The sequence below is a fragment of the Adiantum capillus-veneris genome, chromosome 24, assembly GCF_014529385.1.
Source record: "Adiantum capillus-veneris isolate H3 chromosome 24, ASM1452938v2, whole genome shotgun sequence".
Taxonomy (NCBI): Eukaryota; Viridiplantae; Streptophyta; class Polypodiopsida; order Polypodiales; family Pteridaceae; genus Adiantum; species Adiantum capillus-veneris.
In genome coordinates, this window is record NC_140954.1 from 127,275,287 (window position 1) to 127,347,375 (window position 72,089).

Below are 72,089 nucleotides of genomic sequence, written 5' to 3' on the forward strand. Positions count from 1 at the left end.
GGTACCGATATTGAGAATGTCAAAGACGAAGCGTTTGTAAATGTTGTCGACAAACACATTTCTTTGGGTTGGGTGGATTCTCACAGAGTACCATACGATGGGAAACTTCCACGATTGCTTATTTGTCGACTTCTCTCAAACCCCGCCATCCGCACGCATGATGACCATGTGGCCGATTTGCAACTCTCTATTGCAAACAGAAGCTACCAACCAACCATGGCAAGATTTATTGTTAGTGAACAAATTCCAAGGGAGGATCACAAACAATTTACTCATCGTGGTCACGCTATGAGGGATCTTGCAATGTCATATGATTTGAATGAAGAGCTTCGCCAAATCCCCGAGCTTAGTCACATGGTCGAGAGGTACTTTGTGGTTTGGGATGGTAATCACCGATTGGAGGCATGGATGCGGTGGATGAACGAGAATGACATTCCAATTGAGAAAGCGCCAAAGGTGGAGTGCATTCTAGTTGACTTTCAGCCACATGAGGCAGCAAAGTTTCTATTGGTTTTGGGTATGATCAATAGGTGAGCCTTTTTTTTTTTGCTACTGTAAATGCATCTTATTTGTAAACTATATAAATTATAATCGATTGTTAAACAGGGCCACGAGGGTTTCAGTGCCTCACACGACTGATCATGATATTTTCATGATGAGAAAGCTAGGGTTGGCGGACCCTACATCACTTCTGCAAAAATTCCCCGAAAGAGCGCGTTTGGCAGCAGAAAGGGCTTTGACTTTTAGGGGTCCAAATAAGTCAAAGTGGCTAAAATTGCCAATGGATGTCCTTGCGCAACTACTTTGGAAGGTATGCTTCAAACCAATTGTATATGAGAATATGTTTTGATTACGAAATCTTATTATGTGTATTTTGATTGAGTCTTTGGAAAATAATAGGAAGAGTTCGATCATATGTTTAGTAGTAAAACAGAAGGGCTGCCATCAAAAGGGCGTTTTGACTACGAGTTGGCACCTGACACATACGAGGAAAGCATCAATCTAACGCTATCTCAAACGGAGCAATACTTTACGCGCAAAGGGCTTGAGATAGCCACCATTGCAAATCCAGAGAATGGCAGCGATTTTTTCCAAAAATGTATTTCATTTATAGGTTGGGGCGAGAAGACCATGAAAATGACACCCTCGAGAGTGGCAGAGGTTGCGCGTGCACGCATTAGCCCAACAGAGTAAGTAATAGTCGTTTAAATCATTGGATATATTTCTCTTTTTATTATGTAGCAATAAAAAATAAGTTTCGCTTTTCCTTTGATAGGAAGTGCCGATTGCTTGATTTGCTCCAAGGCGGTGATGCATCCTTGAAGGAGAAGGGCATCGGTTTGACGGAGAAGGCCTAGATCCAATGGCTTCGATATCGCGTGTACTGGTGGAAGTTGGAAAGGTTAGATTTAGTGAACATTTGCACCAGCTAGCAATTTGTTATGTAACTTGTGACTTATGATTTGTTGTTGCAAGAGAGTGCTTGAGATGGCCGAGAAAATGGAGGCCGAGAATCATGATGTTGGTATCCAATATGAGAAGGCTGAAGGTAGGCATGGTTGCACACTTCCACACACATTATTGACATACAGACGCAATCACTTTGAGAAGGCCTTCAAGAAGTGCAGTGCTCGGATCAAATCCACACATGAACCCGAAGAGCAACCCCATTCTGCTTGTACAGCACGACTCTTGTTGTACAGGTTCGACATCTTTAATTGACAAATTAAGAATGTAGTAGGATACACTAATCTTGTTCTATGCAAATGAAAACATTGTGGTCTGTCTTGTAGATGGTGGAGAGATGCTCTTGTCTTTCCCATTCCCGAGCACCCCAGTGATGCATGGTGCAGGTCGGAGAGAGACGAGATGGGCTTATATCCTGACGAGTGGATAGATGACTTGCGGCCAAAGGGAGCGTGGCTCAAGTGTCCTTGGTGGCTGGACTACCCGGACAAGGAGTACCCACCCGAAGAGGAAGAGCTATACATAGGTATGCCTCTATGTAGTTTTTACCTTTGCCATGAAGCAATAGAATATGGGCTCAATAACTCTTCTTCTTTTAATTAATAGCGGAGCATAGTGCGTCACGGAAGAAAGCGGTTGTGATAGAGGATGCTCTATCTCCAAACACATCAAAGAAACCAGAGAGGAACAAACAGACCTCAAGGAAAGAATCGCAAGCACAACAAGATGACAAGCAACGTGGGAAGAGAAAGAAGAGGGCTGTAGTTTCCAACGACAGTGAGAGCGAGCATGTGGTTACGGAGTATTCTGTAGAAGTCAGCGATAGTGCTCATAGCCTTGGTGCTATGAGTCACAGTGTACCTACACTATCCTTCACTCCCAGACCAGTGGGGGGCATCCAGGAGTCCCCTCCATGTTCACCAGCACATGGTAGGGCTGCAGAGGACCTATCAAACATGGCCAGAGTTGTGGGAGATACCCATCCAGGTACGTGAAAATGCTTAATGTTGTGTTGTGCTCTTTAGCATTGCTTGAAAGATATATTTGATCTTATGTTTCTACATACAGATATGCATGTAGAGCCACGCCACCTTGCAGTGCATGCTAGTGCCAAAGAGTTGGCAAAAGCTATTCCAGATGTGTTGTGCAATGACAGGTAAGCCACGCTTATTTTCAATCATAGTTATGTGCACACTTATAGTGCTAACAAAAATTGCATGCAGTTCTATGCAGTCACTACGTAGATTCTTGGGCTCTCTATCAGGAACAGGGCAGATGAACCCCAGCTTGAGATTGGGTGGCGTACGTTTGGTGTACATGGCCTTTCCCTTACACACTAGGCCGCATGCAGCTAGCACGGGTGGGGTTCCTTTATGGAACCAATGAGATAGTGACCTTGTGGATGCTGCATTCCTTCTGGCATCCGAGTTTCTTTTGGTGGATGTCATGATTGTGGCGACATGTCGTGCAGAACATCTTTCCATCGTCACTTCGAAGGCAGAGGGAGCTGGTTTCTAGCTGTTGAGGATATTGTACTTACGGCTACCGGAGGCTAGTTGTATGACTGTTCAGGACTATTTAGAGGGGGTATGTTATTTTTTTGTTTTGATAACGAATAGTAACTTCGATGTTCACGGGTCAAAAAATAATGTTTACTTGCTCCCCACACGTTGGTACTTTGTTGCTAGCCATTTTTTCACCCCCTAGAACTGGTGGGTGTCGGCTTCCGACGTACGATCGAGCGGATGGAGAGATTGCAGAAAATGTACGTGGCTTCTCTGTAGATGACGACATGTTGTGGGAGAAGCTACCAGAATCAGATTCCACACAGTGGACGCTTGATCGTATGGGCCGGCCTTATCATAGAGGTATTGAGAGGAGTCCAGTGTTTGCCAGGTGGTAGAATTTTTTTGGTAGTTGTTTTTATTGTTCCTATAAAATTATAGATATAATAAATCTAAAGGTAACTTTCTTTTTGTAGATGGCTACTAGGTACCTTCACAGATATGGGAGATGCTGTGTTGGATTGTTTTGCAGGAGTTGGGACATTGGCAGCACAATGTTTACTACTACGTAGACATTGCATCAGTTGTGATAAGGATTGGGCAGTTTTCAGTGCTTGTTTGGAACCAGCTCAGCGCCTACCTTTCAATTTAGGCTCGACATTGATGTTTCATAGGAGTGTCAAAGCTCACGTAACTGAGCAACTGCAGCAGGTGTCCGAGTAGCTTCATTCGCTTGACCCACCGTTCCCGACACCACTCAGCAGTCAGGGCGGGACAGTAGCAGCACCATATCCCACTTTCACAGCCCCATTTTTGGCATGGCGTGCAACCGGATCGTCTCCCAGTGCATTCATTGCCTCCACATCTGAGGCCCCACCCGGGGTTGATCCATTGCCTCTTTCACTACCTGCAGCCCCCCCCACATATAGTTCATACCCTTTGCCATTTGGAGTAGTTCCCCCACCATTTGGTGCACTGCCCCCGTTGGCATGACCTTTGTTTCCTCCCAGAGGATATGGCCCCCCACCGCCCTTCTTTCCTCCACGTCACCCATGATGTATCACCCCCCATATGTATTTACTTTGGATGCAATGAAACTCATAGATTTGGGGTTTGCTATTTGAAATAGACTGTAATTGTGTGTAAGGAACTTCTATTTCTCTTATTAATAGTGTATTGAATGATTCGCCGGTGTTTTTTGTTTGAATGTAAGTTGGTCGTGAAATGAGAATCAAATTTTAGTTGGAGAGAGAGAGAGAGAGAGAGAGAGAGAGAGAGAGAGAGAGATGGGTAGTGAGAATCCGCTCGCCCGATTCTTAAAAAGCGCTCGCCAGAAACTGCTCGCCCAAAAATCGCGTCCCCCCAGGATCTCCTCTGGCTCTTTTCTTGTATGATATTGTGTGTCTGTCTTGGAACAACAGATCATCTACCGTAGCTTATATACGCTCGAGACGACTTCTTCTCCCGGAAGATTGTAGATTTCTCGGCCTCTACTCAGGGACAACCTCTCCCTTGGATGCTTCTACAACCATCTTGTCTACTCTGGTGGACGATGTCTTCCCTACTGAGCCTCTCCATCCTGCTCTTCCTCCCTCTACTGCTAGAGCTTCTTTGGCTTGGACATGCTACCGGTTTCCCACCTTGGCAGCTTTCATCTCCTCGTGGTCAGAGTGTTCCTCTTTAGGGGGGGTTCCCCATATATCCCCGTCTTGTCTCCGGATGCTACACTATATTCTACATCAGTGGTGATCATTACCGATGGGCTATTGTACGCTCATCTTCAATCACTTCCTTTCTTCAGCGACTTGCTCCATTGTTGGCCTCTCCATCAGCTATCTTTGTGCGACTTGATCAACTTTGACCACGCTTTGGTAATCATCACATTGGTGTTGGATGGTTCGTCGCTTCGTTTTGTCTGGCTGACGCTTCTTCACATTACACTTCTCCAAATTTGTCAGGTGTGTTGCATCTTCTTCATCAGCTCCGCATCTGTGGCTGAGATGGGGTATTAGATTTCTCATCTCCAGATGCTTCGCACCTTGCATACAAGCTCACACACTTCACGTGCATTGGCCCTTGGTTGTGGGTTGGCCACCCATACACCTGCTGGACAGGGATCTCAAGCACACACATAGGGTTTGCACAACACTTGCCCACTTAGACCTGCTTGGTCATTTCTCCCACTCACTTTGGATGGTCATTTTCATATCCTTCATTTTTTGGTCGTGGGGGGTTTGTAGGTCTGCCCGACCTCCCCTCATTCTCCTATATATAGGAGGGAGGGGTCCATCTCAGAGATCATCACATTGTGTACATCATTGCTATTAGGGTTAAGGCCTATGTGCCTTGACCGGTCGCCCAGGTCATGGGCGCTCGCCCACTGTTACCCTATACTTATAGTGAGTATACTGTATAGGGGGACTATAATTATAGTGAGTATACTGTATAGGGGGAGATGCCACTTCATAGTCTCCCCACCCACATCGTGTGTGTGTCTCCTTCTCTCTCTCTCACTCTCCGTCTCTGGTGCTCCCCGATCCCCTTCAATTGGTATCAGAGCTATGGTGACCGCGGAGAGCACGACGGCTTTGAGAGCTTCGAGGCGATAGCTCGCTCGCTCTCGACGATAGAGAGATTAAGAAAGCTTGGAAGCTTTGTGAGAATGCAATGGGAGTTTGTGAGCTCAGTTGAGAGTGATGTATGCTCTTGTGGAAGCTCAGAAAGGAGTGTAGAAGATTGTGTGTAAGTGAAGGTGCTGCCCTAAAACTGTGTACGCAGCAGCACTATTTTAAGATTCGTTTTCCTCCTTGTAGAATACAGATCTGAGAATTCTGTCTCCATGGCCCATCCGTTTCGACGTGGTCTACAACTTTGCAGAAGAAACTTTTTGCAAATTCCTCACCGTTTTGTTGATATTCAGCTCAGACTGACTGTATACAGAAATTCCAGATTTTCTGTTGTCGCATTGTGTGCGAATTTGATGCACTTTTGGAAGCACGGGAGATGCTTGAAGTTGAGTGCATAAATTCTGAGCTGAAGATGCAATTGCAGCTTGTGTTAAGCTTGTGGTTTGAGGGTTTTTTGGTAGACTTGGGCAACGAATTACGGAGGCGTTTACAGACCACCGAGGCGGTCTCTTGAGAGACGCAGCTTTTGGAGCACACAGGTGGAGCTTCTTTCACTGGTTTTCACAGGATACTTTGACAGTGATTTTGTGCTTGGATTCATGGTCTTTGCGGATGGTTTGCATATGGTTATGGCGCATGGTTGATGCCCATTATACATGCATTTTGGCGAGCACTTTCAAGTGCCGGTGAGCTCTCTTGAGAGCATTGTTTTTGCATTGATCAAGTTTCCGGACTGCAAATCTTTTGGCGCTTGCTTATGCGCGGTCACTTCGTTGATGTACGTTAAGTGCGGATTGCCATTGTATGTGAAAATGTGGAGCCATTTTGGCATTTCTACTCATTGGCATTGAGTAGTGTTATGGTTTATGGTAGAGATTGTACTTGAGTTTTTTGCTCAGTTTTCAGGGGAAATTCTGTAGGATTTTTCCCAGATTCTCACCATAGTTTGTGATCGAGTGTTTACTCTCACTTTGACAGGTTTTGTCAGTTTGGACACATTTTTGTGTTTTTGTATCCACTCTCGCAAGAGTGAGAAGTTGTGTATCTTTCTTTGCTTGAGATAGTGGTTTGCTCTCGGGTGGGAGAGTTTTGTGCATTGTTTGCCATAGTTTTGTAGAGCTTATGCATGTATGTTGAGTGTAGTTTGATGCGCATTGATTGCTCATTGTATTGAGCTTGCAGGAAAATGGTTATTTTGTGTTGATAGCCATTGTGCGTCGAAACTCTGGCGAAATTTTCCCAGGAGTTTTATGCGTATCATTTATGCGATCTAGGTAGAGATTGTGGGTTGCACTCAGCATTTGCGTGCGGTGTTCTCTGCAGGTGGGAGATTTGTGCGTGTGTATGCATCGATACCGCATAGTGTGGGTTGGTGATTAGCTCACAGATTGCAGTGTGATACTAGAGCATGCGAGGCTTGTATTGACATTGTGTGAGCTCTATTTTGGAGTGTGTCTCACAGGTTTTACATTGTGTTTCTGGCCATATTTGTAGACAATTTCCAGGTGTTGTTGGTGAGGTGGTTTTGCTTTCTAGTTTGCTACTTTGTGCTCATGACAGAGACAAGTGATCGCTCAGATTATGATCTCTCTGAAATGTGCATGTTTGATGGGTCAGACTTTGCAGCATGGAGAGAGTGTATGCTTGATGCATTGACATAGAGAGGGTTGCATCGACCATTGAGTGGTGATGCAAGTAGACCTTCAAACATGTCTGACGATCAATGGCAGGAGCTAGAGAAGATGGCACTATCTACACTCTCTTTGCATCTTGCGGAATCTGTATATGCTCTTGTTATGTTTGAGACTACTTCGAGAGAACTTTGATGCAGATTACATGATATGTATGATAGATCTGAGTCATCACAGACTCGTGTGAGACATATACATTCACGAGCACGCCGAGGTGACATGTTGGTATTGTGGTCATTCTGGACACGTTAGACGGCGTTGTTTTCGTCGTATGCGACATCGTAGGAGACATGGCAGTCTTAGAGATGTATGTAGTGATGCCATGGACTCAGTTGCTTTGACAGTTAAGGCAGATGTAGTGTCAGAGTATACCAGTGACGGGGATGTCACTTTTACCTCGAGCTATGCACGAGATGCTATACATGTGGATAGTGCACTCCCTTCGCAGTGGTTGCTAGACGCAGATGCTATGTTTCATGTCACGCCGCATCGTGAATGGTTTTGTAGCTATTCTAGCGGGATGCTTGGTAGTGTACGTTTGACCGATGGATCGGTGCATGCTATAGCAGGTGCAGGAGATGTGAGACTGTCATTACCGAGTGGTGCATCTTACTTGTTACGACATGTGCGCTATGTACCAGATTTGACAGTGAGTTTGATCTCGATTGGTCAGCTTAGAGATTGTGGATGTCAGATTTCGCTACGAGAGCGAGATTTTGTGATGCATTTGGGTTCGCTAGTGATTGCAAGAGGTGCCAGGAGTGGTACAGGTTACCCATTGCATGTGGATCACGGGAGAGACGGTGTTGTCTCTGTGATCATACAGCCAGGTAGAGAGCGAGAGAGCAGGCGAGTCTCTTTTTCTTGTGGGTTGCAGGATGCTTTGCATGGAGTGCAGAGCAGTGACCTTGTTGTGCAGGTTGCGTCTACGGATGCACAGGTAGAGCGGGACAGCTCTAGTGAGTCACAACAGGATGAGTCGTCAGAGGTGATGACAGAGATGACTCACATGGATGCTGAGATGTCGGCTATTGTGGAGTCATTTCTTGATATGCTTATGCCAGAGCTTGATGCAGATTCTGGACAGATGGATACTCTTGGTACACATGTGATATGTGGTGGGCACAAGGAGTCACTCCAGAGCTCGGAGTCAGAGTGCCATGGTCTCTATGATAGGGGACAGGATTGCCATGAGTTGAGTTCTGAGTTGGAGGTGGTAGAGGTTGCCAGAGTTCCATCAACGTTCGGTGTCCTTATGTACGAGATGTTGATCTCGAGGCCTGACATAGCAGCTGCAGTGGGAGCATTTGCAGCAGGGTTGATTAGTTGTTCGATGACTGATCTCGGCATAGAGCATAGGGGAGGTTTGCAGGTATTGGACCGATACTTGAAAGAGTGCATGAGCTCTTGTAGACTCTTTGCAGAGCTTGGAGCTAGCTCTGTGTGGCTTCCGCAGCGGGATGTTTATCTATCAGTAGAGCCGGATGTACTAGCTCATCGAGAGTCAGTGGGCATAGGTTGAGAGAATATCTCACCTTCTATTAGTTGTACACTAGTAGATCTTGCTTAAAGTCACATTAGCCTTTAAGTGGAAGGTTGTTGGGGTTAAGGCCTATGTGCCTTGACCGGTCGGCCAGGTCATGGGCGCCCGCCCACTGTTACCCTATACTTATAGTGAGTATACTGTATAGGGGGAGCTTCCACTTCACAGTCTCCCCACCCACATCGTGTGTGTGTCTCCTTCTCTCTCTCTCACTCTCCGTCTGTGGTGCTCCCCGGTCCCCTTCAATTTTGGGCTTAAGGCCTATGTGCCTTGACCGGTCACCCAGGTCATGGACGCCCGCCCACTGTTACCCTATACTTATAGTGAGTATACTGTATAGGAGGAGCTGCCACTTCACAGTCTCCCCACCCACATCGTGTGTGTGTCTCCTTCTCTCTCTCTCACTCTCCGTCTGTGGTGCTCCCCGATCCCCTTCAATTGCCATTTGGAGTTTATTGCTGGCTTGCTAGCCTTTCACGATTTTCTCTCTGTCTCTGTGTCTCTTGCGCCATTGTCTCTCTCTCTTCCTCTCACCTTCCCCTGCCCACTCTGACATCTCTCTCTCTGTCTCTTGCCTCATGAGTTCTTACCATTTTCTCTAAATTAGTGGCCTTGTTCTCGTTGTTCTCTCTATCAACTTCTGTAAGCCCTCATGTGAGTTCTTGCCCTCTTTTTTCTCCTTAATTAAACATACATTTTGACATCCCACTTTCTTACTTTTCTTTCATACTAATTTTTTCTTTATATTTTCGGCATGCAAAGGCCTCGGTGAAAAAAACTTAAGAAATTTGGGACAGTCTATAGTTCCAATGGATGCCTCTTTGCATTCAAAATTAGGCCTTATTTATTTCAACCCTTGAGTTTGGAAGCATTTGTCGTGTAAAGGGGATCCTTCACTTGTGTGCCCTCTCTTATTTTTGGGAGTTCATGATCCTCTCTCTCTCTCTCTCTCTCTCTCTCTCTCTCTCTCTCTTTGTTTTCCTTTCAATGCCCCCTTTATGAGAGTGAAGGCTCCTAGTACAATCTAATACAATATCACCTAGCCGTAAATGAAGGGTTTCAAGCTATGAAATTAGGATGGGAGAAGGGCTATAGGAGGTTCCTTGTGGGTGTATGGTGGGGCGTATGGGAGATGCATGGCATTTAAAAGGGCCCTCAAAAAATTGAAGGGGCCTTAAACTTAGAGGGCTTATGGGGAGCCCTCTTACACACTCATTCACAAATCCTCAGTCACAAGACTTCGTTGCAGCCAATTGGAGGGTGTTAATTGCTATCGCCTGAAAGCTCACCTTTGGGCTAGCTAGATGTTGTGAAAGCCTTGAATCCAAATAGCATGCTATTAATAGTTGTAGCAGGGCACACAAAGGCACAACACATGCATATCGACAAGGGATTTCCTTTGGAAAATAACACAAAACTCGATAATCATGCCAATGTCTTTATATCTATAGATTGCAGAAAGACGCCCTTGGATTTGTTAAAGTCCAAGAATGGCCATAAAACATAATTGAAAGCTTGTCAATCGGTATGGGTTGAAGACTTTTGTGCATATGGTTGAAGGTTACACTCACAAACCAATGACCCCTATATTAGAATTTGTTAATGTGCATAGAGAAGCTCCCTGTAATAACATATGCTAAACCTATATGAACATGGCACAAGTTACGTACCGTGTCACAATGGGCAAAAACATATGTGAGATAATGTTGAAATCAACACTCTCATCTAGTCTTGAAGTTCTTTATTGCTAGTAACCATGCACCCACACTTTGCTTGCTACAATGGAATCTAAAGATGACACGGATCTGATAGAGAAGAGACTTAGCGATTGGGTGCTTGCTTCACCCACCAACAATTGGTGGAGAAGAACCTTGTCGACCTCAACCTCAAGAGCCCTATTTAGTGTGCTCTTTAAACAAATGGAGCGAGCAATGGTCAGTCTAAAAAGTAGCATACCACTCCTACAAATTCAAGACAAACCACCATGTAAACCCATGCATTCAATACAAATCTATGAATCAAAGTAAACCTAGACGAGTGGACTAACATGTAAACCCAAACACTGTCCACCAAAGAAGCATGCATAAAAACCATTACTTGGGTAGCCTAACTCACCTCCAATCCAGTAATTCCACCCCATGCGGCATGAAAGGGTACATGCCATTGCACGTCCCTTGAACCTGGAATGGCATCCCATGGGGACCGCAACAAATGACCCTATCCATTAAATCATCAAGTGCGTCATGGTATGAACTATCCACATCAATGGGCTCTACATGCTGCATCATACCATTGGCCATTCTACGCTCTCCTCATCTTCATCTGCGGCCTCCTCATCTAGGTCATCCTCGTCTGTCGTCCTCCTCATCTCCATCATCCTCCTCTTTTTTATCGCCCTCACCACGATGCTCGCCCTCACTATCAACACCAACATTGTCATTACCGGCATCGTCATCACTCCCATCTTGGCCAGCCCCGTCCTCTTCATCTCCATCGTCGTTGCTTCCTCCTTGTCATCATCGTCCTCACTGCCTTCCCCATTGCCGTTCCTAGTGTCATCCCCACCGCCAGCCACGAGAAGATAAGACCTACATAAGATAATACACATTGTGTAAACCCTGGGATTCACGTGAAGGCATTTCAGTTAGCGTAAACCTGAGCACCCATGCAATTTTTCACAACTACGTAATTTCCAAAAACCTAGACAAAAACAAGGTAGCAAACCTCAATATGTAAATCCGTGCCACACTTGCAGACACAATAACCTAGACGACCTAAATCAAGGAATGTAAACCTCAGCAAACATACACGGTAAAAATGTAAACCCGGACAAGCACAAGGTATGTAAACCTCGGCAAACAAGAGATGGTAAATGAAGACAACATATGTAGGATTATATGTAAACATGGGCAATCACAAGTCCTTGCATGCTCCACCACTGTCACACTCAACCCAACGGGAGTCCATTGAATGGCACTACCATATGGTTTGACAATTGCTACACAAACTAACTTTTTAAACTTTTGAAAGGAAACCCTTGAATTTTTTCGTTTCAAAGTCCCGTTCATTATCTCTTTTTCAACTTTTGAGAGAGAACCCTTGATTTTTTTCATGCAATGGCCCCTTCATGAGAGTTTCCCGCTACATGAAATTAGGATGGGAGAAGGGCTACATGAGGTTACTCGTGGGTGTGGGGGCCTACATGGCATTTTGAAGGGCCCTCAAAAAAATGACGGGCCCTCTCAGCCAGTGGGGGTCCGGGGAGCCCTCATTCACAATTCCTTGCACCCAATTATTTGTATTGTTTGTTGGCACACTTTTTGTTGGCTTGGTCCTCTTGAGTCTTCTCCATGTGGTCAAACTGCTCTTGCTGATGGATCCTCTCCATGGAGACCACCAAAATTGGTATCCTTTATGTATCTCTACTTTAAAAGAGTATAATAACTAGGCTCTCAGTCCCTTCTGTTCTCTGAGCACTCTCTTTTAGCTCTCTCCTAGGTCCCTTCCCTTGCAGGCTATTATTATTGTTTTGCAACATAGAATTTCCTCAGCATGAAGCTCTCTCCTAGGTCCCTTCCCTTGCAGGCTATTATTATTGCCTGCCTTTGTCTGTCTCTACTCATCATCCAAGCATCTGCATCCACCAGCTTCATTTTCAATGGATTTGATGGCAAAAACATTAGTCTGAGCGGAATTGCTTTGGTCGACCATGGGCTCATCAAGCTCACCAACACTTCCATCCATGCCTTCAATTCCTCTCCTCTCTTTGGCCGAGCATTCTACTCGCATTCCATACGTATCAAGGATCCATCCACCAATGTCGTCTCCTCCTTCAGCACAACCTTTGTGATCTGCATCTCCCCTTTGTTGCCCGGTTTTGGAGGTCATGGCATGACATTTGTAATGTCTCCCTCACTTGACACTACAGGCATCTCTGCGAACCAATACCTCGGCATGCTAAATGCTTCCCACAACGGCAACTCATCCAATCATGTATTTGGAGTCGAATTCGACACAGCCCTTGACCTTGACCTTGAAGACATTAATGATAACCATGTGGGGATTAATCTAAACAGCATGATTTCGACCAATTCTACGGCATCTGGGTACTGGATCACCCCTTCTCAAAATTCCACACGAGGCTCTTCCAAAACAGTTATAAACTTGAAGGGCAGTGAAAATATCCAGGCATGGATAGACTATGATGGGCAAAGCCAGCAGCTAAATGTGACCATTGCTCCTGTTCAGCAGCCCCGGCCCTATATCCCGCTCCTTTCTGTTTACGTTAACCTCTCAGCTGTCTTGCGGGAGCATATGTTTGTTGGGTTTTCAAGCTCCATAGGGCCTCTTGTAGGCACATACAGAGTACTCTCGTGGAGCTTCAACAGTAATGGAGTGGCCAAGAGCTTGGATTTGGCCAAGCTGCCATCTGTCTTTCCAAAACCCTCCATAGTTGGATCTACCAAGTTCAAGGTAATTGTTAGCATTGTAACTGTGGTGTCTCTACTCGTACTTGGCTCTTTAATAGGGCTTCTTTTGCATAAGAGGAGCCAAAGAGAGATAGTGGAGAGGTGGGAGCTTGAGTTTGGCCTGCATAGATATAGCTACAAAGATCTGGTAATAGCCACAAGAAATTTTGATGAAAAGGAGCTGCTCGGAATCGGGGGTTTTGGCCGCGTTTATAGAGGTGTCTTGCCTAACTCTGGGCTAGAAGTGGCTGTAAAGAGGTTGTCAAGAGAGTCCAATCAAGGAGAACGAGAGTTCATTGCTGAGATCGCAAGCACAGGGCATCTACGGCACCGTAACCTTGTGCAGCTCCTAGGATGGAGTCGCCGCAGAGGTGAGCTGCTCTTGGTGTATGAGTATATGCCCAATGGAAGCTTGGACAAGCTGCTCTTTGGCAAACCCTGCAAACTGTTGAGATGGGAGCAAAGAATGAAAATTGTGAGAGGCATCGCAGCGGGAATGTTATACTTGCATGAGGGATGGGAGCAACAGATTCTTCACAGAGATATCAAGGCAGGCAATGTGCTGCTAGATGCAGATACGAATGGGAAATTGGGAGATTTTGGGCTGGCAAGGCTATATGAGCATGGGAAAAATCCACATACAACAAGAGTCATAGGCACTCTAGGGTATTTGGCACCGGAGTTTGCAAGGACAGGCAAAGCAACTCCGAGCACCGATGTGTACAGCTTCGGTGTGCTGCTTCTGGAGGTCGTGACAGGGCGTCGGTCGATTGAACACTGGCCAGGAGAAGAGCAAGATGTCTTCCTTGTGGAGGGGGTGTGGGACTTGTATACACATGGGAGGCCTCTTGAAGCTGTGGACAATAGGCTGGATGGGTTCTTCAATGTAGAGGAAGTGCAGACGGTACTCATGTTGGGGCTGTTATGCTCTCATCCAGACCCGGTGGCTAGGCCAGCCATGCGGCAAGTCGTTCAAATACTGAGCAACGAGGCACCGCTGCCTCCCTTGCCACCATTCGATATTGATTTATCGTCTCAGCAATATCAGCTCAAAGAGTTTATATCGTTCTCATCCACCTCGACGAAGTCATGGAGTACTCTTCATGATACGACCACACAACTGAGCGCTCGGTAGGACTCAGGACTCATGTTTGGTCATGCTGGGGAAGGTGGCTCTTCTGTTATTTGGAGAGTGTTTCAGGGTTAGGAGACTCAGGCTTATGATTAGAAAGTGTAGATTTTGATTGCCTTAAAAGGGATTTCTCCCAAACCACAAATTTCGTCGTGCCCTAAGACCTGTTGATCTATATTGCCCATACTTGGAGTTTGTATGAACAAATTATGTCCTGCATAATTTGTTCATGTGATGCATGGGGCCGGGAGTCTCGTTTCCATTGTAAATTTTCTACTATCTTGCTAGCTTGAACTTACTTTCCCATATGTACGTTTTGGCCATTTTGCCTTATTTCATGCTAGCCTTCCTTCTATTGTAAATTTTGTACTATCTTGCTAGATTAAATTTACGTTTTGGCCATTTTGCTGGATTCAGTTACGTTCCCACCCAAAATTACCTTTACACTTACCTGTCAGATTCACAAAGCAGGAGATTGAGGCCTATGAGAGACTTCATGTGATGCCCTTGTTGTTTAGGTTGTTTGGTATTTTGTTTAGTACTAGTATGTGACCCGCGCGTTGCTGCGAACAAAGAAACATGGCCACTATTCTCATAGGCCTATCTTTTCCTCCCAGTGGAACACCATCAATACTCTCTTTCTACATGTATAGTCTGTTGTATTTTTAAAAGTGATGCATGACACAACCTCTTGATAAATTCTAACAAATATGAATATATGCAAGTAGCTACAAATCATTTTTCAATACCAAGCTTGGGAGCTAGGCTCATAGAAATTATTTTTTTGTGAGTTGTTAGCCCTTGTTCAATAAACTTCTATTAGGTTGTAGAGAGAGAGAGAGAGAGAGAGAGAGAGAGAGAGAGAGAGAGAGTCCTCCTTTTGTGTGTCTGGGTCTAGCAATGTTACGAAGCTTGATTATATAGCTTAGATAAGTTAGCATGGTATGAAATATTTGAAAGCTAAGAGAATTCAATGTGATCATAAAACTTTGTTTGAAAATGGATTGGGTTCTATAGAATTGGTTTCAATAATGGAAACAAAATTGGTTTCAACAATGGAGTGGGTTCAATAGACTTGGTGTCAACAACGGGAACACAATTGGATTCAATGTTTTGACTCCACACTCTTACTTGCTTCTTTCTTGTGAGAGCAAGGCATGGCAATAGTGCACATCATAACCTACTATATAGTAGGAAGGACGTTTTTCCCTTGGTCTACCTAGGATTGATAGAAGTGCTACCAAATGCAGAAGTACAAACTGAGTAAGTAAGCAAGTTTTTAAATATGAGTTCCCATAATTGGTACATTGTGTAATCATAAAACTTTTCATGTCTAACAGTGGAGTTGTGAAAAAATTATTAGGGCTCATAGTTTCCAATGTAGCAAGAAAGATTCAAGTTTCAAACACTATGAGAGATCGTGATGTTTACCGCGGGCCATTACCGCAAAACAAGAGAGAGGAATTCAAAATGAGGAGAGAGAATCCTTTTGATGCTGAAGCGACACTTTACCGCAAATATTACTGCGTAAATTTTCGCGATTATTGCCGCTCACATTACCGCTAAGATAGGCTGGACCCCCTTCCCCCTCCCTCTCCCGTGGGTTTCCATTTAAATCCAATACAACTCCTACACTCTCCAGAATGCTTGCTCACTTCACTTAATCTCTCTTTCACTCTAAAAATTCTATACATAAATCATTGAACTCACAACAAAACCATTATAAATACTATTCATAAGCACATAACGAAACATTTGCAAATTAATCATATACTACACCAAGTGAAAGAATGGAGAGTTTTATTAATTCTCATCTTGTAGAAGATCTCTACAAGCACTAGGATCCATATTTAGACCCATAGTATTCAAATCAATAAACAAATTTAGAGATTCTTCCTCCTCTCCATCACCTCCTGTAGAATCATCATCGCTTTCTCCCTCTTCCTCCTCCTCAAGATGACTATTTTCAAGGCTTGGCTGACCTTCTTCAACTTCTACTACATCTTCCTCTACATCTTGTGGTGATGGTATGATGGGATCAATTACTGGCTCAATGTCCGTCTCTGCAAAGATACATCTACCCCGCGGCGTGACTGGAATGACATACCAAAGTCTTCTTTGATATATACATGGCACATAAAAGACCTGTACGTCACACACTAAGAATAAGCTGATATACATAACTTAAATTTTTAATTTAAGTTAATTGCAAATAGCCTAAATTACCTGCTCGCAACTACTAGGATACACCAAGTTGTCAATTTTTCCCCGATGGAATTGGGTGGAATCCACCATAATGAGCTCATTTTCATGTCTTTTGACCTCACCCGCAAACCATCGACACTCAAAGAGGAATTTGTGAAAAGATATGAAATCCACTTTGATTATTCTCTCTATAGTACCACAATATCTGACCTCATCTGTTGTTGTGTCAAAGTTTCCCATCACGCCACATTCATTAGTGGTCCGACGCTCATCTATCTTGCGGGTGCAAAAATGTCGGCCTTCGGACCAAATGGAGTTGAAAATGACACCCTACAATCACAATACATAAGAGGTTACATCGCATTTCATTAATTGATTTGCATACATGTATACATAACATATACACACTCACCTTGCGCAAGCATCCTCGCGCATACTCCCATTCTTTAGGGCTTATTTGTTCTCCTTATGCTTTGGCATTGGTCATGGCATTATGGATCCACTCTACTTGAATCAAGTCAGGGTATTTTGCAACCTCTTTAGGAAAAGGAGGCGCACGTCTACCTCCATGGGACGTCTTCCATGCATCTCTATCCCTTTCTCTAGCTGTGCAGGCTTCCAAGTACATATTGACCCATTTGGTCATGATAGTGGCATTGAGTAAAGAGTAGTTGTTGACTATGGCATGAAACTCTCTATCCATGACCAAGAGTGAGCCTTTTCCACTGGGAATGGTTGAGTGCTTCCTAGGATCCTCTTCTTCACTCCAAAGATGAGGCAATGATGGATCCACTGTGATGAGATACTGTGAGACATACACAAATTCCTTTTGCACCACCCAACCTTCTGCCATGCTCGCCTGAAAACATTAAAACCACATATTTTTATTAGTAACTCCATAGCGTATAAATTCTATCTATATTGTATTTATTTTGCATACCTCCGGTTGTGACCTCAATCTAACAAAATCCTTTAAAGTCTTCAAGAATCTCTCCAAGAAGAACATCCATCTAAAGTGAACCACCCCACAAATGGCAATCTCCTCAACAAGGTGAAGCAATAGGTGTATTTGGCTAACAAGGATTGTACGTGGGAATGCATCCTCAATAGCACACACTGCCTCTACTGCTAGCTGATGGGCTACTGGTATGGCTTCTACTTCTATCTCCTTGGAGCTCACAAATCTACAGGGCAAACGTTATATAGTAGATGAAAAAAAATTCCAAAGTTCATGCATGCACAACATGATATAGTACTTGAAAAAAAACCCATTACCTCACAATCTCACCCACTTTGAATATTGCAGCCTTCACCTTAGTGTCCCCATAACCACTAATAGTTATGGGAAGTACAAACTACAAGCAAAAAAACATCTTAGTGAATGTCAACCTATATATAAGGACACATAGACACCACAAACTGTTCTACTCTTACCTGAAGGATTTTATGCCAATCATGGGATTTCAATCCATACAATTGAGTGGAGCCACCCTTTTTGGTTTTTGTGAAAGCACCTTTGAGTGACCGCATATATCCCGTTGGAGTTCTGATGGATGCAATAACTTGCTTTGTCCACTCTTGGTCTGCCTTTGACATTATCCACGGTGCTTTTGGGAGAATCATCTTTCCCCGCTCCCCCATGTGGGGCGTCGCTGAAGGGGGGAGACGTCTAATGGCTCTTAAATCTTCCCTAGCACCCAATGAATCCTTCTTGCCAATTATATGATCCCATATAGCTTGCCCAACATTTTTGAATACATGCATAGGGTCCAATAAGTGCTGAATTTTCAACGAAGGCCAATAGGGGAGCGACAAGAAGATTGAGTACCTCGACATACCCTTTGGCAACCCATTGGGAGGCGGTGAGGTACCATGATGCTCCTCCCAATGCTTCGCCCAATCAGCCATGTTCCAATGGAACGGTTGCACTCCATTGATAGGGGGAGCATATCTACGTTGTGAAGGAGGTAGGAAGCGATGGTTGTTGGGATAGATCACCTTCCCAAGAAGAGGAGGTCTCTCTGTCACAAGGGAAGGGCCACAAGTGGGACACGCACTATGTCTAGATGTTGCCAATCTTGCCAAGAGGTAAACAAACGTTACACATGAGACGATAAACCTAAAGCAAAGAGTACAATTAACATGTGCATACTTACCAGATACCTCTCCAAATCCTGGGTAATCATGCATGGTCCACATGAGGATGCACTTGATGACGGCTTTGCGGCCTCGTGGTGGCCGTGAAATGTCAATGACATCTATGCCTCTCCATAGTTCTTGAAGCTCATCAATAAGAGACTGCAGATATACATCCATGTTTTTTACCTTGTGCTTTCCTGGAATGAGAAGTGATAGTAAAATGTTTTCCTTTTTTGTTGCCTCCCAAGGCGGAATATTGTAGTTTACAACAACCACCGGCCAAGTGCTGCATGAAGTAGAGCGGTGCCCAAATGGATTCACTCCATCACTAGCTAACCCAATCCTCAAGTGACGAGGCTCATCTCTGAACTCTGGCCATGTGTCCTCTATGTGCTTCCACGCTGGTGAGTCAGATGGCACTCTCATAATACCATCTGTGGAGAGATTTTTTGCATGCCAACTCAAAAGCTCGCTCGTACCCTTCGATCTAAACATGTGTTGGATGCGAGGGATGAGTGGAAAATTCCTCAAAACTTTACGTGGAATTCTGTTGCTCTACATTCCTTCTTTGAACCTAGGCTCCCCGCACGATGGACATGTGTCACAATCGGCATGCTCATTACGAAAGAGCACACAATCGTTCACGCAAGCATGAATGCGATCATAATCCATCCCTAATGCAGTCACCACTTCGCGGGCTTTTCGTCTGTTCTCTGGCATGTGATTGCCAGCTAGCAGCATCTTTCCTAGCAATCTATCACAAGAAGAAAGTACATTAGAAGCTAATTTATGCACTCCACAAGCATCCTTCACAATTTGTATACATACCTCAAAAGTGCGTCGACACTAGCATTGCTCCATCCAAACATCGCCTAAAGGTTAAGAACTTCGAGAGGTGCCCTTAAAATGGAGTAAGAGCATCTATCATATAGTGCGGTGTGTGCCGAATCGAGTAGCTCACTCCTCGTTCGCTCGGAAGCTTCTTCGCATGCACACTCTGGTTCATGCTCCTCCTCTCGTGCAAAGAGATCCTCAACCATTCTATGCAAATGGTCGTCTTCTGCCTCCACGTAAGGAGATGGGATGTGGTCACTCGGATAAGAGGGAGCAACAGTACTTGGCTGATTTGATGTGCTTCCTCCCTCTCTAATGGATTCTTGGCGCATGCGCTCTTCCACCCTCCTTTTCCCTCATCCACCAACCACACGCCAATGAGGGGTGACGTCAATAGCCGCTACAATTCGCGGATCATTTGTTTCCATCCGTGCACGCTTGCGAGGATCGTCCCATAGTCCATAATCTTCTACATGGCTCAAGCATATCCGTCGAAGTTGAGCAATGGCGCATTTGCACCGCACGCATAGGCATGGTAATCGCTCGGCCAACCACCATAATCTATCCGGTTCAGTGGACCGGCCAAAATCATCACAAGCAACCTACATTAATAAATTACATACACTAATTAAAATCAAATTACCAAAGAATGTTAATAAAATATCAGTAAAAATTAAAAATTAAACTTTTAGGTAAAAATGTCATTTTCAAATTACTAGGAATACTTTCATTTTATATATATTTTATAAAAAACATAGTACCAATAGATTTTGAGGATCAATAGTAATAATGTCAGAACGTGGCCATCTGTTTATATGGCCCGAATTTGCGCCGCGGTAATAGACGTGGTAATGATTGCGGTACGCCACGCGGTAATACTCGCGGTAATAGGAGCGGAAAATCAAATTTCAAATTTTTATAAATAGGGGCACCCGCGTGGCCCGTGAAGTTCAAAGCCCTAAAACTCGAATTTCATCGTCTTCTCCACAGAAGCAGAGAGCGCGAACCTCACAACCTTGAGCTCTTCCTCCATCTCTACTCTTCTACTCTCCACCATCTCTACTCTTCCACTCTCCTACCCTCTCCCAACAAGCACTTCAATTCCATGTAAGTTCTGTTGTTATGTTTTTTGAGTTTTTCACACGCATACACACACACATACACACACGCATACACACATGCATACACTCATACACACGCATACACACACATGCATACACATGCATACACACACACTAATTAGTGCACGTGTACGTTCTTTACACACTAATTACACACACTAATTAGTGTGTGCATTATTCTAATGCACACACTAATTAGTGTAAGTAAAGACACACAAAAACTTAAATTTGTTAATTATTAGTTACTTATAAAATCTAAACTTGTTAGATTTGTCAAATTTGTTAAATTTATTACTTGCATAACCTAATATGTTAAATTTGGGATTGGCCATGCAGTACACACTAATTAGTGTGTGTTAACACACACTAATTAATGTGTGATTAGTGTGTGCATTGGCCAATGTGATTGGTCAATGCACACACTTATTAGTGTGTGATTAGTGTGTGCATTGGTCAATGGGATTGGCCAATTCACACACTAATTTGTGTGTGATTAGTGTGTGCATTGGCCAATGTGATTGGTCAATGTACACACTAATTAGTGTGTGATTAGTGTGTGCATTGGTCAATGGGATTGGCCAATTTACACACTAATTAGTGCTCATTAACACACACTAATTTGTGTGTGATTAGTGTGTGCATTGGCCAATGCGATTGGTCAATGTACACACTAATTAGTGTGTGATTAGTGTGTGCATTGGTCAATGGGATTTGCCAATTCACACACTAATTAGTGCTCATTAATACACACTAATTTGTGTGTGATTAGTGTGTGCATTGGCCAATGTGATTGGTCAATGTACACACTAATTAGTGTGTGCATTGTTCAATGGGATTGGCCAATTCACACACTAATTAGTATGTGCATTGGTCAATTGGATTGGCCAATACACACATTATTTAGTGTGTGATTAGTGTGTGTACAAGCCAATTGGATTGTCCAATACACACACTATTTAGTGTGTGATTACTGTATGCATTGACCAATGGAATTGGCCAATGCATAGTCCAATTACACAAGCCAATGCACACACTAATTAGTATGTTAGCGTAAGGCTGGTTTCGGGACGCTCTAGGTGGGTCCACTGCCGTACCTGTGATCGATCCAGATGTGGAGAGGGCATGGCGTCTTCGGGCTGAGTGGTTAGGTTCACAGCAGACCCTTACGCAACGCTATTCACCGGCGCAGCTAGCAGCTTTTGGATTATCAGAGGTCTCTACTCCGACTGGTGGCACTCCATACCTGAAGAGTTTTCCAGCTACAGCTCCAGGTTCAACTTTTCCTTCACAGGGTCCAACGGCCCAAGGTCCGACGCCTTTGGGTGCGACGCCACGGGCGTCCACCTATCCATCACCTATCCCACCTTCTGCCCCAGATTCACGTCGGCGCTCTTCTAGCAATCAACGTCAGGGCAGCTCGCGCGCTAGCGCCGGTCAATCTCGACGAGGGAGCGGAGCTAGTTGTTGTTTTGGGGGGGGGAAGTACTACAAATTCTCCTCCGCAGTCACCGCTCCCTGCTCCAGCAAAAGATGAGGACCAGCTCGCGGGTTATACTACCAGGTTTATAGAGGAGGTATGGTGGATCTCGGGATAGCGCAGGGCAGGAGATTCCGCACACACGTCAACCAATTAATCCACTCCACATATATCAATCGTTTTCTCAAATTTGATCAACAAGATCCCTACAACCTCACATATATAGAGACAACCATGCACATGCGTTTTCCCAACCCTGAGGGGCAACAATTCTCAAGGCAATGGTTGCAAGAGCATGTCAAAACATTTCTGCAGAACAAAAAATCTAGTGTGAGGAGAGCGGCAAAGAAGACAATGGAGTCTCCAGAGCATAGCTATCGGCCAGGAAATGTCCATGATGTGGAGTGGGAGACCGCTATGGGCGAGAAAGAGGACGAAAGGGCAACGGGTGCGAGGATGTATACGCGTCAAGTTGAGGCCAGATCCCATCATACTCCTACGCATTATAGTTCGGGAGGAAAAACGGCTTGGAAAGACAAATATGTAAGTAAAAATATAAGTTTTATTGTAAAAAATCTAATGTTTTTCATTTAATTAATTGGTTGCTATTTTTTGTCAGTATAACATTACCATGAGTCGCCCGACCAGAGATGTGCAGAGATATAGAGAGAACCATACCGAGTATCAAACTTGGTGTTGGTTGTTTGAAAATCGAATGATCTCTCGAGAGGAGTTCGAAAATGCGTGCAGAAGTCTGCAACATGTAAGTATAATCTTATCTAAATAATCAAATTGTTGATTTTATATCAACTATTAAATAACAAAGTGTTAATTGTTTCTTTTTTATGGTTTTGTAGAGTCAAGGAGTTCCACGTGAAATGCCGCCACCTCCCCCATTAGCATCCTCTATTTTGTATAGGCGGGCCCCGTTTACCCTATCCCACATGACCATACTCTATTTTGTACACGCGGGCTTTTTTTGCCCTTTATGTAAATGCAATACCTATCATTTTTTGGCTCAATACCTCCCCCAATTGTAATTCCACTTATGTAAATGAAATTATCAATCTTTTTTTGGCTCAATGTATTTATTGTCCAATTGTGATATTTTGTTGTAATTAATAGTAATTTTGTAAAATAACTAAAATAAATAAAAAAAATAGATGACCTTTTGGATGGTCCTGCAAAGGACAATCCAAACGGTCATCTGTTTTTTTTTAATAAATCCCGCCGCGGTAATGCTTGCGATAACTCTGTCGCGGTAATGTTTGCGGGTATCTGTGCAGCAAAAGACGTGGTAATGATCGCAGAAATATTTTCACAGACATTACCGCGGAAGTTACCGTTGGACCATTACCGCAAACATTGCCGCAGTATTTTCCGCATACGGGAATTTTTATATTTCGAGTTTGTTTGTTTTTTTGCGGTAATGTGAGCGATAATACCGCGCATATGTTATAGTGAAAGAGATGAGTCAAGTTGCAAAGAGATGAGTTGACTTTCTTTTAATATCAAGAATATGATTGGCCCTTCTATCTATGTTTCTCTACAGATGCCACACTTGCGTGCATCTCTATCTATGTTTTGTGCACAAGTATGGTAATAGTGTTCATCAGATCATAACGATGCATAAGTAGGTTAGTACTTGTACACTATTTGTTTGTGTACACTTATGCACCATTGGCACTTTCAAATGTTATAGAAATGAAAGCAAAATAAAATCACCTAATAGTTTATGTGGATGCTCTGGGCCGTCCTCAAAAATTTTAAGCTCACTATATATCGTATATAAGTTGTATGTGAATGCTGAAAAAAAATCTAGATTTGGTGTAATCCTACGTAAAAATTTTGAGATTTACCTCTAAATGCTAATTGAAGGCGAGAAGAAACCTTGATTTTACCAGAATTCAATATATAAATTTTGAGATTCACATCTAAATTCGCCCTCCCACATCCGATTCCTCGTGCTGCTTTGGATTCGGTCACGCCGCCTTGGGTTCACTCACCTCCTGCCTCGGTTTTGCTTGTGTTCAACGTTAACCTTGGATTTGTTTTCAAATACAAAGCTTCCAATGCTCATATAGTAGAAGTGGATTGCGTCTGAAATTTTTCATATGCATTTTTACCAAGTGTCTCAGCAGAAGCATTGTGTATATGAGTGGTTATCCGATTGCTTGCAAAAAAACACAAGTTTTGTGTATTGTCACATTAGAAAATTTGAAATCCACCTCTAAATTCTAGTTTTGAAGATGAGAAAAACTACAAAATTTAGGGAAAAATGATTGAAGAAACATAGCAAAATTGCCTTTAATTTTTCAATAAGTTGGTTTTTAAACTTTTTTGAAAAAAACATTGTATTGTGTGCAAATGCTCAAAGTAAACTTAGACCATTTACCTATAAATTTGAGATTTAGCCATAAATTCTCTTTTTTTTGTTGCTATACTCACAATTGAGTGAGAGAATTTATATTAACGTGACCGGATTGTATTCGTTTGAAGCTAACATAGATTTAGCAACAAAATTCTAAGTTGAAGGCAATAAGAAAAACCAAGTTTAACACAAAGCCTAAAGAAATTTAGTGTAAATTTTCTCTGCCTCTTGCCTTTGCCACCTCGGTTTTGCTCGTGCCACTTCAGATTCGTGCATGCTGCCTTGCGTTCACTCCTCCTTTTTGCCATCTCAAATTTTCTCGTCACGTCGGATTCGTGTATGCCGCCTTGGGTTCCCTAGCAAAAACACTTGTCTTTCACATTGATTTTGCTCGTCTGATTTGCCGCAAATTTTCTTATATATTGGTTTTTAAACTTTTGTGAAACAAGCATTGTATTGTATGCGAATGCTCAAAGTAAACTTAGGTTTAGTGTAATCCTCTCAATCAATTTTGAAACTTTTCCATACATTATACCTGGAAGGTGAGAAAAAAACCCAAGCTTAGCACAAATCCTAGAGAAATTTAGGGAGAAAACCTTCAAATATCATCAAGATTTTTCTCTTCGTTCTGCCTTTGCTACCTCAGATTTGCTTGTTCCACTTCGGATTTGTGCACATCGACGTCGGTTTGCTTGCCTTTTCCCCACCTATTCCCTCGCTTTGGATTCTTCGAATCGGCACACACCACCTTGGGTTCGCTTGTCTTCCGCTTTGATTTTTCTCGCCTTCAACGCTTTCCTCCATCCCTCGTTTTGGAATCAACCTCTTATTCTCTCTCTCTCTCTCTCTCTCTCTCTCTCTCTCTCTCTCTCTCTCTCTCTCTCTAGTAAACACCACTGCTCGTTCGAAGGATGAAAATACACCCACACACGATCCTTCTCGCGTCAATTTTTGTAGAGCTCTCTCTCTCTCTCTCTTACACACACACACACACACACACATAATAACTCAAAACTTTAGAAGTTGGCACCGGGTAGTGAGGCTCTCTCTCTCTCTCTCTCTCTCTCTCTCTCTCTCTCTCTCTCTCTCTCTCTCTCATATATACTTAGGCTCGTCATAATTGAGTAAATTTATGAATTTTAAAGGGTGACACATAGTTTAACTCCTAAAAATAAAAGAGGATAAAATTATAAAAACAGGTAAAAGGCCTGTTAGCTAGACAATCTCTCTCTCATTTGGGATGCTAGTGTCAGGGCTGATTATTTTCGTATATTTTATCCATTTTAAGGCATTTTTTTGTTTTCTATGGCAGAAAATGTTAGCCACTATAATTCCAAGAAAATAATAATTTCTTGAAAATTGGCAAGGGTGCCCTTGGTTAGTAGGAGTCCCCATGAGCTTAATGGAACTCTCTCTCTCTCTCTCTCTCTCTCTCTCTCTCTCTCTCTCTCTCGGCCAATGACATGTGTAACAACCCCATCATTTGCATGCATGTCCCCAAAGCAATACAGAATGAAGTTGACTCACAAAGAGACCAACCTTCTCCTTTTTTTTCTAGGGATTGATGTTTGACATTAGTTAAGTGTGTGTATATGTGTGTGTGTGTGTATGTGTGTCCATCATAATTTAGAGATTTTATATGTGTGTGTGTGTGTCCATCATAATTTAGAAAATTTATAGACTTTTTTGGATGGCACATGGTTTAACTCTCAAAAATAAAAAGGATTTAATAACTCTGACTTGATAAAAGGCCCGCCAATTGGGAAATGTCTCTCCCCATTTGAGATGTCAATGTTAAGGTTGTTGTTTTTTCAAACATTTTACCCATTTTAACACATTTTTCTTGTTTTGTATGGAGAACAAATTAGCTACTCTTTTGAAGATACACGATAATATCAAGAAAATAACAATGTCTTGTAAATTTGAAGGGCAAGGATGTCCCTAGTGAGTCGGAGTCCCCATGCTCTCTCTCTCTCTCTCTCTCTCTCTGTCTCTCTCTCTAATGTAGATAACAACCCCTTCATTTGAATGCATACCCTCAAAGCGAGACCGACCTAAATTGATGTGCGGACATGCGAACCTTATCCTTTTTCTCAATCGCTTTCTTTAAAAAAAAACTTACACAAATTTATAAAAGGTATCAATATTGGTCTTGAAAAAAGCCCCTTGATAAAACAAAGTCAAATATATCATTAAAAATCAAATGTTTATTAAATAACAAAATCTCGATCAAAATTATCTTTACTTGCTTAGGTGGAGCGAAACTAAATTTATACATTTATTCTATGTATAGTTGAAAGTCTTTGGACTTTATATTGTACATTTTGAAAGGCTTTTCATTTCCCTCTATATGTCAAATCTAACCCTTCACTTTTGCATTTTACATTAGATGTTTGGTTTAAACTTTTGTGAAGTGAACAATGCTGTGGTGGTGACACGTGAATGCCTTCTTCTTCTTGCTTGAAATTTTTAAGCTGCTTTATGTATCTCCATCAAAATTATATTTACTTGCCTAGGTGGAGTGAAACTTATTCTATGTATAGTTTAAAGTCTTTGGTCTTCACATTGTACATTTTGAAAGGCTTTTCTTTCCCTCTGCATGTCAAATCTGACCCTTTACTTTTGCATTTTACATTAGATGTTTGGTTTAGACTTTTGTGAAGTGAACCAATGCATGACACGTGGATGCCTTCTTCTTGTTTGAAATTTTTAAACTGCATAATGTATAGTATAGAAAACCAAGTTTAACACAAAGCATAAAGAAATTTAGTGTAAATTTTCTCTGCCTCTTGCCTTTGCCACCTTGGTTTTGCTCGTGCCACTTCAGATTCGTGCATGCTGCCCTGGGTTCACTCCTTCTTTTTGCCATCTCAAATTTTCTCATCACGTCCGATTTGTGTATGCCGCCTTGGCTTCCCTAGCAAAAACACTTGTCTTTCACATTGATTTTGCTCGTCTGATCTGCCGCAAATTTTCCTATATGTTGGTTTTAAGACTTTTGTGAAAAAAGAATTGTATTGTATGCGAATGCTCAAAGTAAACTTAGGTTTAGTGTAATCCTACCAATCAATTTTGAAACTTTGCCATACATTATACCCGGAAGGCGAGAAAAAAACCCAAGCTTAGCAAAAATCCTAGAGAAATTCAGGGTGAAAACCTTCAAATATCATCAAGATTTTTCTCCTCGTTCCGCCTTTGCTACCTCAGATTTGCTTGTTCCACTTCGGATTTGTGCACATCGACGTCGGTTTGCTTGCCTTTTTCCAACCTATTCCCTCGCTTTGGATTCTTCGAATTGGCACACACCACCTTGGGTTCGTTTGTCTTCCGCTTTGATTTTTCTCGCCTTCAACGCTTTCCTCCACCCCTCGTTTTGGAATCAATCTCTTATTCTCTCTCTATCTCTCCCTCTCTCTCTCTCTCTCTCTCTCTCTCTCTCTCTCTCTCTCTCTCTCGTAAACACCACTGCTGGTTCGAAGGATGAAAGTACACCCACACATGATCCTTCTCGCGTCAATTTTTGTAGAGCTCTCTCTCTCTCTCTCTCTCTCTCTCTCTCTCACACACACACACACACACACACACACACATAATAACTCAAAACATTAGAAGTTGGCACCGGGTAGTGAGGCTCTCTCTCTCTCTCTCTCTCTCTCTCTCTCTCTCTTATATATACTTAGGCTTGTCATAATTGAGGAAATTTATGAATTTTAAAGGGTGACACATAGTTTAACTCCTAAAAATAGAAGGGGATAAAATTATCAAAACAAGTAAAAGGCCTTTAAGCTAGACAATCTCTCTCTCATTAGGGATGCTAGTGTCAGGGCTGATTTTTTTTGTATATTTTATCCATTTTAAGGCATTTTTTTTTTCTATGGGAGAAAATGTTAGCCACTCTCTAAAAAATACACTATAATTCCAAGAAAATAATAATTTCTTGAAAATTGGCAAGGGTGCCCTTGGTGAGTAGGAGTCCCCATGAGCTTGATGGAACAATCTCTCTCTCTCTCTCTCTCTCTCTCTCTCTCTCTGTGCCAATGACATGTGTAACAACCCCATCATTTGCATGCATGTCCCCAAAGCGATACAAAATGAAGTCGACTCACAAAGAGACCAACCTTCTCCTTTTTTTTCTAGGGATAGATGTTTGACATTAGTTAAGTATTGTGTATAGTATGTGTGTGTGTATGTGTGTCCATCATAATTTAGAGAATTTATATGTGCGTGTGTGTGTGTCCATCATAATTTAGAAAATTTATAGATTTTTTAGGATGGCACATGGTTTAACTCTCAAAAATAAAAAGGATCAAATAACTCTCAAGTGGCAAAAGGCCAGTCAATTGGGAATCTCTCTCCCCATTTGAGATGCCAATGTTAGGGTTTGTTTTTTGTTAGACATTTGACCCATTTTAAGGCATTTTTCTTGTTTTGTGTGGGAAAAAATGTTAGCTACTCTTTTCCAAATACATGATAATATTAAGAGAATAACAATTTCTTGGAAATTTGAAAGGCAAGGGTGTCTTTGGTGAGTAGGAGTCCCCATGATCTCAATCGTAAAATCTCTCTCTCTCTCTCTCTCTCTCTCTCTCTCTCTCTCTCTCATAGCCAATGACATGTAAAACAACCCCATCATTTGCATGCATGTCCCCAAAGCGATACAAAATGAACTCAACTCACAAACAGATAGACCTTCTCCTTTTTTTCTAGGGATAGATGTTTGACATTAGTTAGTGTATGTATGTATATACGTGTGTGTGTGTGTGTATGTGTGTTCCATTATAATATAAAAAATTTATAGATTTTTTTGGATGGAACATGGTTTAACTGTCAAAAATAAAAAGGATTTAATAACTCTGACTTGATAAAAGGCCCGCCAATTGGGAAATGTCTCTCCCCATTTGAGATGCAAATGTTAAGGTTGTTGTTTTTTCAAACATTTTACCTCTTTCAACACATTTTTCTTGTTTTATATGGAAAACAAATTAGCTACTCTTTTGAAGATACATGATAATATCAAGAAAATAGCAATGTCTTGTAAATTTGAAGGGCAAGGGTTTCCCTAGTGAGTCGGAGTCCCCATGCTCTCTCTCTCTCTCTCTCTCTCTCTCTCTCTCTCTCTCTAATGTAGATAACAACCCCTTCATTTGAATGCATGCGCTCAAAGCGAAACCGACCTAAATTGATGAGCGGACATGCGAACCTTCTCCTTTTTCTCAATCACTTTTTAAAAAAAAAACTTACACAAATTTATAAAAGGTATCAATATTGGTCTTGAAAAAAGCCCCTTGATAAAACAAAGTCAAATATATCATTATAAATCAAATGTTTATTAAATAACAAAATCTCAATCAAAATTATCTTTACTTGCCTAGGTGGAGCGAAATTAAATTTATACATTTATTCTATGTGTAGTTGAAAGTCTTTGGTCTTTACATTGTACATTTTGAAAGGCTTTTCATTTCCCTCTATATGTCAAATCTAACCCTTCACTTTTGCATTTTACATTAGATGTTTGGTTTAGACTTTTGTGAAGTGAACAATGCTGTGGTGGTGACAAGTGAATGCCTTCTTCTTGCTTGAAATTTTTAAGCTCTTTTTTGTATCTCCATCAAAATTATCTTTACTTGCTTAGGTGGAGTGAAACTTATTCTATGTAACGTTGAAAGTCTTTGGTCTTCACATTGTACATTTTGAAAGGCTTTTCATTTCCCTCTCCATGTCAAATCTCATGTCAAATCTGACCCTTTACTTTTGCATGTTACATTAAATGTTTGGTCTAGACTTTTGTGAAGTGAACCATTGCATGACACTTGGATGCCTTCTTCTTGTTTGAAATTTCTAAGCTGCATAATGTATAGTATGGAAAACCAAGTTTAACGCAAATCCTAAAGAAATTTAGTGTAAATTTTCTCTGCCTCTTGCCTTTGCCACTTCCTTGGGTTCACACCTTCTTTTTGCCATCTGAAATTTTCTCATCACGTCCGATTCGTGTATGCCGCCTTGGGTTCCCTAGCAAAAACATTTGTCTTTCACATTGATTTTGCTCGTCTGATTTGCCGCAAATTTTCCTATATGTTGGTTTTCAAACTTTTGTGAAAAAAGCATTGTATTGTATGCGAATGCTGAAAGTAAACTTAGGTTAAGTGTAATCCTACTAATCAATTTTGAAACTTTGCCATACATTATACCTGGAAGACAAGAAAAAAACCCAAGATTAGCACAAATCCTAGAGAAATTCAGGGTGAAAACCTTCAAATATCATCAAGATTTTTCTCCTCGTTCCGCCTTTGCTACCTCAGATTTGTTTGCTCCACTTCGGATTTGTGCACACCGACGTGGGTTTGCTTGCCGTTTTCCCACCTATTTCCTCGCTTTGGATTCTTCGAATTGGTACACACCACCTTGGGTTCGTTTGTCTTCCGCTTTGATTTTTCTCGCCTTCAACGCTTTCCTCCACCCATCGTTTTGGAATCAACCTCTTATTCTCTCTCTCTCTCTCTCTCTCTCTCTCTCTCTCTCTCTCTATAGTAAACACCACTGCTGGTTCGAAGGATGAAAATACACCCACACACGATCCTTCTCGCGTCAATTTTTGTAGAGCTCTCTCTCTCTCTCTCTCTCTCTCTCTCTCTCTCTCTCTCTCTCTCTCTCACACACACACACACACACACATAATAACTCAAAACTTTAGAAGTTGGCACCGGGAAGTGAGGCTCTCTCTCTGTCTCTCTCTTTTATATACTTAGGCTCGTCATAATTGAGGAAATTTATGAATTTTAAAGGGTGACACATAGTTTAACTCCTAAAAATAGAAGGGGATAAAATTATCAAAACAGGTAAAAGGCTTGTTAGCTAGACAATCTCTCTCGCATTTGGGATGCTAGTGTCAGGGCTGATTTTTTTCGTATATTTTATCCATTTTAAGGCATTTTTTTGTTTTCTATGGGAGAAAATGTTAGCCACTCTCTCAAAAATACACTATAATTCCAAGAAAATAATAATTTCTTGAAAATTGGCAAGGGTGCCCTTGGTGAGTAGGAGTCCCCATGAGCTTGATGGAACTCTCTCTCTCTCTCTCTCTCTCTCTCTCTCTCTCTCTCTCTCTGCCAATGACATATGTAACAACCGCATCATTTACATGCATGTCCCCAAAGCGATACAAAATGAATGCGACTCACAAAGAGACCAACCTTCTCCTTTTTTTTATAGAGATAGATGTTTGACATTAGTTAAGTGTGTGTATATGTGTGTGTGTGTGTGTGTGTGTGTCCATCATAATTTAGAAAATTTATAGATTTTTTAGGGTGGCACATGGTTTAACTCTATAAAAAAAAAAGGATCAAATAACTCTCAACTGGTAAAAGGCCCGTCAATTGGGAATCTCTCTCCCCATTTGAGATGCCAATGTTAGGGTTGGTTTTTTGTTAGACATTTGACCCATTTTAAGGTATTTTTCTTGTTTTGTGTGGGAAAAAATGTTAGCTACTCTTTTTCAAATACATGATAATATTAAGAGAATAACAATTTCTTGGAAATTTGAAAGGCAAGGGTGTCTTTGGTGAGTAGGAGTCCCCATGAGCTCAATCGTAAAATCTCTCTCTCTCTCTCTCTCTCTCTCTCTCTCTCTCTCTCTCTCTCTCTCATAGCCAATGACATATAAAACAACCCCATCATTTGCATGCATGTCCCCAAAGCGATACAAAATGAACTCAACTCACAAACAGACAGACCTTCTCCTTTTTTTCTAGGGATAGATGTTTGACATTAGTTAGTGTATGTATGTATATGCGTGTGTGTGTGTGTGTGTGTGTGTGTGTGTGTGTATGTTCCATCATAATCTAGAAAATTTATAGATTTTTTAGGGTGGCACATGGTTTAACTCTCAAAAATAAAAAGGATTCAATAACTCTGACTTGATAAAAGGCCCGCCAATTGGGAAATGTCTCTCCCCATTTGAGATGCCAATGTTAAGGTGGTTGTTTTTTCAAATATTTTACCCATTTCAACACATTTTTCTTGTTTTAAATGATAAAAAAAATTAGCTACTCTTTTGAAGATACATGATAATATCAAGAAAATAACAATGTCTTGTAAATTTGAAGGGCAAGGGTGTCCCTAGTGAGTCGGAGTCCCCATGCTCTCTCTCTCTCTCTCTCTCTCTCTCTCTCTCTCTCTCTCTCTCTAATGTAGATAACAACCCCTTCATTTGAATGCATGTCCTTAAAGCGAGACCGACCTAAATTGATGCGCGGACATGCGAACCTTCTCCTTTTTCTCAATCGCTTTTAAAAATAAAAACTTACACAAATTTATAAAAGGTATCAATATTGGTCTTGAAAAAAGCCCCTTGATCAAACAAAGTCAAATATATCATTAAAAATCAAATTTTTATTAAATTAAAAAATCTCCATCAAAATTATCTTTAATTGCCTAGCCTAGATGGAGCGAAACTAAATTTATACATTTATTCTATGTATAGTTGAAAGTCTCTGGTCTTTACATTGTACATTTTGAAAGGCTTTTCATTTCCCTCTATATGTCAAATCTCACCCTTCACTTTTGCATTTTACATTAGATGTTTGGTTTAGACTTTTGTGAAGTGAACAATGCGGTGATGGTGACACGTGGATGCCTTCTTCTTGCTTGAAATTTTTAAGCTGCTTTATGTATCTCCATCAAAATTATCTTTACTTGCCTAGGTGGAGTGAAACTTATTCTATGTATAGTTTAAAGTCTTTGGTCTTCACATTGTACATTTTATGGTGACATCGTGGATGCCTTCTTCTTGCTTGAAATTTTTAAGCTGCTTTATGTATCTCCATCAAAATTATCTTTACTTGCCTAGGTGGAGTGAAACTTATTCTATGTATAGTTTAAAGTCTTTGGTCTTCACATTGTACATTTTGAAAGGCTTTTCATTTCCCTCTGCATGTCAAATCTCATGTCAAATCTGACCCTTTACTTTTGCATTTTACATTAGATGTTTGGTCTAGACTTTTGTGAAGTGAACCAATGCATGACACGTGGATGTCTTCTTCTTGTTTGAAATTTTTAAGCTGCATAATGTATAGTATAGAAAACCAAGTTTAACACAAAGCCTAAAGAAATTTAGTGTAAATTTTCGCTGCCTCTTGCAGTAGCAACCTCGGTTTTGTTCGTGCCACTTCAGATTTGTGCATGCTGCCTTGGGTTCACTCCTCCTTTTTGCCATCTCAAATTTTCTCGTCACGTCGGATTCGTGTATACCGCCTTGGGTTCCCTAGCAAAAACACTTGTCTTTCACATTGATTTTGCTCGTCTGATTTGCCGCAAATTTTCCTATATGTTGGTTTTTAAACTTTTGTGAAAAAGCATTGTATTGTATGCGAATGCTGAAAGTAAACTTAGCTTTAGTGTAATCCTACAAATCAATTTTGAAACTTTGCCATACATTTTACCTGGAAGGCGAGAAAAAAACCCAAGCTTAGCACAAATCCTAGAGAAATTCAGGGTGAAAACCTTCAAATATCATCAAGATTTTTCTCCTCGTTCCGCCTTTGCTACCTCAGATTTGCTTGCTCCACTTCATATTTGTGCACACCGACGTGGGTTTGCTTGCCTTTTTTCCACCTACTTTGGATTATTCGAATTGGCACACACCACCTTGGATTCGCTTGTCTTCCGCTTTAATTTTTCTCGCCTTCAACGTTTCCTCCACCCCTCGTTTTGGAATCAACCTCTTATTCTCTCTCTCTCTCTCTCTCTCTCTCTCTCTCTCTCTCTCTCTCTCTCTCTCTCGTAAACACCACTGCTAGTTCGAAGGATGAAAATACACCCACACACGATCCTTCTCGCGTCAATTTTTGTAGAGCTCTCTCTCTCTCTCTCTCTCTCTCTCTTATATATACTTAGGCTCGTCATAATTGAGTAAATTTATGAATTTTAAAGGGTGACACATAGTTTAACTCCTAAAAATAGTAGGGGATAAAATTATCAAAACAGGTAAAAGGCCTGTTAGCTAGACAATCTCTCTCTCATTTGGGATGCTAGTGTTAGGGCTGATTTTTTTCGTATATTTTATCCCATTTAAGGCATTTTTTGTTTTCTATGGGAGAAAATGTTAGCCACTCTCTCAAAAATACACTATAATTCCAAGAAAATAATAATTTCTTTAAAATTGGCAAGGGTGCCCTTGGTGAGTAGGAGTCCCCATGAGCTTGATGGAACAATCTCTCTCTCTCTCTCTCTCTCTCTCTCTCTCTCTCTCTCTCTCTCACGGCCAATGACATATGTAACAACCCCATCATTTGCATGCATGTCCCCAAAGCGATACAGTATGAAGTCGACTCACAAAGAGACCAACCTTCTCCTTTTTTTTATAGGGATATATGTTTGACATTAGTTAAGTGTGTGTATATGTGTGTGTGTGTGTGTGTCCATCATAATTTAGAGAATTTATATCTGTGTGTGTGTGTGTCCATCATAATTTAGAAAATTTATAGATTTTTTAGGGTGGCACATGGTTTAACTCTCAAAAATAAAAAGGATCAAATAACTCTCGACTGGTAAAAGGCCCGTCAATTGGGAATCTCTCTCCCCATTTGAGATGCCAATGTTAGGGTTGGTTTTTTGTTAGACATTGGACCCATTTTAAGGAATTTTTCTTGTTTTGTGTGGGAAAAAATGTTAGCTACTCTTTTTAAAATACATGATAATATTAAGATAATAACAATTTCTTGGAAATTTGAAAGGCGAGGGTGTCTTTGGTGAGTAGGAGTCCCCATGAGCTCAATCGTAAAATCTCTCTCTCTCTCTCTCTCTCTCTCTCTCTCTCTCTCTCTCTCTCTCTAGGTGGAGCAGGGGTGGCGGCCGCCGGGGTTGGGTTGAAGGGGGGAGGGGAGAATCTGTAAGAAATTTTAAGCAAAGAGGATCTTATAGCAACAAAAATAGAGAGAGATACAATGCAAAGGGAGATTAGTGTAAAATCTAACTTTTGGTTAACACCTTATTACAAAGTGATGGCGCCGTAAACCCATACGTTCTCAAGATAGAGCTTAGATGGCGATTTAGACAACTCAAGCTAATTAGGGTATACACGTAGCAGGGGCTGTATTTACTCAATATTGGATGCCTTGGCTAATGGGCATAGCCTCCTTTTATAGGCTTCAAGGAGGTGGTAGAGGTAAGCGTGTGTGTGGCATGTGCAGTATTGACTAGGCCAACCCACCGCCCACGGCCACCGATCACCGACCACCAACCACCGACCACCATCCATTGATTACCGGCCACCGGCCATAGTACTTAAAGGCATGTACATATGGTCAAGTACTAAAGGGAATATTCTAGGACCCCAAGGTTGGGCTCCTAAATTAGCTCAATACCATCTACAAACACAATGAAGACCTCATCAGCATGCTAGCTGGAATCCACCAATGATATGTGCATTAAATTGGTTTCTCCTCATATGGGGGCCTTACAAATTGTGCAACACACATCAATGATGGGAAAACTTGAGAGGTGGGCATTGATGGTATTCTAATAGCCCCCCTCAATGAACACCCAAAGATGCTCTATGTTGGATGTGCACCAATTCCAAGTTGATCATGAAGATGTCAAAGTAGTTGGTCTTTCCCTAGAGCTTTGGTGAAGATATCTGCACAATTATCTTTAGTAGGACAATATTGTAGCTCCACTATCTCATCCTCAATAAGCTTTCAAACATAATGATATTGAACCTCAATATGCTTTGTTCGTGCCTGGAATACAGGGTTCTTAGCAATTGCCATGAAACTCCGGTTGTCAAATTGAAGTGTTGTTGCCAAATCTGCAGGAACACCCAAGTCCATGAGGACTCTCCTTATCCAAACTGCTTCACAAGCTGCAAAACAAGTTGCTTTGTATTCCGCTTCTATAGAAGAAAGAGCAACTGTTGGTTGTTTTTTTATAATCCAAGAAAACACTCCAAAACCAATTGAGAGACAATATCGAGCAACAAATTTTATGGAATCACAATCTCAAGCCCAATCAGAGTCACAGTACCCACTTAGAGTATTGGTACCAATGATGTAGAAAATGCCATTGTCCAAAGTATCTTTAATGTAATTTAGATCACGCATTCCCTCCATCCAATAAAATTACCTAGGTTGATTGGAAAACCTGCTCAAAGAACCAACTTCAAAACAAGTGTCTGGTTTAGTATTACACAAGAAAATTAAACTTCCCACAAGATTTCTGTATTTCTTGATGTCGGACAAAGGAGAATAATCCTCCATAGAAAGTTTCAAATTCACTTCCATGGGAGTGCTCGCAGGTTCACAATCCATCATCGCGAATGATTTTAGGATCTTTGTTGCATATTTTTGTTGAGAGATGAAGATGCCCTTTGAGGATTGCCAAACCTCAATCCCCAAACAATAATGCAAAAGACCTAAGTGTGTCATTTCAAACTCAGAGCTCAAACTCTTTTGAGTTTGTTGAATGAGCTCTTAATGATCACCTATGATGATCAAGTCATCTACAGACAAGACAACAATGACCTGCTTTCCATCTTCTCTTAGTACATATAAATTTGCATCAGACGCACTCCTTTTAAAACCAAGATTTTTGAAAAACCTGTCTATTTTGACATACTATGCTCTTGGTGACTGCTTTAGGCCATACAAGGCCTTTTTCAACGTGCAAACCTTCCTATTTGAATGGGGCAACTCAAACCCTGGTGGTTGCTCTACATAAACCTCCTCCTTGAGAAACCCATTCAAAAAAGTCAATACTACATCCATTTGGAAAACAATCTACCAAAACATAGCAACAAGAGCAAGTACAAGGGGAATAGTGGTCATTCAAGCTGTGGGAGCAAAAGTTTCATGCACATCAAACCCTTCAATTTGTGAGAAACCTTGTGATACTAACCTTGCCTTGTACTTTTCTAGTGAGCCATCAAACTTGTGCTTAACTTTAAAAATCCAATTGGTGTCAATGACCTTCTTCTTTGGTGGCCGATCCACTAACTTCCAAGTGTCGTTTTTGGTGATGATGTCATACTGTGACTACATTGCATTTTCCACTTTGGATCAGCCATGGCCTCATCTATAGAGGTTGGCTCCTTTACAAAAACAACAATTTCAAACATTAGAGCCATGTTGAGGATGTGTTTAGAGGCTCTTTTTTGCTCCTCTATTCTCTTTGACCTTCTCAAACCATTTGCTTCAACCTGCGGAGTTTGAACATGAGGATTTTAATCAGCAAAGAGCCGTTGAGCCCACTTTGTTAGTGGCTTCTCCTGTGATGCTGCAACAGGTTGGTTAGTTTTATATGAGCTGTCATCATCATAAAACTCCTCCTCTTTAAACTTTACCTGACTTTGTCCTGGCACAAGGTGGGTTATCTCTTCGTTTGATGAGATAGTGGATGAACCTATTCTCTCCACTAAATGTGGCCCTTCTTCAAATAACACATCACGACTGGTGAGTATCTTCTTTGCCTCCCGATCATAGAGTCTGTATGCTTTAGACTCTTCACTATATCCTAGAAAGATACACTTCTTGATTTTGGCCTATAGCTTGGTTCTCTTAGAATCAGGAACATGTGCATAACAAAAACACCCAAAAGTTCTGAAATGCAAGACCAAAGGTCTCTTACCCAAATAGGCTTCCTGAGGTGTTTTTTCTTTTTAGGCCTTTGTGTAGCTTCAATTGAGAATATACACTGATGTACTTGTTGATTCTGCCCAAAAAGAATCTAGCATGTCCTTGGCATTGAGCATGCATTGGGCCATCTCCATAATGTCCGATTGCAACCTCCACAACTCTATTCTGTTGTGGTGTGTGAGCAGTAGTAAGATGATGCTTGATGCCATTCTTGTTGCACTAGCTATTGAATTCATTTGAGATGAATTCTTGTCCTCTATCTGTGTGAAGAACCTTGACCTTCTTTCTTATCTCCTTTTCTAGTAGTTTGTGCCACACGTTAAACTTACCAAAAGCTTCAGACTTCTCACGAATGAAATACACCCACATCTTTCTACTGAAATCGTCGACTAAAAGAAAAACATAGAAAGATCCACCCAAAGCACAAGTATACATTTTACCACAGAGATTTTCATGTAACAACTCTAGAGGAGATTGTGCTCGATTATTTCTCTCGTGGAAATGCCTTCCTTTGTTGCTTGCCCAACATGTAAGCCTCACAAACTTCATTCAAATCTGAGATTTGAGGCATGTGTGCCACTATCCCAAATTTTTGCATCTCTTTTAGAACATCAATACTTAGGGGACCCAATCTCTCATGCCATAATTGAGTTTTACCTTTTTCTATAGTGCAGAATTTGTTGCGCCTTACTCCCTTTCCCACTGTATTGCCTTGAGAGTCCAAGATTTCTGCTCCTGCTTGTTTGAAGTGGACTTCAAGACCACGATCTGTGATTGTAGCAACTGAGAGCAGATTCTTCTTAATCTCTAGTACATACAACACATCAAAGAGATGCTTCTTTTCACCTATAGAGGCTAAAAAAGAGATGTTTCTAGACCCTTCAAATGGACATTTAGCATTATTCCCAACAATTATATTGACTGGTTCCTGTCAAGGCTTCCACAAACTAAACCAGTCTTTCTTACTGTTCATGTGTCGAGATGCGCCACTATCTGGAATCCAAGAACCATTGACAAGTGGAGTTTGAGATGATTAACATACCTCCTCCATGAGGACCCAAAGTTCAAGCTCTGTCTCAGCATTGTTGCCTGATTCTTTGTCTTTCCAAGAAGCTTTCATGGTGTCGTTCTTCTCATCTGCTTTCTTCTTTCTGCAATCTTTAACAGCATGACCTTTCTTTTCACAGTAGAAACAGCTGTCGGTAAACTTCTTCTTCTTCGTCTTCTTCTTTGCACCTTCTGATGAAGATGACCCCTTTCCTTTGGAACTTGCCATGAAAGCGGCATCACCACCTCCATCGTCCCTAATCTTGAGTCGTTACTCCTCTTCAAGCAACATAGCACTCAATTCTCCAAACATGAGAGGGATTGGACAAACCTGAGTATTGAGTGCCCTAATAAGACCATCATATTTGACAGAAAGTATGCGAATGCAGCAGCGAGCTAAATCTTCTAAAGAGATAGCCACTCCAACAATAGATAATTGATCTTGGATATCCTTAATCCGCTTGATAAAGGCCTCCACTTTCTCAACAGCGAGCTAATTTTCCAGATTTTGAATTCTGGTGTGATTGTGCGCCTCATATTGGCAAGACAATATGCTCCAAGCTTCATGTGCTTTAGTCGTATGCTGCAAGTGAGAACAAAATCACTTATACACATTACCATGGCGCACAATGCATTTGCGTTCCTTCTCTTCTAGGCACGCAGAAGAGTTGCATCTGGAGGAATTAAGAGACTTGAATTTTTCGGATCAGCCGCTGCAGCAGGCTCTGGGTCAGTACCATTTGGCCCCAACATTGTATCCAGTAATTCATATGAATCCAAAATTTGAAAAATTTTGAATTTCCACATAGTGTAGCTGATGCCATAAAACTTGCCTTCAGTGAAGGCTAGTGGACGAATACGTAGTGGAGTAGCACGGGCTACAGCATTTGAGGTAGACGCCATTATAAGAAATCAACTTTGCAAGGTAATATGAATAGTTATCGTACAATGCTAGCCACGAGCACCTAATGCTCTGATACCATGTAAGAAATATTAAGCAAAGAGGATCTTGTAGCAACAAAAGTAGAGAGAGATACAATGCAAAGGGAGATTGGTGTAAAATCAAACTTTTGATTAACACCTTATTACAAAGTGATGGCATACTTAGCAGGGGCTGGATATCCTCAATATTGGTTACCTTGGATAATGTACATAGCCTCATTTTATAGGATTCAAGGAGGTGGTAGAGGTAAGTGTGTGTGTGTGGCACGTGCGGTATTGACTAGGCCACCCACCGCCCACGACCACCGACCATCGTCCATTGACTACTGACCACCACCCACCGGACATAGTACTTAAAGGCATGTACATATGGTCGAGTACTAAAGGGAATATTCTAGGGCCCCAAGGTTGGGCTCTTGAATTAGCTCAGTACCATCTACAATCACAATGAAGACCTCATCAGCATGCTAGCTGGAATCCACCAATAATATGTGCATTATTGGCTTCTCCTCACATGGAAGCCTTACAAATTGTGCAACACACATCAATCATGGGCAAACTTGAGAGGTGGGCATTGATGGTATACTAACATAATCTAAGGAAATCTCCCCTAATGGGATGCTTTGACCTAGTACATAGTAAAAGTATAATTTATCTCACTAAAGTTGAAACATTGTTTGATGGAAAGTATCAAAGTAATGTCCAAAAATTGTCACTATGAAGTCAAAGGACTCTTTCATGGTTGCAGATGGACCCTATTAACCCATCTTAGAATGTGTTTAAAGAACACTCCATCAGACAAGGCACACACAATGCTTGAAAAAATACTAGGTTTAATGCAACCACACTTGTTGGAATTTACCTTTCAAAAACTGATTTTGTGGGTGAGAAAACCTACAAATCTCAAAGGATTTCATTGTATCTTCTTGCAAATACCTCTTAATTTTGGCCAAAATCTATAACCTTTCCCACATAAAGGTTTTCCAAGCTCAATCGAGTGTGCATCCTGTCTCAAAAAACTTCCACATCAAATTCTTCTTTAGGCTACATCAAGATAGCCTTCCATGTGTTTGGGTTTTTTCAATCCATCTTGTAGCACATCCAATGGAAATGAGATAAGTTTTAAGTTTAATAGACCTTCATCAAGATATATGGCATTGGCATTCAATGAATTCTGGTCATGGGATCGAGGGTGGGAAACTAGCAGCGCAAATTGCAAGGCTATGTGGACTATCCAAAGAGGCACATGGGAGACTGGCCGAGGTTTACACAAAATGTCAACCCAAGAAAACCACCAGGGGGAGGGAGAACGCGGAGCCAATGTGGAATCCCAAAATGGCAGCTGAGGGGACGCACACGTGTCAAGATGTCACATAATCAAATTTACGTGCACTCCAAATGATGTGGCAGCTGAGGGGACACACACATGTCAAGATTTCACATCATCAAATTTACGTGCACTCCAAATGATTGAGGATGATTGAGGTTGGATCATTAGGGGCATTAGTGATTGCACAAGGGGATCTATGACTCCTTTTGAAGCTACCAAAATCATTTTCTCTTGTCATGCAATAAACAGAGGTTGCACAAGTGGGGAGACTAGTCATACGTGATAGAGGATAAACCTAGGTAGGGCATCATACTTGTGTGGCAACAAAGATGGAAGGTTCCACCATTGGAGGGGTGGAGCTTTGGGGGCCTAGGGGTGGGATTTGAATGCCCCCCCTTTGCAATACAAGAGGGTGATAGCTTCCATGAAGATGAAGGAATTTGTAGAGAGTCAAAGGGATATGGGGATGAGATTTTGGAGGTCGATGGAGACTCTTGTGATCTCCATGAGATGGATGATTTCTTTGCAAAGCATCAAAATGTGAGGTTGGATGCATTCACTTTTGCATCAACTAGGTACTTTGCGTTCAATAGGCAGACATACAACCTGATGCTAACGAGCATACAAAGTGGCCAAGCAATCACCGTAGGTCCTCTCAAAACCCGAGACAATAGAGGCTTACTAGACTTAAAAGAATGGGAAAAAATCAAAGAATCATTTCACATAGTGGTTGATCAAGATGGTTCCATGTTTCTTGCTATTTGGAATGGAAATCAGCTTGCATGCATAGAATATTGGGAGCGTATTGTTTGACATGCTACTCAAATGAGCATCTAAGCGTGCAAGAAACCATGAAATCCACTGAATCTATGTTAAAAATAATAATCAACATGGAATCCCACTTTCTTACATGAAGGAGTTTTTGGACTTATGTCTTTGTGCATCCTTGCCTACGTTGGGGGAATTTCAAGATTATGAATGCTCATCTATTGCTTTCCCAGTACAGTGTCCTATTTTATAAGATAGACAAAATAGCCATTGTAAGGATTAAGGTGGTGTTCAAGAACACATGATGTTGATGGATGTTGTTCAGGATGTGATAAACATGATGGCTATCAAGAACAAGGCTAGATTGGTAAAGAGGCAGCTTATACCCTTGAATGGCTTCATTCAGCTTGTGTGCCACCGACAAGGCAAGCCACAAAGAATTGGACACAATCATCAAAGTTTGAAAACATCAAACAAGTGTGGATTCACTTTTAAGGTTAGTGATTCAACATCCCTATAATATCATGGAGAGATCAAGAATAAGATTTCATGTTGAGGACAAATGTCATGTGTCCGTGTGATGTGAGGATATTTATCACCTACTCGTGCATCCTATTATGAGGAAACAATGAATGGACTATTTGTTTGATGTTGGAATATGTTGCCATGGTGCCAAGATGAGTATCTCCAATGATCTATTCCTCATGGACATGACATCATCAGTAGATCAAGTGTCATATAGATTCTTCGTGATACCAAAGGAAATTCAATTAATGTCATATTAGCTTTGAATCAAAGGTATTCTCTTAAAATTTCCTCACACATTATCCTTCTTTGCAAGGGTTTACTTGCCAGGTGATGTCACTTGTATGCACATCTGTATACATGTGAGCACAATTGGCTCCACTTTTATGGAGTTTCACTTCTAAGATTTTGATTGAATTAATTGCATTTATTTAGAAAGGCTAGGAAGAGATTATTGGACTTCAATGTACAAGGAGACATTAAAATTGAAAGAGCAAAACAAAGCGTTGTATTGTCAACCCTACAACCCGAATGCCTTGGATGAGATGAATAGACCATTTATCCTCATTATTCAAGATGATCGGATGCTCCACATGTTCTTGTGTTCCCCAAGAAACAAAGCTTCGACATTAAACTCCACATTCAACTATTTTGTTTTTGGGATGCCACTTTATGCTGTTGTGATGCTAAATCAAAATGGAATTGGTTTGCCTTTGTGGTTTATGCTGTGAACATGCGATGTAAGAACAAATCAAGAAACCATTGCTTTGTAAGTGACATTGAGGCTAATGCTCCAAAAAATGAACAATGTTAGGATTCAATCGTTGGTAATTGACAAGTGTATGAAATCTCTACTAGTCATCAATAAAGTTGTCAAGATTGATCAATCTTGTTGGGAGGTGCAAGAAGATGGGCAAACTCAAAAAGTTCCATGTATTGTCTTGCTAAGTTGGTTCCATACCAAGAAGGCATGGGTGGAGCATTTTCTTCCACATGTTTGTAATATAAACTCTATTTTTTTGTGCTTGGATTATCTCTGTATGCTTGGGTTAATATATGTAACAGGAATTGTATGTGAATTTCTGGGTTTATTTGTGAATGTTTGGGTTATTTGTTCATGCCTGGGTTTATATGTGAATGCTTGTGTTTATTTGTTCATGCCTAGGTTAATATGTGAATGCTTGTGTTTATATGTGAAAGACTGGGTTTATCTATGAATGCCTAGATTTATTTGTTTATGCACAATTCTTGCTGCAAGTTCCTAAGAATATGTGTGATTCTCTGTGTTAACCGATGACGTACTACTTTGTTTTAGTCATAGGTTGGGATTGTCGGTCCTATATCTGCACGTTACGTGCTTACGTAGGTGCTTGGGTGATTGTTGATGAGAGGTGCACTGCATATATTACTCGACACTATTTTTACTTTTGACCGGCCAAGTGTGGGCAGTGGCACCCATGTGTGGACGGGCCAAACCCATATAAAAGGCTGATTGTGATCTAATTTCCTCATTCTTGAGGGTGCATGCTATAGAGATTACTCTTTCTCTATCTCCTTCTCCATCTCCTTTGTGTGCTCATGTGTGTGTGTGTACTTGAGGGAGAGAGTGAGAGAGAGTGTGTGTGCAATTGAGCATTGTGGCAGCGGCATTGGCAGTTGAGGAGCGGTGACGTGCGTTTCCTCTTCTCTGTAGCGCGAGGATCATTCAGACGGCAATGTAAACCGGTGAGTGAAACACCTTTGTTCTCTTTAATGCTTGCCTCCTTTGCTTGGTTGTGTGTTTGTAGCCTTCGTGGCCCACACACGGTGTATGCGGCAAGTCCCTTGCATTGACACGTACGACAGAGCGTACATTTTTGGCGCCTTTCCTGGGAATATGCCCTGCACCAAGCTCGAGAGAACTCTCTTGCAACTGCGTGAAGTCTTCTTTTCATTGTATGTTTGTGAAGGAATGGATTTTTGGGGGTGTTGAAGGCGTGGAAGAACCACGAAGGTGCGTTTTTTGTTTATGTGTGTGTTTTTTGTAAATCCACTTGCGTTTCCATTGTTTTGCCTGTGTTTCTTGTTAATGCGTGTGTTAATTCTGTGTTTTGTTTTTAGTTTGCTACATTGTTAGTTAATCTCTATGTTTTTTTGTTAATTTGCTGCGCTTTTAATTTCCTTGTTTTGCTTAATCAATTGTGTTTTACTACAATTAGTAATTAGGCTAGGATTAATGATTAAGATTAACGTTTGGGATTAGCTAGGGTTAGTCTACACGCACGCGGATCTGTGCATGCGTGGATCTGTGTGCACGCTGTCGTGCTGTGACATGTACATAGTGGAAACGCATGCTACAAGAGTTATCTTGTAATTTTTTAGATCCATAATTATCTTTCCTATAATGTACATATGCATATTTAAGTATAATAATAAGCCTTCTATCTCATCCTATTATTTTTCTCAAGGGTAACCTATTCTTACTTTACCATCAGAAAATACTATGGGAAAAGCATCAATAGCTCCGCCTCTTTAACTTGGGGCAAAAAGCATTGATTCTTTATTTCTAGTATCTCATTATCATTTCACACCCTAGCTAGATCCTATATCTAGGATAAACTCCAATATATATATATATTCTATGTTATTTTTAAACTTTTCTTATATTTCTTTTTAAATAGCTACTAGGAGGGAATCAAATCCTAGTGGGACACTAGGTGGCATGATTTCAAAGATACACTTATTTTAATGCATTATTGCAAGCATGATTACAAAAATTTGTCAAGGACCAATGTCATGCTTTCATATGGCATGAGGTGTCCTTTGGAATTAAATGAAAGTCTAGGCTAAGGGGACCACGGAAAGACTTTTGCTGCCAGAAATGGACCCTATTTTGATGAATTGTTTACACAAGGTTCCAATCCGAATTGGAAAATGATTTTAAAATGAAAATTGTAGCTAATGAGCTGAAGTTTCTGCCCATATTTTTACTTTTTTATTTGGAGCCACGGTTGAGGAGATATGATCAAAATACTGGACCTCAGTCTACCCACATCATGCAGGGACAGCTCATTTCCAACTTTTCCAGTTCCTATTCACACAGGCTCCTCTCTACTTGTGTAAACCCTTGGGGGTTCCCTTCACCTATAAAAGGGGACCTCTTCTTCCTTGAAAAGGGAACTCAAGCATTCAAGCCATTGATGAGAGGAATTATTGAGGGAATGAGTAGTAATGCCTAATTGTACTTAGCCATTAACATAAGCCCAAGCCTACACTTTCTCCTAGAGAAAGACTAGCCATTCTTGTACGCTATCCTTGGAAGATCAACTCTAATCAAAGAAGGTCTTGCACTTGGCGTATCAATCAAAATGGATTTCTCCCCTCTTCCTCTCTCTCCATCAATAATGGTGCCAAAGGGTTTGTCAAGTAAGATGTGTTCTACATTGATGTTTTCTTGATTTGTTTTTGTTTTCTTTTTCATCTCTAATCCAACATATATATATATATATATATATATATATATATATATATATATATATATATATATATATATATATATATATATATATATATATATATATATATATATCTAATATTATCTCCTTAACCAAATCTATCTCTCTCACTCTTAGTAATTCATCCTCTCTACAAATTTTAGGTTCTCTTTGCTACAGGTACATCTCTCCCCGCAGTATCCTTATTGTCTACGGGCAAGAATAGGGCTTGGGAGGGAAAATTCTCATCTCTTCACTTCTCTCATATCTACATTTCTCACATACTATCCTAGATAAATAACCCACATGATGATCATTTCTATCGCTTTCACTTTGTACAATCTATTAGAATTAACGTATGGATTAGCCGTAAAATACACTTTCAACAACGTATAGTGTTTCTCTTTGGCCCTGAAAGGCTCAATGAAATACTTCTATGACTGGATCCCATCATACTGCCTCTCATAGACTATAATTTTTCTTTTGATGTAAGCGTAGTTATCTTGCTATGAACCAAGAGGATTTGTACACACAATTAATCCCAATCACTAGACAAAATATATATATTATGGTAAGCACAAAACTACAATTCCAAAGAACAATTCGTAGCCTATTTGGTCAGCCAAGATTGAATGCCATTAACTCATCCATTAACCATTTCATATTACCCATGATACAATATGACCATAGCCTTGATGTTTTCATCTTCGTATTGTTTTGAAATTCTCTTTTGCGTTCTTTCTTTGTGTGTGTGAATGCAAGAGAGAAAGAGTGAGTCTTCTTTGATTGCACTTCTTTCCAAACCCTAGTCTTCATGGCATCTATGGTTTAACTCCTTCATATAGTTTTTGTTGAGTTCTCGCACAAACTCTCACAGCCATAAGCCCGGTGCTTTCCTGGCAAGACCGCAAATTTCTCGACATATTTTTGGTGAACCCGACGCGAACAAGCCGGGGTGAGAGTACATAAAGATGGTTAGCAAAGTGGAGCAGCTAAATGCTGAAATGAAAGAGCTTGAAGATAGATGCAAATGGCTTGAAGAAGAAGACCGGATTCAAAAAGCGATTGAAAGCGCTATGCAATCCGTATATAATGAGCTTAATATATTCGAAGGCTATGATCCAGAAGGATATCTTGAGTGCTATGTGACAGAGATGAGGCTTCAAGCAATTCCAGAAGCTCGGATGATTGCAGCATTTGTTGAACTTGTGAGTGATGATTTCAAGCACCAAGTTCGAGACTATGCAAGTGTATATGCAAGCAACTGGGGTGAGTTTTCTATAGCTATAACACAGGTATGCTTGGAACATCAAGGCCAAGAGATGGAGCAGAGTGGAAGTGGATGTGACCAGCTAGAGTTGGTGCCTCTTGTAAGCCATGCAAGTGTCAACACATCCATACAGGCCAATTTAGAAGCAGTAATAGATGCATATCTTTTGCAAGATGCAAATTTATTGTATGCAGATGAAGCAGACATAGTGCAAGCTATTTATGCACGTTTGGGTCTTGTAACCTTCTTATCTCAAGATAATGACTTTCATGATGCTATCCAAGCGCCTGAAACGGCTCAAAGCGACTTAGAGTATGATGCAAACTCGTCGGCTATGATAGATGATTTGGACGCTCCTTTTGATTCTTTTGAAGATGCACATGAGTGTATATACAAGGATGAGGATGCTATGGTTTTGACAGAGGATGTGAAAGGAAAACAGGTGGAAGACGGATATATTAGTGATGTGCTACAATCTACTTTTGAGCAAATCCAGTAACTTTTACCAAGTTTAGAAGAGCCGGATGCCTATACTGAAGACATATACCAGGATGAAGAAGCCATTATTAATGCTTTCCTATGCGTGTTTGATGCATGTGGTACTACCCAAATGGATATGCCTAGCTGCAAAAGTGTTAATTTAGAGGGGGTGACTAAATATCTCTTCCTTTGTGAGTATAGCTCTGCTAGTAGCATTGCGGATTGTGAAGTACCTCAGTTAGACGAGGTGGAAGAAGAGGAGTGCATTGACAGAGTAATATGTATGTCTTGTATATATGGAGTAGCAGATGTGATGCAGATGACTCATGAAATTGTGCCTTATTTAGAGCTAGATGCAGCAAGCTTTCAGAATTCCATGGTAGATGAAGGAATGACAGATGCAGATTCTCTGCATGAGGATTGGGGTTCTGCAGATGAAGCTATGAATATTCAAGATTCACAAATCAAAGATAGAAAAGTGTTTGGTTATGCTATACAGGTTGAAGTGACATTAGAGGATAGAGTAGAAGAGCAAGAAACCTCTTCGGATATGGTTTGTGATGGGAGTGATATTTCTTATCTCTGTGAAGATGCAAATAAAGATGCTTGCCATAAAGTGCCTACTATACAGGGTGCTAAGAAATTCGGTTGCCTGCAGGTATGCAAACAATATCTGAGGCATAAAAGGGATTTAGGTCTTGTGTCACAGGGTATAAATTGCAAGCAGGTTTGTGAGCATCTATCTGCTATGGATAGGAAGGGTATACATGGTGATTCCTTGAAGCAAGAAGAGGATGCTAGCTCTATGCTGACACCAGAGTCATGTAATGAAGAAGGGTTCTCCCTAGATGAGTGGAGACATGATTCAGTTGAAGATAATTTAGCGATGAGTCAAAAAGGAAGAAGGGGTGAAGATATTGTGTCAGAGACTAACTCCAAGGAGGTTCTTGAGCAGTCGGTTACAAGTGACCGGGAGGATACCTACCAGGATGATTTGGAAAGGGAATTAGACACCATATTTGAGAGGTATGCAAAGTTTTATGCTATAGAGCTGGAGAGATATTTGGTAAAAGGTGAGAGAATTGATGAAAGGTTTACCATGCACATTTATGAGGTTTCTCTTGATGTTGAGAAAGGCTATCTAGAGGATTCTTTTCAGAATGAAGATGCAGATTCAGACTTCTATGCGAAAGAGGTACATATGGATTTACACGTTGGTCAGAAGGTTGAAGTGTAGTTTCAAAAATCTTTCAAGTATATTACAAGAAGCCTGGAAGTGTTTTTTGAAGAGGAGGATGAGGAAATTATGTCTCTACGTCATGAAGATTTTGCGCATAATGGAGATTTGTTAGAGATGTTTTGGAGACAGATGTATATAACAATTCCTTCTGATCTGAGAGCAATTAAAATATGCGAAGAATCTCAATGCTTAGTACAATACAAGTTTTTGAGCTACCCATATGATCCTGGAGGAGGTCATGGGATGACAGGGGATACAATTGCTTTCACAAGTTACAATGAGGTTGGCACATACCGGAGGATGTGCAGGTTTAGAGGGGGTGGATGTCGTGCTGTGACACGTACATAGTGGGAACGCATGCTACAAGAGTTATCTTGTAATTTTTTAGATCCATAATTATCTTTCCTATAATGTACATATGCATATTTAAGTATAATAATAAGCCTTCTATCTCATCCTATTATTTTTCTCAAGGGTAACCTATTCTTACTTTACCATCAGAAAATACTATGGGAAAAGCATCAATAGCTCCGCCTCTTTAACTTGGGGCAAAAAGCATTGATTCTTTATTTCTACTATCTCATTATCATTTCACACCCTAGCTACATCCTATATCTAAGGTAAACTCCAATATATATATATTCTATGTATTTTTTATACTTTTCTTATATTTCTTTTTAAATAGCTACTAGGAGGGAATCAAATCCTAGTGGGACACTAGGTGGCATGATTTCAAAGATACACTTATTTTATGCATTATTGCAAGCATGATTACAAAAATTTATCAAGGAGCAATGTCATGCTTTCATATGGCATGAGGTATCCTTTGGAATTAAATGAAAATCTAAGCTAAGGGGACCACGAAAAGACTTTTGCTGCCAGAAATGGACCCTATTTTGATGAATTTTTTACACAAGGTTCCAATCCGAATTGGAAAATGATTTTAAAATGAAAATCGTAGCTAAAGAGCTGAAGTTTCTGCCCATATTTTTACTTTTTTTTTTGGAGCCACGATTGAGGGGATATGATCAAAATACTGGACCTCAGTCTACCCACATCATGCAGGGACAGCTCATTTCCAACTTTTCCAATTCCTATTCACACTGGCTCCTCTCTACTTGTGTACACCCTTGAAGGTTCCCTTCACCTATAAAAGGGGACCTCTTCTTCCTTGAAAAGGAAACTCAAGCATTCAAGCCATTGATGAGAGGAATTTTTGAGGGAGTGAGTAGTAATGCCTAATTGTACTTAGCCATTAACATAAGCCCAAGCCTTCACTTTCTCCTAGAGAAAGACTAGCCATTCTTGTATGCTATCCTTGGAAGATCAACTCTAATCAAAGAAGGTCTTGCACTTGGCGTATCAATCAAAGTGGATTTCTCCCCTCTTCCTCTCTCTCCATCAATAATGGTGCCAAAGGGTTTGTCAAGTAAAATTTGTTCTACATTGATGTTTTCTTGATTTGTTGTTGTTTTCTTTTTCATCTCTAATCCAACATATATATATATATATATCTAATATTATCTCCTTAACCAAATCTATCTCTCTCACTCTTAGTAATTCATCCTCTCTACAAATTTTAGGTTCTCTTTGCTACAGGTACATCTCTCCCCGCAGTATCCTTATTGTCTACGGGCAAGAATAGGGCTTGGGAGGGAAAATTCTCATCTCTTCACTTCTCTCATATCTACATTTCTCACATACTATCCTAGATGAATAACCCACATGATGATCATTTCTATCGCTTTCACTCTGTACAATCTATTAGAATTAACGTATGGATTAGCCGTAAAATACACTTTCAACAACGTATAGTGTTTCTCTTTGGCCCTGAAAGGCTCAATGAAATACTTCTATGACCGGATCCCATCATACTACCTCTCATAGACTATAATTTTTCTTTTGATGTAAGCGTAGTTATCTTGCTATGAACCAAGAGGATTTGTACACACAATTAATCCCAATCACTAGACAAAATATATATATTATGGTAAGCACAAAACTACAATTCCAAAGAACAATTCGTAGCCTATTTGGTCAGCCAAGATTGAATGCCATTAACTCATCCATTAACCATTTCATATTACCCATGATACAATATGACCATAGCATTGATGTTTTCATCTTCGTATTGTTTTGACATTCTCTTTTGCGTTCTTTCTTTGTGTGTGTGAATGCAAGAGAGAAAGAGTGAGTCTTCTTTGATTGCACTTCTTTCCAAACCCTAGTCTTCATGGCATCTATGGTTTAACTCCTTCATATAGTTTTTGTTGAGTTCTCTCACAAACTCTCACAGCCATAAGCCCGGTGCTTTCCTAGCAAGACCGCAAATTTCTCGACAACGCGGTCCGAAAAGGGGTTGAGTGAGAGCATGTGGGCATGCGGCTCGAGGCCACTAAGCGCGTGTGGCCTCGCGCCGCATGCCCACATATTCTCACGCAGCCATTTTTCGGGCCGCGTGCACACAGATCGAGGCACGCACAGATGCGAGTTCGTGTAGACTAACCCTAGCTAATCCTAAACGCTAAGGTTAATCTTTAATCCTAACTTAATCACTAATTGCAGTAAAATGCAACCGATTAAGCAAAACACAAAAAATTAAAAGCGCAACAAATTAACAAAAAAACACAGAGATTAACTAGCAATGCAACAAAGTAACAAAAAAACACAGAATTAACACACGGATTAACAAGGAACACAAACAAAACAATGGATAAGCAAAGAGATTAACAAAAAAACACACACATAAACAAAAAACGCACCTTCGTGGTTCTCCCACGCCTTCAACACCCACAAAAAGCTATTCCTTCATAAATATACTGAAAAGAAGACTTCATGCAGCCGCAAGAGAGTTCTCTCAAGCTTTGGTGCAGCCAGGGCATATTTCCAGCAACGGTGCAAAAAATGTACGTTCTGTCGTACGTGTCAATGCAAGGGACTTTCCGCATACACCGTGTGTGTGCCACGAAGCCTACAAACACACAACCAAGCAAAGGAGGCAAGCATCAAAGAGAACAAAGGTGTGTCACTCACCGCTCTACACCACTAAGCACGCGCGTGGCTCGAGGGCTGCAACGTGCTCAACCAGAGGACGACTGACCCACATCCCCAAAAACCAAAAAAAATCCAGCAATAAAAAACACCCCTTTAGTATATATATATATATATATATATTCGTGCAGTGGTGTATGCTCGGCCGTACGTGTCAATGCGGGAACTTGCCTCCTACACCACGTATGAGCCACGAAGACTACAAATACACAACAACCTGGAAGAAGCAAGCATCAAAGAGAACTAGGTGTCTCACTCACCGCTCAAGCTGCCGTCGTGACGGATCCTCGCGCGATGAAGAAGAAGGAGCGCGTGTCGCTACCACTCAACCACCTCGCCGCCGCCGCACACACAAGAGCTCGATCGCCACCGCACACACTCTCTCTCTCACAAACACACACGAATATTCCTACGCAAGTAGAGAATGAGAATAGAGCAAGAGCACCTTGTTTTAGCTTATGGGAGAATGAGGTATTTTTAGGGTTACATTGACTTATATAGCACTTGGCCGTTTTCAGACATGGGCGGACATCCACACTTGGGCGACCAAACCTAACTCGAACCCTAAAAATAATAAAGTTGAGGTGCATCTCCTAAATACAATCCATGATCGTCCAAACATCTAATGAGACCGACAAGCCCGGCCCATGACTCTAATAACGAAGAAATAAGGTAGACGTCCATCGTGGGTTAACATGCCCCCCTTCCTGATGTAGATTCCGTCCTCGGAAGCTATGATTGTGCAAAGCATGCGATCGTATGGCTCTGACAGTAGAGGACCTACAACACAAGAAGAAACACAAGAAAAGGTGAAAGCACAAGTGCAGCATGTGAGGAAGTGCAAGAGGTGACATGTAGCATTGGAACTATGGAATGCAAGAAATTAGGATGTGTTACATTGCCAGTGTAGAATAAAAGAGCAGTACCTCTGTAATGGTTCATTAACCCAAGTTAAGGCCTTATTAGAGCGTCTCAAAGAGAAGTAAGCATGATCTAGGGCTAAAACAAGTACTCTATGGACTAACACAATTGAAAATGATCCTTTAATAGGAGTCAAACCTAGGAGTGCCCATCGGTTTCTGAGACTAGCCAACGGGTTGCATAACTCACATAAGAGTGATAGCATGAAGCACAAGGAAGATTTTCTTTTCTTTCATTCACTCTTTTTTGTTTTTGTCTTTTTCGTTATCCTTTTTCTTGTTTTCTTTTTTATTTGGTTTTTTCTTTTTGGACACATGTGCCAAACTCGTTTGGGCGAGCTCATTGAGCACTCGAGAGATAGCTAGGAGACTCCAGGCCTCTAATACCAGCTAGGCAACACAACGTGAATGAGTGTGCCAATAGCAGCTGGGAGCCTCGAGGACTCTAATACCAGCTTAAGCACAAAACTCATGCATTTTTTACTTCCTTTCCTTTATTCACAACTTAGGCGAGATCTGGTAGAGGTGAGCTAGACACTCATAGCCTAAAGCATAACTAGGGAAACATCCATTAATGAATAATTTAGTAATCAAGGTCAGTAAATAAAGTCACTAGAGTTTAGCCGAAGGCCATGATACCTACTTAAAGCCAGAATAATAAGACTAAAACTCACCGTGAATGAAGCATAACAAGGTACTAGGTCTAAAACCTGTGAGCATCTAGATTGGCAACAAGTAACACACCATAATTGCAATGCAGTCCTAGCATACTACAACGACAACCATGAAAGAATACTGGAAATGGGAAAGGCCAAAAGAATAGCAATAAGTACACCTGGTGATCCGATGGATCACGCGCATAGCTGCTTTTGAAGCCAATTCCACAATCATTGACACTGCATAAAAAATCACAACAAGCACTACACACCTCCAAAAGACACATTAGTGGACGCATCTAGACACTAGTCACCAAAATAAAATGAAACTAACACACAACCCTACCTACCTTCCATCACTTAAGTGATGCAGATCAATGTAAGTTGAGGTGGTAAAGATCAGCCTCTAGCTTTAAAGCTAAACCACCATCCTCATCATCAAGGTAAATGAAATCAACTTCGTAAAGGCCATGTGTCTCATCTGTCCAATCATCAGAAGTTCCATCATCCTCAGCCGTGGAAAATAGCACTAGGAATGTCACGAGGCGCGCATACTCAACTTGGGAAAAAGGGTAAACTTGGGCAATGGCATGAATTTCCTCAGTAGCATAAGGATCAGTAATAGTCAAGAGGCGGATCAGCCACTCTAATGCCTCAATGTTATGCTCATGTGCTAGTGTTTTGATGTGGTCCCACTCCTAGGAAAAGATAGGATAACACATGTGGGTGATGTGGGACAAGTAAAAAGAATATTCATAATATTCAGCCATACCTGTGGACACAAATGAGGGTGGCTACGTGTTAGATGACATAGGTTGTTGTTTCAGGGCACAAGATGTGACATGGGTGCAATATCATGCAAAATGCTCTTGCTCTTTTACTGTTTTGTTTTGTTTTTTTGTTTTTTTTTGGATCAATGCAAAGGAATGAGTTACGATAAGCTATATAGATACAATCCCTCGAATCAAAAAGTTCAAAGGTCAGGGAAGGAAGATACAGAGGGTAGCAATTGAATGACAAGTAAGCACTCCCTCCTTCCTCGGGTAGATCATACCTATTGGAATGAGGCTGTAACATTCTGAAACCAATTGGGCCAGTCTATAATAGGTGATGACATCAGCAAATAGCTTTTCAAGACCCGAGTTTCCACATCAAGCTGTAAGGGTGGCAAGGGAGTCTCCCATGAAGGAATATAAAATAATGCATCCGAGGATGGAAAATTTACAATGGGCGATGTAGGTTGAAGGGTTTCAAGAGAATGTACAGTGGTAGAGAGGGATGGTGTAGAAGCTTCAACATCAAAGGATGAGCTTAATGGAGAACTAGAAGCTTCTGATGACTCCCCTCTTTCTGAACTTGAAGGATAATATGGATAGCTTTCCGGCATTGACTTGAATGCAAGGTCCAATTTTTCATGATAAATAAGCTTACCCTTACCCCGCTCATCCACAGGGATTGGCAATATAGGAGTGGACGGGTGCTCTCCCACAAGGGATGGTGGAGAGGGAGTCAACCAATGTTTAGGCACCCAAATTTGAGAATTTCCCTCATAGTAGTGCTGGGCTTCAAGCCAAACTTTAGGTACCCAATGTAAGGTATTCTGAGGATTGCGTTTGTGGTTGTGCTTTCTCCGAGGCTTCCTCTTTGAAGTAGGTGGAGAAGTAGAAGAATTAGGTAATGAAGCCTTGGGAACCCATGTTGTTGGGGTATAAAGACCAATGTGGTCGCCAGGTAAGTGGGCGGGCCGCCAGGTATGTACACATATTCTTTTGTAAAAACCTAATAAGAACTCACTATGATCTACACATTACAGTAAAGCGAGTTCACCATATCGTCGTGTTCTTCTTCTCGCACTCTCTCTCGCGTCGCACTTCCGCTCGTACTCCTTCAACTGGTATCAGAGCTCAGATTGAGGCTCGTGGTAGCACTGCAGGAGGCTAGAGTCACCAGCTTAGCTTGGAGTGAAAATCGACAGGCGAAGACACGGCCCCAAATCTTGTGGGAGGTTCCGAACGGCTTGGTGTTGTCAGAATTTCATTCTGAGATCATCTCGGCCACCGCTCGGCTTCGACAAATGTCTGTGCAGGCCATTTTCGACTACGTGGTCTCAGCGGGTGCAGATCCGACTCTGCAAATTTGGGGTTTTCGGCCTACGACTGCAGGTGCTGAGGATATCGACACTCCCAGAGTGTTGATTTGTGGCTGTCTACACATCGAAGGACGGCTCACAGTTCTTGGAGGCGTGTCACATACGACACGGGCGCATCTACACACAGACTATAGGCGACATCCACTAGTTCATCAAGTAGCTTGTGTTTGCTGCTTGATATTCCAGATTCATCCTAACATTGCAGGTACTTTCACATGGGATGTATTGTCAGAGATGATGTATGTCTGTTGAGGGTTTGCTGGCTGTGAGTCACGCAGCAAACAACCGCCGCAGCGGTTACAGCATACAGTGGGAAATTTGTGGATGTATGACTTTATGGGAAGTCTATGTACTGTCAGATTTACTGCAGCCTTTGTTGAGGGTCGAGTGAGGTTTTATTGAGCTGGGGGATTCTCGAATGTTGAGATCCTTTCGGTGATACCTGCAGGTCTTGGAGCGACCCCTCGAGTACCCTTAGATAGGCAGCTAGGATGTATTGACTGTGAGTTAGACAGTTGGGATTGCATCTTTGCTTTACTACCATTGAGGCATTGTCGCAGTCTATGCTTACAGAACAGTGACAAGACAGTCAGAGACAGTACAGGTGCAAGACAGGTTTACCCGCAGCTTACAGTGTCAGAGAGACAGTGTTTTTTGAGCTGTTTTTTGGTCTGTTTTTTGAGTACACCAGAGCCATTTTACAAAGGAGACTCTTCCAAAATTTATGCAGAATCTGAAGCTTTCTTGTTTCATTTGACAGGTTGATATTGGTTCAGAGGTCAGTTTACAAGGGAAACTCTGCCGAATTTTTCCCAAGAAAGTAAACCATTGTGAAGTGTAGCTATGGCTGGATCACAGGACACTGCTCTTTACAATATCAAGAAGCTGGATGGAACCAATTTCCCATTGTTGAAGAAGCATATTTGGCACGTGTTGGTACAAAAGAAACAGATAAAACCTATAAAGCTCAAGGGGATAAAACCAGAAGATATGGACGAAGATGAATGGAGCGAAATGGATGAATTGGCACTTTCTACCATTATGCTGACTTTGGCAGAAAGCGTTTACTTCAATTTAGCAGACGAGATGTCGGCTTATCAAGCATGGTTAAAGCTGAGTGATCTTTATGAGAAGCAGAGTGCAGCTTCACAGGTATACTAGCTTAAGAAGCTTGTTGACTTGAAGATGAAAGAAGGGACACCTATGTCCAATCATCTGAATGAATTCAACACAATCTACAGTCAGTTGTCAGCTCAAGCTGTCAAGTTTGATGAACCTGTTAGAGCTATGTTCCTGTTGATCACATTGCCGGAAAGTTGGGACACTTTTCGCACAGCTTTGAGTAATTCTGCACCTCCAGATGGTTTGAACATAGCAGGTGTAGAATGAATTCTGCTTACTGAAGAAACCAATAGAAAGACAATGGACAAAGGCAAAGGAATAGCCTTAGTTGTCAGGGGAAGGACCAAAGAAAAGTACAAAGGTGGAAAGAGGAATCAGTCTCGTAGCAAGTCTCGCAGTGCTAAAGGCAAGAGTGACATAGAATGCTACCATTGTGGCAAGAAGGGTCACATGAAAAGAGACTGCAGAGAATGGAGAGCAGAAAAAGGCAAAGATAAAGCTGAAGACCATGGTGAGAAGAACAAGTCCTCAATGAAGATTCAGGAAATAAATGTGACAAACACTGTTGCAGAGGATGACAGTCTAGTGTCAGGAGACATCTACTTCTTGAAGAATACAATGGACTCAGCTCTTCTTACAGGATCTGATGGAAATGCACTGAGTGACTGGATTATAGACTCAGGGGCATCACTTCATGTGTCTCCAAACAAGGAGTGGTTTACTTCTTATGTGACCACTAAAGATCATGCTCGGCTAGGCAATGGGCAGACATGTGAGATCTTAGGTGTTGGAGATGTTCAATTGAAGTTTCAGAATGGCTCTTCTTTCACGCTGAAGAATGTGAGACATGTTCCCGCAATTACAAAGAGCTTGATCAGCACAGGTTTACTTGATGATGCTGGCTACGTCACCACTTTTGGACAGAAAATGTGGAAGATATCCAAGGGTTCTATGACAGTAGCACACGGAGTCAAGTCTGGAGGACTTTACATGATTTATGCATCAAATGTCTCTAAAAATGTAATCAATGTAACCAAGCGGCCGAACGTTTCTTTGTGGCATAGCCGGTTAGGACATATGTCCAAGAAGGGAATGGAAATCTTGTCTCGTTCTGGTTATTTGCCTGGCTTTTCATTTAATGATTTTGAATTCTGTGAACATTGTCTGTATGGTAAGCAAACACAGCAGCCACATAAGCATAGAAGCAGTAGAAGAGATACATAGTTGGCACTTGTTCATAGTGATTTGTGTGGACCTATGCCTAACCTATCTCTAGGGGGAGCTTCTTCCTTTATGACATTTATAGATGATTACTCGAGGAAAGTATGGGTTTACTTTCTCAAGCACAAGGATGAAGCGTTTAGTGTTTTCAAAACGTTTGTGACACTTGTGGAGAATCAGAGTGGCAAGAAGCTTAAATGCTTACGCACTGACAATGGTGGAGAGTATGTTTCAAAGGCCTTTCAGGACTTTTGTGACTCAAAAGGTATAAAACGTGAACTTACTGCTCCTTACAATCCTCCTCAAAATGGTGTTGCTGAGACGATGAATAGGGCCATACAAGAGAAGGTCAGAAGTATGTTGTCTAATGCACAACTGCCAAATGGGTTTTGGGCTGAAGTTGTATCAACAGCTATTCATCTTGTAAATAGATCTCCTAGCAAGGTTTTGCAGAAGGATTCAGTGCCAGAGATGGTATGGTCAGGCAAAATGCCCTCATACAAGCATCTTAGAGTCTTTGGCTGTGAGGCATATACTCACGTTCCAAAGGAATTTAGGAACAAACTTGAGCCAAAGAGTAGAAAGTGCATCTTTCTAGGCTATGGTAATTCTGGTGAGATGGGGTACAGACTTTGGGATCCCGAATCCAGAAAGGTTGTCCACAGCAATGATGTTCACTTCAATGAATCCAAATATCATTCTAAACCAGAGAGGGTTGAGGAGATTAGAAGAGTTGTCTTCCAAGAAGATGGACCTACACGTGCAAGACAAAATGTCAGGGCTCAAGAGGAGCAAGGACAGGATAGAGTGGAACCACAGGTTGTGGCTGAGCCTGAGCCACCTATTGTGCGTAGATCTGGACGTGTCACGCGACCTCCTGATAGGTTTGTTCCATCTATGAACTATGTCATGTTGACTGATTGCAATGAGCCTTCATGTTATAAGGAAGCAGTGCAAATGAAGGACTCCGGGAATTGGCAATTGGCCATGCAGTCAGAGATGACAGCTCTGCATAAAAACCAGACATGGAAGCTAGTTAAATTACCACGGGGCAAAAAGGCTCTACCCTGTAAATGGGTTTACAGGTATAAGATCACCGCTCATGATAGTCAGCCAAAGTACAAAGCAAGGCTTGTTGCCAAGGGCTTTAAGCAAGAACAAGGCATTGACTTTGATGAAGTCTTTTCTCCGGGGGTCAAGATGACTACATTGAGATGCTTTCTTGCATTGGTTGCCATATTAGATTTGGTGTTGCACCAAATGGATGTCAAGACAACGTTCTTGCATGGTGATTTAGATGTGGAAATTTACATGCAGCAGCCAGAAGGGTTTGTTGAGAAAGGCAAGGAAGATTGGGTATGCCAGTTGTTAAAGAGCCCTTATGGCATAAAACAATCACCGAGGGCATGGTACCATAAATTCCACAAGTTTATGCTTTCTCAAGGCTACAAACGTAGTGAGTTCGATCACTGTCTATATACAAAGAAGGATAAGGATGGTAGTTGGCTGATCCTTATTTTGTATGTGGATGAAATGTTGATTGCTGGCAAGCACTTGGAAGAAAGTTCAGCTTTGAAGTCAAAGATGGCAAAATCGTTTGACATGAAAGACATGGGTGAGGCAAGTCATATACTTGGTATGCGCATTGAGAGAGACAAATCAAAGAAGTTGATTTGGTTATCTCAAACAGAGTATATTGACAAGGTTTTGCAACGTTTCAATATGGAGAAGGGAAAGGCACTGAGTGTTCCATTGCCACCATATGTGAAACTTAGCAAACAAGATTGTCTTGTGTCACTGAGTGTTCCATTGCCACCATATGTGAAACTTAGCAAACAAGATTGTCCTGTGTCTGAGGAAGAACAGGCTGAAATGGATAAGATTCCATATGCGTCTGCAGTGGGTAGTTTGATGTATGCAATGATTGCTACTCGCCCAGACATTGCATTTGCAGTGGGAGTAGTAAGTCGATACATGTCAAACCCAGGCAAGAAACATTGGGAGGTAGTGAAAGGAATATTGAGATACCTGAAAGCTACAAAGAGTATGCGTATATGCTATGGGAGTCAGGATCTAAGTGTAAAGGGTTTTACAGACTCAGATTATGCAGGTGACTTAGACAACCGAAGGTCTACGTCAAGGTATGTATTTACATTGGCTGGTGGAGCAGTATCATGGCGTTCTAGATTACAAGATTGTGTTACTCAGTCTACTACAGAGGCTGAATATGTTGCAGCATCAGAGGCATGCAAAGAATCAATTTGGCTTAATCGACTAGTAACAGACTTGGGAATCAAAGAAGAGATGCCTGTGTTATATTGTGATAGTCCAAGTGCTATACAATTGGCTCGCAATCCAGTTTATCACTCAAAGACAAAGCATGTGGATGTGAAGTATCATTTCATCAAGGAAATGCTCAAGGATAAGCAACTTCAGCTTGTCAAAGTTCACACCACAGACAATCCTGTTGATCTACTTACAAAAGGACTTCCCTCAGAGAGCTTTGCGCATTTTCGCAAGCAGTTAGGTGTAGGGTAGTACATCACTTCTCTACATCTCTTGTATATTAGCTTGTATAGTAGCTTCTCTCACACTTAAAGTACCACATTGGACTTTAAGTGGGAGGTTGTTGGGGTATAAAGCCCAATGTGGTCACCCAGGTAAGTGGGCGGGCCGCCAGGTATGTACACATATTCTTTTGTAAAAACCTAATAAGAACTCACTATGCTCTACACATTATAGTAGAGCGAGTTCACCATATCGTCGTGTTCTTCTTCTCGCACTCTCTTTGGCGTCGCACTTCCGCTCATACTCCTTCACATGCATATTTAACTTGTTTCACAGGAGATTGAACCCTTGGGACAACACTGATGGTGTTAATCGTGGAGATTGAAATCTTAGAGCTAACGACATCAACAGAGTTTTTTGTCACTACTTGAGGTTACGGAGTGTCAATTTCTTGAATTACAACTTGGGACTTGGGCTGCGTCAGTGTTATAGCAGTAAGGCTCATAGTAGACTTTTGTGTTGTGACACGTCGAGTCTCCTAATCAATATTGCACTTGGTTGCTGACTTGCCTTCCATAGTACCGGTGGGCATGACCAAAAAGTCTTGCACCACAACCCCATTATCATAGGCAATAGGAGTATTCAAGATTCCCAACACCATGGTTGTGTTTTTATTGATACCCTTGACTTGAATAGTGCTTTTAGATAAGGTTGGCTTCCCCAATTGGCACCAAACGCCATAAGATAATAGATTATGCCTAGCCCCTGTGTCCAATAAGACATTGTATAATACCTTTCCATATGGACTATTCAACTCCATGGGGTATCATAGAGGTGAATTAGAATCCAAAGAATCCTCATCAGTCTCCACAAATAATGCTTGTGTGATGCCAAGATTAGCCTCGTGTTGGCGCCTAAGACGTTCTTGGCGCTCGTGAGCCTCTGCTCTAGCTGGTAGCTTTTGCAACGCAGCTTGTTCCTTTGCTGCATTCTTTTGATGGATGGCATGTAGCTCCCCTTGGCTTAGGGGGTCATAATATCTTTTGAATTTACTCCCATTAAGAAAACCAACAGTTTCAACTCCGTCAAGAGTCTCCACACGAATGGTACCTTGAGGGGTAATCTCACATACTCGATACGGTCCCTTTCCAACATATTTCAACTTCTTCTTTTCGTTACGAACACCATACATAAGGACTTTATCACCAACCTTGATATCCTTATTTTTCAAATGGCGATCAAACCATTTTTTCCTTCTATCTTTCTCCACAATGGCATTGTACATAGCCAATTTGTTGTTCTTCATCTAACCACTTCAGGATATGTAAGCACTCAACTACTGGATTACCATCCCAACCTTCTTGAGTAGCAACACGAAGACTAGGAATGACAAACTCCCATGACATGACTGTTTCTTGGCCATATACCAACTTGAACGGTGTACAATTAATGGTCACTTTATATGCAGTACGATAAGCCCATAACGCTGATGTAAGCTTGAGGTCCCAATCAGTGCGACGAGCCTCAACTGTCTTTGTCAAAATGGAGATGAGAGTTTTGTTGGTACTCTCGGCTTGGCCATTGGCTTGGGGATAATAAGGTGTAGACTTGTGGTGTGATATCATGAAGCTGTTTGTGAGCTCTTTGATTACCGAATTGATGAAATGAGTACCATTGTCACTCACAAGTTCAAAGGGACGGCCAAAACGTGTGATGATGTTTTCAAAGAGTAACTTAGCAGTGGATTTGGCATCAGCCTGACGTGTTGCTTTTGCTTCAACCGATTTGGTCACATTGTAACATTTAATGGTCTAAAAACTTATGTGTAGCGGAAATTAGCATGAACATAGTGGGCATTTCATTAGAATAGATTCCTAATGAGAATTACAAGAGTGCTTGGGTGGAGAGAGCAACAAAAATCATAACACCTAGTTAGATAGCAATACTTTCAAAAGAGAGAGAAATTAAGCTATTGACAACAGTTGAGGACCGGATTTGCATGGAGCCGGTCCCCCCTCCAAAAGGCTTTGTATTATGGTTTCTCCCATCAAGAGAGACATTGTACAATACAATTCTTTGTGTTCCTTCAAGACTAGCTAGTGCAATGAATATGAAAGCTTCATGCACTAAGCAAAACACTTAGTAAACACAACTTTAATTATCCCCGTTCTCAGACCCAAGACCTCACACACCTTCAAAGATGGTGAGAGCTAGCAGGGTATGAGAGTAAATTGAGAGAAAGAAGGAGTATCTTACAAGAAAGATGTACATCTCCTCACATAATCACTCATATTAGCATAGCTTAGCTTAGTAATTAGCTTGGTAGAGGAGATGAGCATGCATTGAAGCTTGGCTCTTGGTTGGATTTGCATCCACATGCCAAGAGAGTGTTGATGTAGGCTTCTATCTCACAAGCTTGGAGTAGGTGATGAGCTCTCCATTAAAGCTTGGGAAGAGATAGTCTTCTCTTTCTTCACACATGAGATTGTGTGAGTGTGTGAGTGATAATGCCTTGCAAAAATCATCCCCCTCTCTCTCTTGGGCGAGCCCTCTTGCTATTTGCTCTTGCTGAGCCCTCATTGGCTCTCCCCAAGTCAAGCCAATGATTATTAAGCGGCATAAGTGATAGCCTTCTGACATGATTCCCCCTTTCCCCTTTTGTGAGAGCTTTATGTTATTAAATAATTAAACTAAACTCTCATTGGACCCCTTTGCCTCCTGGCCAATAGGAATCAGGCAAGCCATTGGGCTCTAGAACGTTCATTGGACCCCTTGTGAGACTGCCCAATAGTCTTCTAGGAGACTTAATTCTCATTGGTTTCCTTTATTAAATGTTTTTAAATTAATTAAACTAGATTTACTCTAGCTTAATTCTCATTGGTCCACTTCAAGGGTCATCCAATAGAAACTGGGCACACCTTGTGGGCATCTGGCCTAGGGAGCTGACATGTGTCCCTCATTCCCTTTGTGTAAAGGGAGCCTGTGTGTGTGTGTGTGACTTTCTCTCTCATCCCCTAATCTCAAGGCTTGCCCCCTCCCATGTAGGGATATGCAAAGACTTTTTAGTCACACACAAAGCATCCAATTTCCCCTAGGTTTGACCTTTGGACACAACCTTTGAATTTTGGAACCTTAGCATTTTGGAAGTCTTAATGGGCTGAACCTTAGGGTCTTTTGAGCCCATTGTTGCACATGGCTCTTTTGCAAATGGCCCCCCCTTTGGATCCCTATTTTCCCTCCTTTGGATCCCTACTGTGGCCGGTCTGCTAGCTTAACCAATATTCTAGCTTTTTCTCCCCTGGCACTTCCCCACATTAAATGATCAGTTTAATATGAGAAAATCATTTAGGAGAATTAGATATTGATTATTATGACACACATAGTCAGTGGCCACCATGATATATCGAGATTGAATGTTACGCTTAGCTAGACTAATCGGACCCACAAAGTCTAAGCCCCACTTTTCAAATGGTTGGGTTACCTTGGTGGGATGTAAAGGCATCTTATCTTTCCGTTGTGGTTTCTTAAACGTTGGCACTCATCACACCCCTTTACAAAAGAGATGCATCTCTTAAATAATGTGGGCCACCAATAACCTGATTGCAATATTTTTCGTGCTGTTAAGTCTCCAAAAAAGTGTCCACCAGCTATGCCCATGTGTGCCTCTTGTAGAATATACAAATACTCATCCTCCCGGACACAACGCCTAAGAAACTCATCTTTTCCTTGCTTGTAAAGAGTTCCGGCCACTAGGAAATATGGTGCACATCCCTTGATTAGCTTACGAGCTAGACCTTTCTAAAGCTCCTTCGGTGGAAAACCATTGATTAAAAAGTTACCAATCCGCTCACTCCACTCAGGCATTGTTTCAACCATGAAAAGGGAGGTATCCGGAAGATCATCATAAATTCTTGTAGGAGCTTCTCCATTAGGTATGCGAGATAGATGATCAGCCATGACATGTTTCTTGCCAGGCCTCACTACAATGGTGAATTCAAACTCAAGTAGAAGCAACAACCATCGTGTAATTCGGCCTGTGGAGCGTGGTTTATTTACCAAATAAAGTAATGCTTGATGATCCACAAAAAACACAAACTTGGTGGCAAAAAGATAATATCTAAATTTCTTGACTGCATAAATCATACCCAACCCTTCTCGCTAAGTAGTAGTGTAGTTGATCTCGGCATCATTGAGTTGGCGACTGGCAAAGCTAATGGGGTAATCCAGATTATGTTCTCCAGGTTGAGCTAGGACACACCCAATAGCAAAGTTCGATGCATCGATATGAACATGGAAGATAACATCGGGTGTGTGCAAGATCAAGTGTACCCAGTTTGTGCACTTTAGACCATTTTAGAATGCCAAAAAACAGGTCTTTTATGCCAATAATGTGGCATATTATGCTAGTTGTGCTGAAGCCAAGAATTTGTGGCCACATGGAGCACATAGTAAAGAACACATTGACCTATTCTGATTTGCAACTAATTCCACCAAAAGAGTAGCTTTAGTGTGCAAGGCCTCGCTTGGTTTGACATGTCATGCCCTGTCACAGCATAACATTGCTTTTGAAGATGTCGATGTAAGTCTCACATCACTTATTATGCTAGAAAACTTTTCTTGCATATCAATCATGCACATGTTTAGGAACTTAATTTGATTTATTGGTAGTTTTCTAGCCTCATGGGTAATTTCTATTAAATAATTTCTAGAAAAAATTCTTTCATTTAATGATTTTTGTGCACAAGATATCTATAGATGTAATGTTCATTTTGCAAGATCCTACGGTCATTTGATAGATAATTCTTCAAGGAATGTGGCTATGACAAAAAATTCAAATTCTAACGGTTAGATTTTGATGGATCTTTAATATAAATTCATTGTGTAATGCTATAATATTATGTTATTTCTTATAAAAACTTTAAAATACATATATTTATTGATTTTTCTTGAAAGGATTTTTATAGTTTCTAGTATCTAATGCAAGGGTGCTCACAAAAAAAACTCTATGAAAATTAGGCTTTGTAAGTCCATTTTCCATCCACTTCACCAAAAATTGTTTGTTTAATTCATCTTTGGCATATATATATATATATTAGGGCTAAACCTATGATTTTTAGCACTTTTTCATCATCCAAGGGTATCTTTTAGCTTTCCAATCCTAGTTAGCCATTGTAGTGGATAAAGTAGAGGCTCCACATAAGCATATGCTTGGGACATACTAAGTGTCACACTTCACACCAAAGTTCACAAAGTGGATACACTTGATCATTCACCCACCCCATCCCAGTTTGGCATTCGTAGGATAGGAGCACTTGCTAAAGCCTTCTTTAATAACTCATAAGCTTGGTCGCAATCCTCGGTCCATATAAACTCGATAAGAAGCTTGTATAGGGGACGAGCTATCTCGGCAAAGAAGAGGATAAACCGACGATAAAAGCCAACATGGCCCATGAATCTCTGAACTCCCTTATAATTGGTGGGTGGAGGCAACTCTAGAATAACTCTAATTTTGCTCTCATCTATGGAAATCCCATTTTTGGACACTATATGCCCTAAAAATAACTGTGTTTGACCCAAAATTGGCATTTGAAAGGATTCAATGAAATGCGATACATCCGGCATTTTTCAAACACCTTCCGTAGACAAGACAAATGATTATCCCAAGAGGAATGGATACAAAAGTCATCTAGAAAAACTTCACAAAAATCCCTTAAATACTCTTGGAAGGATGTGTTTATCAATCGTTGGAATGTAGCAGGGGCATTGGTTAAGCCAAAGGCCATAACACGAAATGCAAATACTCCAAACTCCGTTATGAAAGCCGTTTTTGCTTGGTCTTCTAATGCAACTGTGATTGGGTTATATCCAAAGTACCCATCCACAAAACTATAAGCCTCCTTGCCTGCAACTCGCTCAAGCACATGTTCCGAAAATGGCAAGGGGTAATGGTCTCTTCTAGTGGTCAACGCACTAGTGGCATTAATATTTTTGAGGTCAACGCACACTCGAAGTTTCCCATTCTTTTTTGTCACAATGACTATTGGGGAAACCCATTTCGAATGCTCAATTGGGTATATGAATCCACACTTTATAAGCTTTTTGAGTTCCTCTTGAACAATCTTCGCATACTTAGGATTCACTGGATAAGAACGTTGTTGGACTGGCTTAGCATTGCTAATGAGGGGAATGGTATGTTGTACCTCCGAAGGTGGAACACCCTTCATATCATGATAGGTCCAAGCAAAGATATCCCTAAATTCCTTAAGAAGCATTTTAAGTGCCTCTTCTTCAGTCTGGGTGAGATCTTGAGCAATATATACTGGTTTAGACTCTTCCGCCCGGTTCGGCTAATTTGATCTCCTTAACTACCGCTGGTCCATCATAGGCACTGTTACTCCCATTGGTAGGCTTTCGTTGGGCTTTTGTATACGCGACTTTACGCTCCCCCGTGGTGTAAGATTTGAAATGCTCAGGTGTGGGATGTAAGTTAGCATGCTCTTGTTCCGCCAAAGCCTTTTCCTTAATATCTACTTCCTTTTGTTGTTGTGCTAGCTCACGTTTTTGGCGTCTTCGAGCAGTACGACTTAGTTTTGGCTTCTCTGTGATCTCTATTTGGGCGATGTCATGGGGTTGCGGGCTACACCACATGACCTCTTGGAGATATTCACCCCAATTGTCTACCAACTTGCGGTGAGCGTCACATGCCCCTACATAACTAATCCATTCTGCGGTAGATCTCTCTTTGTTTTTCTTAGCTCTCACATTCGCTCGATATAATCCTCATCTCTTATATGATCTCCTTGTCTTACTCAGGTGTCGACGTTGGGGTATATCCGGATCAGACTCGCTTGAGTGGTCTTCGCTTGTGTCATCTTCGCTCTCGGATAAATTGCCACATGCAAGTGTACTAGGCCTTGAGTGTTTAGTTTCTTGACTTGAGTTACCTTTCAATTTATCAGGCTCGGAGTTAGTTTCTCCTTGAGATTCAGTTTCAAAGTCATGTTGGGAAGCAAAGTCAGAGGAATCATCAGTCTCACTCTCAGGTAGGCGTGCCTTTATCTTGTCATCAGAGGTTATATGCACCACACTTAACATGTTTACTGGGATGCTTTGTGGCATTTCCTTCCCCTCCGGTGTTACAAAGGTTGTGCCTCTTGTACCCCAAGTATCTATTGTTGCTGCTAGATGTACCCAATCAACATTGTCAGACTCGGTCATGCCAGGTAGAACATCCAGATAGGGAGAGTCCAGCTCAGTGTCAGTCTCCTTCCTACAAGTATAACAATACTTTAGGGGGGCTGAGTGAACGGTGGTATCAGAGCGATTATCAATGATGTCTCGACCTCCTAAAGGATGTGATTTTCCAATCACCAGATCCACGCGAATGACAAAGTCTTGGAATTGTAGATAGACATGGTTTTTAGACCAGTCATGTACTATTTTTGCTTCTCTCATGAAGGGTCGTCCTAAGATCATCTCATATGACATAGGGTGCTTGGAAAAATCCATAACAATGAAGGTGTGTCGTACCTTGTGTCCAAGAACCTTGATCTTAAGATCCTTGAGCATCCATATCGGTTTCGCAATGGTTCCATTTGCCATATTTACTACAATGTTTGTAACTCCTAGGCGAGGTCTTCCCATGGATTTCCAGAAATTCTTAGTAACAATGCTTAGTCCGGCACCACCATCAAGGATTCCCTTTAGAGTTAACCCCTTAGTGGTGATGGGTAGAGTGGCATTAGATTCATCGCCTTCAAAGTATTGACCCAACTCATTGACAGGTACCTCAACAACAGACTCGTGTCCCTCTGGGTCGGGTTGTGGTGCTAGCTGTTCCTCATCATTTACTTCCAAGTCATGCCTATTCATATGCGTGATTTGCGGTAATCTAGCATGTAGTTCTCCATTGAGAAGCGCTCTAAGTGCAAAGAATAACTCAGGATCTCCGTACAACTTGGATATGACAGTGGTTCGGATTTCGGAGGACATGAAATCCATCAACTTGGCCACATTCAATGGCAAATTTTGAGATGTAGGGTCTTGACCAGAAAACGGTGAAGACGGAATCTCCACTTCCTCAATGGGGTCAGGAATTCCCTCACTGAACATTCTGTCCAACAAGAAAGGTGTATGTTCACTCTCGGATGTCTTGCCCTCACTTTCTTCCCGGATGATGCTGGGTATGGCTAACGGTTTGTGGCTCTTGTGGGGTTGAACTTGTGTGGGAATATTGTGTCTAACATCTTGATATGCCTAGGTGCTGGCTCTAACTTTCTTTGAGTCTCTTCCACCAAACCCCTCAATTGCCAGACTCGCTCAATCTCCTCTATTGGGTTTGGATAGGTTCCAAGCTTCTTCCTGGGCTTTTCAATTTTTGTCTCTTGTGGCTTATCCTGGGGGTTTGCGATGGTAGGTGCTAGACTTGGAAACTCTTTTTGTGGGTTTTGCGGTTCTCGAAGACTTTCCCTAACCATAGTTTCATTGGATCTCCCCCCCGTTTGTCTTCAGCGCTTTTTACCTTTACGGGAATGGTTTTTGTCTCTCTGGTCTCTATAGAATCCGAGTCATCTTCAGGGTCATTCATAAACAGTGGATCATCTTGTGTCCCTATGTTAGCCTTTGAGCTAGGGTTTGAGCTTGAAGCATTAAGTAATTTTCTCCTTCGTGTTTTCTTCTTTCTAGTTTGGGAAACTGATGCAGTATCTTTCTCTTCAAGGACATAGTTTGGATTCTGTAACATGGATCGTGTGATAACCTTTACAGGTACACCAAGTGGCACTTATCGTGTCCCATTGGTAACCTCAAATAAATTCAACAGTGTTATCTTAGGCGCATTAGGATTATGGGGACATTGTGCAATCAAATGATCTACACCGTACCGTTTGCATGTTAGTACTGGCATTGCACTTGTGCTCCCTTAATTTTCTTGCACTGGTGTAGCATTCCTTTGTAATCTATTTGGAAACTCCGCTACACGATGTGGGCCACCACAATCATAGCATTGAAGAGGTGGTCTCTTGGAAAAACTATTGATATTTTGGGCCCTTGGAGCAAAAGGTGATGCTTGATAGACCGGCTTGACTTGCCCAAAAGCATCTTCCATGTAATACTGAGGACCCATTTCAAATGTATCAAGTTCATACGGAATAAACGGGTCTACATCATCATTATAATCACATGTGCTAGATGACTCACACCCCACCTGGTTCATTGGGGTAACTCTTGGATGTGGGGGCTGTGGTCCTAGCACTGGAGGAGGCAAAGGAATTGATTGGATAGCATCTTGGGGTCTCAAGACTAAATGAGATGGTGTTAATGAGATGGTGTTTGATGAGCAGGTGGAGCACGCATTTTGTCCAAGTCGTAGGTGGCCTACTCGCTAGCATTCGTTTCAGTGTTAGGAAATCCTTAGATTGATGCCATACTTACCACACATGTTGCAATATCCATTGAATTTAGCCCTAAATGTGGGACATTCACTCGTACTGTGTGGGCCCAAACAAACTGAGCACCACTGTTGCTCTCTCTTTGGATACATGTGACTATTTGGTGGCACACGATTATCCTTCATACCCTCTTGGATAGCCATGATAGCCTTAGTGAGATGCTCTAAGGTCATGTCCGCTAGCTTTTGCTCTTTAACAATGGGCTTTATAGTCATTGGTTCATGCCCAGATACTTGTGAGCTAATGGACTTAGCTTCAGAAGAAACCTTCTTTCCTGCAATCATTAAATTATCCTCCAATTGGATTGCATTCACAATTACAGCTTCCCAAGTAGTAATGCCTCGAATGACTAGGCCATTATATATCTCTTCATGTTGCAACCCTCAAATAAACCTATCAAGAATTTGATTATTATTGAATCGCTCATTTGGGGTGCAGCGAGAGTTTAAATGTTTTAAGCGACTAATAAAGTCTCTCACTGACTCTCCTTCCTCACGTTCGGCTTTTTGGAGTTGAGATGCGACTCCCCAAAGCACACCCTTGCATACATATTCTTTTAGGAACAATCTCCGCAGAGTGGGATAATTGGTGCGCTCTTCAGGCCTTAAAGTCCTTTACCAGTCTCCCGCTTTTCCACTCAAGGTCAAGCTAAAGGCATTACACCTATTTAGCTCGTTGTGTTCAGCTACAGAGTCGCACACATGTTCAAATACTTCAAGATTCTTCCTAGCATCCTCGCCCCCATTAAATTTTTGAGTGAGCTTTTCCACTTGGATTGCTTTACTTCTAGGCTCCCTATCAGATTACGTATATTTTGTGCAATCGAGTGCCGAATAATCTAAGCAAAGGCATCCAAATCACCCACAGGAGCAGGTAAGGCCGGTGACGGTACTGGTGGCATCACATGTAGAGCAGGGGTTGGCATTGGCCTTGGCATATATGCAGCCGGTGCAGGATGTGGAATGTGACTAAGCATGGCCGGTGACGGTACTGGTGCCAAGGTAAGGCCGGTGACGGTACTGGTGGCATCACATGTAGAGCAGGGGTTGGCATTGGCCTTGGCATATATGCAGCCGGTGCAGGATGTGGAATGTGACTAAGCATGGCCCCACTTGAAGAAGGACCTGGATAATACGCTCTCGAGGCATACGTCATTGGTATCACTGGGGGTGTAGGAGTCACATTAGAATGAGTGGCCACAGGTACATATAGTCGATACACACTTGGACGCGCTGCAGTAGGTACTACACCACTAGGTAGCCGCATTGTACTAGCTAGAGCGGTCGTAGGTGCACTTCCCATTATGCTCATCGTTGGAGTGGCCATTGTGGCTTCTCTAGGAGCAGGTTGTGCCAAGTCCGGAAAATTAAAGGTACTACTTGTGGGTTCAACTTGCATGGAGACTCCAGGGGAAACAACATACGAAGGATCTATGGGACTCACTGAAGGAGTCTCCATCTGGGATAGAGTCGGTTGTTTACCCTTGCCCGTGTCTAGAAATCGAATAAGACCCGTTGAAGGCAAGTTCATCCCTTGGTTATGCCTCTCCGACTGGATAATCCTATGGAGTACATTACAAATCATGTGTCGTCATTCCTCTAGACTGGTGGCATTGGATGTGGATTGCACTAACTTTAACCAACCAACATGATAGGTATAGCCTATGTAAAGTTCAGTCAAAGTTTCAGTGCGTAGGTCATATTCCTAATTTTCATTGAGAACGGACCCCTCT

General features: G+C 41.5%; 1 pseudogene; it reads left to right on the plus strand.

Annotated features, from left to right (window-relative positions):
• The first annotated feature begins 12,293 nt into the window (after positions 1 to 12,293).
• Positions 12,294 to 14,740, plus strand: LOC147427104 (L-type lectin-domain containing receptor kinase IV.2 pseudogene; annotated as a pseudogene).
• The last annotated feature ends 57,349 nt before the right edge of the window (positions 14,741 to 72,089 follow it).